Source organism: Mytilus trossulus, unplaced genomic scaffold (genome assembly GCF_036588685.1).
Source record: "Mytilus trossulus isolate FHL-02 unplaced genomic scaffold, PNRI_Mtr1.1.1.hap1 h1tg000398l__unscaffolded, whole genome shotgun sequence".
In the NCBI taxonomy this organism is placed as follows: Eukaryota; Metazoa; Mollusca; class Bivalvia; order Mytilida; family Mytilidae; genus Mytilus; species Mytilus trossulus.
This window is the reverse complement of record NW_026963347.1, coordinates 364,358-436,446: the sequence shown is the minus strand read 5'-3', so window position 1 is coordinate 436,446 and position 72,089 is coordinate 364,358. Positions and strand designations below refer to the sequence as shown.

The window sequence follows — 72,089 nt, the reverse complement described above, 5'->3', positions numbered from 1 at the left end:
TCTCCACAAACCATTAAAGGATGCAAAATAAGCTTTTTATCTGTGCTAATCTGTATTATTGTTATCAATTTAAACTGTAGTATACGATCAATGGTAGGAAAAATTGCGCATTTTTTTTTATTTGACCTTAAATTGAGAAAAAATTACATTGCCAGGTTTTAGACAAATCACAAATTTAATGAAGTTATGAGCATTTTAACTCATATACTCGACGCCAATTTAAAACTATGATTTTCCTTGTTGTTTATACTATGAAGGCACATACTTCAGTTGTTATTATAATTCTGCCATGGGCCTTTCTCTAACTTAGAAAACACATTTGATTGACTTCTCCTTTCTCATGCACAGACATACGATGGATATAAATCAATATTGGGACGTGGTAAATGGATAGAAATAAAAGTAAATTTTGCTTTTTAGCTTTGATTCATTGTACCTATACAATGGTTAATAACATTTGCCTCCATTTTTATATCTATATTTGTCTAATCAAATTGAATGTTTAACTTCAATTTTTATCTGTAACGATATATTAAGGTTAAGACGGGTGTATCCTCATTCTGAAAACGAATAATAGTAAATGTTTTGTTCAAAGTAATCCTTATTCTAACTGTCCTTGTATTGTACCACCGTAAATCAAAACGAGTAAATCAGTTATTATGTATCAGTCCAATTTGCAACACCCCTTTATTCTTTCTCAACAAGCATATAATCATCAAGCATATAATCATCCCCAAATTTACTCATTTTACATTTTTTTTTTAAATCCATAAAAAAAGAAAAATAATAGGTCACTTGACAAAAAAAATTAATATTACAATTATGTCTGTCTGCTTAAAATAGATAATTATATATAAGGGAAATTATTTCGTCGGTTAAGTCAATCATATTGCCTTTTTCCTGAATCGTTAAACAAATGTTGAATATAAAGCTACATTTAAGATGACGTTCCTTTTCACTGAACTAATATACATTTTTATTTAGGGGCTAGCTAAGGCCCGTATCCAGGTTTCATATGTTCTTGCTGCGTTGAAGATCCATTGGCTGCCTTGAGTTTTTTCTGCTCTTTAGTCGGGTTGTTGTCTCTGTGACATATTCCCTGTTTCGTTTTTAAATTCTATAGTTTGAATAAAACTTGCAGTACGTTTTCTTGTTAAACCATCAACAATAAAATTTTGACCCGTTTTTCCTTGTGTACAATATTTCTAACACGTAAATAGTGCTGCTTTGAAACACCCAAGATGTGCGTTTATGATTAGATTTGTTTTTTTCTGCAACAAAATGTAGGTGTCAAACTAAAAATAATAATTTGTTCCGCTCTGGTTTGTATGCAACTTGATGTGACATACTATGATTTGGTGGTACTACACATAAAGATTTTTGTTGAATTAACTGAATACGATTTTTCTCTTTTGTAACAGTGATTATTTGGAGCCCAACTGTCAAATTTTGAAAAATCAGTTCAACAGTTTAAGGAACAAATGTTATAATGTGAGATGAAATCTACATCGATTCGAATAAAATTTCTGCCAAGATTCAAAATATAAAATATATCTAGCCTACAAACCATGTAATATGATGCATAAATAACACCAAAAAACCTCTGCGTCTTAAATATCAAGTCTATTTGCGTTCATTTAAAATTGCCTGTACATTGTAACAAAGCAAGAATATGACAGTTGTTATTTATTCTTCTGTAGTGTTTGAGCTCTTGATTTTGTCATTTGAATAGGGACTTTTTGTTTCGAATTTTCCTCGGAGTTCAGTGTTTTTTGTGATTTTGCTTTTTTCAAACCTCCCTCAAAATATCATTTGTTTGGGCCAATAAATCTAGCTTGCGAGAAACCTTTCACACATTTATGTACGCAAAGGTTAATCTCTGTCCCAATCCAAAATTTCTACGTTTTCCGGTGGCAGTCAAAATCAAGGACGGTCTTTATTACGGTAACTACCTATTGTTTTATTTTTAATTTGTTCTCGTCCTGACCTTGAATGAAGTACGTGCTATTGGACATTAAACAAGCGACAATCAACCAACAATCGTTTATCTCTAATGACAGGTTTCGAAAGGAAGTAAATGTATCATATTAGAAAATATGGTTTACAGAAAATACAAAATTCAATGTCATGTATCAACAATTCGCGGAATTGACAATTTCATCAAAATAATCAATTATTATCACTTATTTTAATCCAATGAAATAATGTTAATATAGCAAAAATTAGATAAACTACATACAAGATGCATATATTGCCATATACTGATAAATATTATCGGAAATTTGATAATTTGTCAATAATTTACACTTTAAAATTGAAGATACATATTTTATATAAGCTTGAATATTACATGAGAACGTAGTAAAAAGAAAAGAATAAAAAGAAAGAAAAATAACACAACTTTATTTTTCACAAAAAATATAAAGATATGAGGTATGATGACCAATGCGATTAAGAAACAAGAAATAATTATAGTAGTTTAGATGGTCTTTATTTCCTAATGGTTAATCAAACCGATGCATTTAATCTCAACACAAATAAATCCGAAGGTAAATGTTTGTTATAAACCTAATATGTATCCTTATACAAATTTATGTAAACTTCAGTAAATAGGCATTATATATTAAATACAAACTTAGGTTTAATTTCAATCTAATAATTTCGGCTTATTCTCATTTCGCCTTAGCTGTCAAAATTTATATATAAAATTAATCCCAGTTTGCCTTAGTACAAATGCTAAGGTACATCATTTGTACATTAACATTAACTAAGGCAAAATGGGAACTTCTGTAAACAATTTAATTAAGTTATGTTTTGTTTGTATTGCAATTATTTGATATTTATTATTTTGATGTCAAATTCTATCATGAAATACTTTTTAAAGGAAAGATATTTGTTTTAATTTTTGGTGTCCCACTTTTTATAGTTGCTCTTTTTTATATTGTTTTTTTATATACTTATGTGTTATATTTTGTAAATAGTCTTATTAGAGATGACGAATTGGATATGAACATTTTATATTTTAATGAATAAATAAAGACAAATATCATACAAGTAAAAGGCACTGATATACACATTTGAATGTTGAAGGTCAATTTAGTTTCCAAGTAATTTGTTTAAATCTTGAAGAAGTCAAGTTATAAACGGTCTCTAAAAACACCGCAAAGGACATCCTTTGTCCACAAAGGAACACAAAGGAGCACTAAGGACTCAAAAAAAGTTTGAAAAGAGCACAAAGGACCTGAAATTGTGTATAGAATGGGGTAAAAAGGTTTTCTGACGAAAACAAAAATTTCATTAAAATACTTGAGTTAAATTGGTATTAAAGTTGAAGATTTACGAAACCGTGTCTCTAATCGATACGGATATGCATAAGATAATATATATAATAAGCACAGTTTTGAAGATTTTCTGTTATGTATAAACAAGTATGAGGGAAAATATGTGTTTTTTTTTATTAAACTTTTTGTGTTGTATAATGTAAAGAATAATTAAATTATGTTAATTTTTCTAAATGCATGATTTAAAAAAAGTTGCAAAAAATATGAAACAAATAATAATTCAAGAGAAACAATTACATGTTGTTCACATTGTTATAAAAACACACAGGTTTAATTTGTTTATTTAATATTATTATCTAAACTCAAATTTCGCCTTAGTTCAATGCCTTTTTAACCTGGAATTCACAGCTAAGGCTAAATGAGAATACACCATAATTTCTATATCAATGGCGATGAAAGCATACTTTAAATTTTAAAGAAATTTGTGGATTAAGTTTTCAAATAAAACTGTTATCCCGAAGACACCCTTAGAGTATGTTTGGTTCCATTAAATATGATGCAAGAAGTGTTATGTAAATTATATATCATCAGTTAAATAGAAATATTGTTCATAAAATAGACTGAATTGAATTTGAGGACACTATAGTAATTTGACTTTGAAAGGGATTCGGGTATAAACTAATTGCGTACATCGTACATTTTATCGTCGTAACTAGAATAGTTGAGATACTAGCCAATACATTTTGTATATTTGATGACTCTTTGATAGATATTTTCATGTTACTATTCGGAAATTAAGATATATGCGATATTTCGTAGTTCTGTGATCTCCTATTTTATATACCTTAAACTGTACTGTAATTCTTGCTCAGCAATCTATTTTTCTTAACACTTCTTTTGAAAACTTGATTTGAACGCACACTATAGACAAATGTACTTAAATCCCCTTTTTTATTGAACTGTTGAATCAAAGTACTCAAATGTGTTAGGAACCGTTATTTAATAAAACAAAATATTATAGCAAATGATGTATGATATGCTTATGATTTTTATAATACGCAATATGTAATGAAAGTCATCAGGTACAGTCGAGACCAAACGTTTTAAAAGTAAAAAAGCATTGAACAGAACAGACACAAACGGTATTTGAAAGAATGTAAAAAATCGTTCGAGGTCAACTTTGTTTAATGTTACAGCATTCGTTTAACACAATTGATATACAAAACTTGGAATCGATCTATACAAGCATTGTACTCCTTGTATTTTTGAAACTTTGCACTGATACTTACAAGAGATCAATTCAAAGTTTTAATGTTAGATTTTGTATAAAAGTCAACTACTGTGAGGGGATGATGGAAACGGACAAATGGTGTCCGGTATGCACATAAATTACATCATAAAGTGTAATTTTAAGGTGTCCTATTGGGTAACGAAAAAAGAGGGAGAGGGAGCCTTCATTTTTATTTTTTACATAGAATAGCGGATTAACAAATAAAACAATCTGCGCACATTCATTTTTCGCTTGACCTGCAGCCTGGGTTAAATACACTATAAACCATTGTTTTTGTCGCTTGAAGAATATTTTTTAAAATGTTTACGTTTCAAGGGAAAAAAACGAAAGTAAAGTGACATCAACATCTTCCAATCTATTGTTGTCACATGTCATCACGATTTATTTTCAACATGTAATATAGTGTATATGACAATACGAAGATGTGGTATGATTGTCAATTTGACAAATTTCAATAAGAAACCACATGATACAGAAATTTAAAAACAACGATACATCTATTACTGATATTCACAATTTTAAAACATATTTTGTTTATAGAAAACAATTGTATGGGGTATTCACTTCTGACAAAACCAAAACGTACAATCACAAAACATGCCAACAAACAGCGCTTGTATTCCTGTTTGACATATAAAAGTCACAGTAAGGCCTCAACATAGAACAAAAACAAAACCCTCTCACCTCACTGTCAGTTGAAGACGTTCACTAGCAAGGTTAGATTATTTCAGTTTATCATAAGCGAAAATATATTTATTCTACGTTCATCTGTTTATGTATATATATATTGGCCCCTGATTCATTAATGTTTTTTTCGTTACATTTGGGAACACCATAAATTTGGTTCTCGATCTTCCTAACACAATATTTAATTCTAAACCAATCGAACCTCTATTTTATGTCACAATACTAACCTTATTTTGTCAAAAACAATATTAGACATACACATAATAAATACAGATTACTTAAACATGACATTTTTACATACAATTTATGGATGTCTAAACGATTAATAGGTGCATTTAATCGTGATTTGTTTAAAAGGGTCGTCCCAATACTTCGATCCTAACCTTTTACGTAATACTCTTCACATTCATATATTGATCAACAAGTGTTTCGGATAACGCTCATCAACATGTATGAAATCAATCTATAATTTAATCCCTATTCAAATACTCAACTCGTATAAAAAAGATTTTTATGTGACAGTTTTGAAATACATTTTGTTTACTTTGAAACCATCCTATCTTTAATGTCCAAATCTAAGCCCTTTGAAGTTAAATACCTCTATGCCTCTATATCGCGCTTGAATTAAGAACCGAGCATACCAAATGAAATGAATAATTGTCATCAAAATGACTGGGCATTTTTGTTTGTGGATATTCTTTTAACTCATTCATTTCAATCGAAATTTGTAGTGATGATTGTAACAGCCATTTATTGTCGATAGGATCTTTCATACAGTTTTAAAACTGTTCATGCAAAGGTATTGATAAAAGTTTTGAATTCGCCAAAATATATCGTATACCTTATTTAATGAAAATTGCGAAATTTTACACTGGCGAAAATAACCCGTTATATGATATAACCAACCGTAATATAATATTATTTTGCTTGTAATATTTTATTGTTTGAAAAAATATATAGAAATAACATGATACTCGTATCAGAAAGTTTAATTTATATACCAAACTAAACATATATATTAGTAAATAAAACTGAGAAAGGAAATGGGGAAGGTGTCAAAGCGACAACAGCCGAAGGCTATCAATTGGTCTTCAATGTAGCGAGAATTCCCTCACCCGTAAGTGTCCTTCAGCTGGATTCTGAACAAATATATATACGAGTACAGTGAAAATTGACGTCATAGTAAACTCCGATTTATACACAAGAAACTAAAACTAAAAATAATACAAGACTAACAAATGCCAGAGGCTCCTGATTTGTGACAAACGCAAAACTGCGGCGGGGTTAAACATGTTTATGAGATCTCAACCCCTCCCCCTATACATCTAACCAATGTAGAAAAGTCATAACAATACGCACATTAAAGAAGTCCGAGTCCGATGTCAAAAGATGTAACAAAAGAAAATAAATAAAATAACAATAATACATAAAATAACAACGGGATACTAGCAGTTAATTGACATGCCAGCTCAAGACCTCAATTAAACTGATTGAAAGATTATGTCTTCGTCATATGAATATCAGGCACAATCCCTCCTGTTAGGAGTTTGATATCATACTATCATTAATATATGAGGAGAACATAACCCGTGTCATGCCAGCAGCTTTTTTTTTTAAATAAATGTGTTTATAATTAGTTCCGATGCAAAAAACCTATAAGCGACTCAATATTAAAGCCAAAATATTCAATCTTTAATGATCTGACAACAGTATCGTAACTATGTCGCTTCTTAATAAGTCTGTTTAAGGGTTTTGTAAGCTTTTGATGTGAATAATGACATGTTTGTGCTTTGTAAGGAATATTACCATAAGAAAATTGGATGTGAAATACCTGAACGTATAAGATGTCTAAGATGTCTGCATGTTGAGTTATATTTACGAATTACTTCCTTATACCGGTGATAAAATTTAGTAAATGTTTTGACAAGTTTGTGATATCGAAAACCCATGGTGTAATAATTTTTCAGTAATACATAAATTTGTCTCGCTTAAATCCTTTTCTTGGCTTTAGCGAAACACCTGAAAAAGGAAGCTACACCAATGGTTTACAAACAACACCAAGATATAATGGACAAAGACCCATTCCCTAAAACTTCAGAGCACTTCAGACACTGGTCGTCTAACTATCCAGAAAAAGTCAACATGTCTAACAACACTAGCAGTTCCAAATGATGTATTATCTTTGAGTTACTTTAATTTATGTTTAGACACATACGAGTATTAGAATGAGTCAGTACAAGTTTATAATGTAAAAGATCGATTATATAATAGCTAACAATTTTGGAAAGAAAAACTTTTATTGGCTGATAGTTTAAAAAAAAAATTGTTTTACCTATACTTGAATCTGGTTAATTTTTTAAACTAACCGATACACCTACTTCTGTATTTTTGAATAACAACAGATCTGCTTTGAACACAAATATTTTGTTAAACGTGCAATTGCAGATTTAATATGCACGGGAGTCGCTAAGGAAGTTATCACTCCCCTTTTTGTTGTTAATCCTTTATCGGGGTCGGTCAACTCGACTGGCAAGCAAAAGTTGACATGTGAATCAATATGCAGTGTTATCTAAATTTAAATATGAGGGTGTAAAAGAGGCCAACATGCATATAGGAAATGAGCATTTTGCATTAAATTTGATTTAAGACATGGGTACCATCATATAGATATGCATGTTGAATCAGAAAAGTTTCTTGGGTTTTCATGGAAAAGTGACACTAAAATTAAATATTTCACGTTTACAGCTTTAACTTTTGGGCTGAGCTCAGCTTGTTATATTTTCACAAAAATGGTACGCTTTCTAGTGAAGTATTGGTGGAGTAAAGGATTCAAAATAATTGTATATCTAGATGTTGGACATGGATTTAAAGATATTGAAACATTATGTTTAAAAGGGTCAAAAGGTCCGAGTACACAGTTATCGTCCTTTGATTTTCGTTGTCCACGAATATATTCCTTAGTGTGGACAGTGTGTTACTTGTCAATATTTGTTATACCCCTTCCAAATTTATTTCTTCATGTTTTATGCCTCATATAGCAAGTTGGGGGATGAAATCACACTGTAAAAAAATTTGGGTCATAAATATTTAAGTAAAGTAGTGATTAGGTCTAGCTGATAAAGGTAAAAAATTAGCACTTCGGAAGCTGTCAAAAGATTTCAAGACCCCCTTAACATAAAATTGTCCATATTTTGAGTTAGAGCTGATGAATTTTTCTATAATTTTGATATAATTTGTCCCAAAAGTAGAACAACACACTGTAAAAATATTATTGAGAAAGCGCAGGTGGGATTTTTTTTTATTTTCATTTATTGTCTAAAAGAAATGCACTACGAAATAACTGTGTACTCGGACCTAATTTTACTTTGGCAACTTCCCTGAATGATTTGATGGTGTAAATTTGTCAAATAGCATAAAACTAAAAGATTTTAACTTTTATTTGAAAGAATTTCTGCAAAAATTACCAGTTTTTGCATTATATGGTCAAAATAAGCATTTCATAGCTTTTTCAATTTTGATGCATAAGTGGCATTCTGACGTTCTATCTGACAGGTTTTCATGTGTCAATTTTTGTGCTTCTGTGCTTTAATCCAGTTGAATTACTCATTTGTGAACTCTGAATCTACAGAAAAGAAGATTATCTCAGACAATATGAGCAAAAAGTGTTGTATAAATGACCCTCGTCTAAAGCCCTGTTTGGATCAAGTTAAATGTGAGGAGCATGGCACACAAAAGTTGGAAGTCCATAATAAAGACCTCACTAAATTTGTATAAAAAGCACCTAACAATGTCTTTTGTACCTATTACATTTCACATAATATCTTTCTTTACTTCTGTAGGAGACCATGTGGTTCACATATAAGCCTGTTGAGACTAAAATTGCATGCAAGTTTTTCACTAAAAAGTGAAAAATCTTTGTATCAGACCATACTGTCTGCTAAAAAAGTTGAATGTAAGAGCCTTTTTGTGCTCAGATTTATTGTATCATGTCACCTGAGTATAGAAATGATAGAAAAGACACAATGTTTTATTTCCTATAGCTTCAATATGCATTTTTAAATGTAAATATGTGCTACGGCCTAAATTGACCCTAAATTATTTTTACTCTTACTTGACCTAAGACCCTTTTAAACTAATATGATATGTTATTTGTAAGTTTTCTTTCCATTTAAAGTACATTAAATACATATGTAAGGATTATTTATAATCAAAAAGCTTCACAAATTTAAAGTTGCTGGAAAATATTACATCTTCATGTAAGGCCCCCCTTCATTGGAAAACCTCCATTTTTAGGCACAGGCTCATATAAATTTGACTTTTGAAAAATTATGTAATGTTCTTTTTCACGGGTTCAACCGAACATAAAGCATTTCTTTTCTATACAAGGCTTAATAACACAAAACACAAATATACTATGGGATGTAGGTTTGCAGCATCCAGTCTTTTAATAATTTCATTCGGAACAAAATGTGAAAAAAAAAAATTTAGAATGGCAGGTATTACGCCAAAAGACAGTCCTTATCACATTATCTTCACTAGAAGTATGATCAACAGCCTGAACAATCTACAAAATATAATTACAAAAATTAGAAGCAATTCACAACTACATGTAAATGAAAGAAAAGAGAAAATTTATTAAATACTGAAACTTTGGAAAGTATACATGTGCATCTTTTGAATTATACAATTCTATAAGAATAATCTTAAAATACGTGTGAAAGACAGTACCAGTCCTATAGAACAACAATTATTTTTGTTTCAAAACCAAAAAAAATAAAATAAAAGTCAAACAGACCTTAACAGCAATTGAATTAAACGTGTAGACTGATTGAATGCAAACCGTCGAATGATTTAATTCCCGCTTAGTTCCCGTGCAAATTACTACGCATAACGGTATTCATTAAGCCTTATAACGAAAAGAAATTTATCTAAGTCTGATGTATCAAATGAGTACTCTATTGATTTAAATACATGATATATTATTTATTAAGGCATTTTAAAGTATTTTTTATGCAATATTTTAATTTTAAAAGCCCCAAATGTTGATAGTTGAAATTTTTCAATTTTAACGTCCAAATTTAACACGCAAAGTTGAATATAGAATTTATCATAATGTCTATAATATATATCCTATTGCTATCAAACTTTGTTAGCAGTCTTATAATATATTAAGCTTTTGTCATACCAAGTTTTATTAAGATTGGGCAACTTTTTTTTATCCTATTAGGTCCGAGTACACAGTTATCGTCCTTTGATTTTCGTTGTCCACGAATATAGTCCTTAGTGTGGACAGTGTGTTATAATTACTTGTCAATATTTGTTATACCCCTTAAAAATATTATTGAGAAAGCGCAGGTGGGATTTTTTTTATTTTCATTTATTGTCTAAAAGAAATGCACTACGAAATAACTGTGTACTCGGACCAAAAGAAGTAATGTCAGATGTATTGTCAGGTGGGTTTTTGCCAAATTATGATAACGGGTTTAAAAGCCACAAAAAAGTTTAGACTGGCTTTGTTTTGTATGTGATTTACATATTTCAAGTTTACCCGAACAGAAAATATTGAATATTATAAATGTAATTGCTTTATCACTTGTAAAACCTTGTAATACGACAGCAGGGAAAGTTGCAGCGGTTATTGGTAAAATCATTGCATTATCACCCGCATTAGGTAATATGTACACATGGAAAAAAGTTTTGCAACACCAAATTGAAATGTTAATTAAAAAAAAACATTCTTTATTTTTTGGTGATATAATTTGTTTAAAAATTATTTAAATATCACCTGAGTTTAATCAATAAATATTGACTCGATAAGTTCTTATCTGCACATGCAGCTACTGTACTCGTAAACAGCAAAACAGATGTTTTATCTTCATTGTTTTCAACACTTTAAATAACCAACTTTGTAAAGTTATGTGATTGACACCTTGTAATGGGTCCTCCACAAGTCTTAACTGCAGCAATGCAATATGGCAGATAATCAGCCTCACAGAAGCAGGAATCTCGCTGTGACAACCGCACGTATGGTTGGTCATCAACATCCCACTATAAATCGTTTTGAAATAAAAATCAGGCAATAAACGATGTTAAAGACCTTCTGAAATCAAGAAGACCACCTATACCATCTGCTAGGGAAAAGCAAGCATAATGAAGGTTGGTCAGAAGGAAACCCATTGCATACAATACAATCCTAAAAAGAGAGTGGTGAGCATACATGAGCCTTTTAACAAGAACTGTTCGAGATCGACTAATCGCTACTGGTTATCGTGCGATCAGATCATTTCGGGAACCATTGCTTACGAACAGACACACCGTTGTCCGTATCCATATAACTTGTCTAACTGTAGGTTACTCTGTATGCTATCTTTGGCTTATACTTGATTTTTTAGATACAAAGAACTCTCGCTTATAAGAATGAGTGGTATTAGTTATCATAACACACACGTTGAAATTAAAGTTCACTATAGCAATACCGATATTTATAGACAAGGTAGTTTAGTTATGAAATCTAGTACGGATATGCCGACTTGTCCTGTTATTTTTCGAAAACATTATTGTGACTGAGCAGGTCTTAAGATTAATTCATTTTTCGTTATTTGCAGTCCAAAAAAGATACTTTAGTATTGAGTAAATTAAATAAGCCTTTATTTTATACTAGAGCCAGAGAAATTCTTCTTGAGGCTTTGTGTGCAATAGGACAAAAATCAGTTTGGTTTACATACATGTAGTTTACGAAGCGGAGGCGCTACTCAAGCCGCTAAAAACGGGGTTTCGGATAAGATTTCAAAGTTCACAGCCGTTGGCGATCCGAAAATGCTAAAGACGGTTTGCATTTAATCAGTCTATACGTTTTATTCAAATGTTTTTGTTAATGTCTGTCTGGGTTTTTTTTTATTTCTTTATTTTTGTTCTTGTTTTAAACAACAATTTATGTTCTATAGCTACTGTCTTTCACACGTATAAGATAATCCTAATAGAATTATAGTACAATTCAACAGATGCACATGTACACTGTCCAAAGTTACAGTTTTTATTCAATTTTCTGTTTTCATTCATTTACATGTATAGTTGTGAATCGTTTCTAATTTTTGTAATTGTATTTTGTAGATTGAGCATGCTGTTGATCATACTTTTAGTGAAGAGAATGTGATAAGGACTGTTTTTTGCGTAACACCTGCCATTCTAAATTTTTGTTCACATGTTGTTATTATGTTCCGAATTTATTATTTAACGACTGGATGCTGCAAACCTACATCCCATAGAATAGTTTGTGTCATTAAGCCTAGTATAGAAAAGAAATGCTTTATGATCGGTTGAATCCGTGAAAAAGAACATAAACGAATGACATTTTGACCAAGAATGTAATCATCAGATATATACATTTAATATACAATTTATGTATACGTTAACTGAATAATACATGAATTTGATGGTAATAATGTTTTTAAAAGTTTTCTCTTTATGATTCAAGTGTTTCATAGATCAACACGTAACATTTTTCGTAATACTTTTAAGCATTCTTCATTAACCAGTCCATGTCTCTGAAAACATTCATCTGTGAGATAATATATTTGACGTAATCCCTTCTTTTTATACCACACACGTTCATTGCGTTTTTTATGTGACAACATTCAAATAGAGTTTGTATACTTTAATAAAATACTTAGATTTAGGCTAAATCTAAAACTGATACAGCCAAATATGTGTGTATCTCGTGTTTGAATTCAGATCATTCAAACCTGAAACAAAAGATGATAAGACTTTCAATTTTTTTATCTTTATTCATTCACTCAAATCATCGACTGTCATCGTGATTGCAACAGCATTCTCGTATGTCTATCTGTTTTTCCTCACAGGACCAATATCCTCCGTACATGTATACATGTATTATCGTGAAACTTTTAATGACCAAAAATCCGCAAGACACATTAAGCAAAGAGCAAACCAACCCAACCATTATCGCCATCTAATATACAGTTTTAACAATTAAAACCAATGAAGTATGTATATGCGTGTGGAATGGAAAGTTGTAATTACAAGCCAGTGGCATTTTTAGGCACATCAAATCGGCTTCAGTGAAACCAGATGGTAACAGCGATATAATAATAGATACATTTTCTGTATTTAGGTAAATATGTTAAAATTAGTTTAAATGTCTAGTCATGTTTTCCTTTTTACTTCGTTGGTGTTCCACATCTGTAAATACCGTGCTTCAATACCCATGGGGAATTAATGGCTATATTTTGAGGATTTTTAAAGTTTTTATTTTCATTTTCGGCCGTTTTAAAAGTGTTAACAACAGAAAGTGACCCATGGCAATATAGTTTTTACTTTAAATAAAATGATTCAAAGAATAATTGTATTGAAAAAAAATAGAAAAAAAAACAATCAATAGTGGCTTAATACATTGTCTGACATTTACGCATTCGGTTATCCCTTCGTTTGGCTAAAGCAATCTTTATTTCTTCTGATGTGCCATGTCTAAGAACTATAAACAGTTTATGTCATATTCATTTCTGAGATATGTTCACTGACCAAATTTTATGCTTGGGTAGTAAAAGTTGTTTAATTGCCTCGATCATTTGAAATTCGGTCGATTCATTTTATGTTATTTCCTTGGCTGGTGTATTCTTAACGGACCAAAAACAGCGGTTGTAAATTTAGCATTTTTGTAAAAAAAAAAATCATGAATGTAAGTGACATATAATTACTCGGTTAATAAACACTGAGAAGGGATTGAATTATATATCAATGTATAAATAAAGAAACGTGGTGTATGTTGGATTGCAAATGAAACAACGATCAACCAAATTCCACATGAAGTATATTTTAGAAATTATAGGCAACTGTACAGATTTTCACAATGAGATAAAAGCCAAACCGTATGGTCGGCTATAAAAGGCCCCGACATGAAAAAAATAAACATTTCATTTGAGAAAGCGAACGGTCTAATTTATACAAAACAATATAAAAACATAAAATATGACAGAAATGAACCAACGACATCCACTGAACTACATGCTCCTAACTTGGAACAAGGACATACATAATGTGGCGGGGTTAAACATGTAAGCGCACAACCCGCCCCTGAGATGTACAATGGTGTAAGCTTCAACATCAGAACGTACTATAAAAATCAGTTGAAAAGGCTTAACTCATGAGACGAAAATCAAAAATAAATACATCTAACAAAAAAACGGAGTGAACTGAAAACAAATAGTCACTTAGTAAAGCCTGGAGAGTACTCGCAGTTTCTAGCAGCTAGTTCAAATCCAATAACAACTAATGAAATATGTTAATCATAAACCGATGAACAAAAATGTTTTTACAATTTCCCCGGGAACTCTCACGCATAAGTTATTACAATAATTTAACAATTAATGCCTGTTTTGTTTGTCTTACTAAAGCACAGACGGATATTGAATTTCAATCAAGCACCCACTTTTCAAATTGTTTAAGATTCTTGAAGTTCAATATTTTTTTTTGGAAGATTTGAAGAAAAAAAAATTGTAAAACTATCTGATAAGAACAAACATATGGCATCATTAATGATATCAAAACGAAGTTGTTAATTTGCACCCTAGTGCGATGGAAATTTAATAAATATAATAAACATATTTAGGTACTTTAACTTAGCTTCCAAATTCTTCTTAACACAGATTTGTTTTGGTTTAGTTCACTTCATAGTAACCATCTTCCCTAATAACAAATAACAAACGGATAAAACATATATGAACGAATTTCATTAAAGATATAAGAAAATGTGGTATGAGCACCAATGAGACAGCTCTCTATCAAAGTCACAGTTTGATAGAGGTAAACAATAATAATTCAAGTTACGGCCTGTAATACGAAGCATTGGCTAACACCGACCAGCAAGCTATAAAGGGCCCCAACAATGACTAACAAACAGGATCCATATAAAAAACAAGAAACGCCATTTTATCAAAAATACAACGTGATTTCAAATTTAATTAGTTCTAAAAGTCTATATTTTTTTTTAATACTTTCAATCATAATCTTAAACATTTTCAAATGACGTAATTGTATCAGCCTTGCATCTTGAATTATGTTTATGTGTATAATTTGAAAGTGCGTTCAATAAAATGTTCAGAGTTCAAATACATGTATGTATCTTCTGGTGTAAAACAAAGGCAACAGCAGTTTACTGCTTTTCGAAATTCATAATGAATGTCTGACGGATGTATAATTTTGAATTATGTTAAAAGTAATATAATAGGTCTGTGATGGTGGTTTATTATTTGACGTTTATAAATGAGTTAAATATAACCAATATAATGTCTGTCAACCAAACTTAAGATAAGAGACACAGATAAGTATGTTGGGTCTATCCAAATGACTTTTAACTGAATCAATAAAAAGGGTTTCAAAATTGAAAAAAAAAAAGTTTTCTAGAATGTATTAATTTGATCAATTTTATCAATTTTATCAATATACAAAGAACGAATAACAAACAAATAATGAAGCAGAACAATATCATGATTATGTTTGAATTTAACGCATCATTAGTATACATAATTAAAGTAATACATGTTGTACCTTTACATTTTTGTGGTTAATAAAACGGTTATTATTTTTACATTGTTTTATTACGATTAAGATCATCGTCCTTACTTGTGTAATTTAAAAATCGAACAAAATATCTGTAAATATGGTTAACAAATGAATCTGAAAAAAAATCTACATATTATTTACCATTTTGTTGGCCTTGAGTTAGACTAAGTAACAAAACAAGCTACATGTATAATGATAAAACACATTTTATAATTTAGAAATGTTCTTTGTTCTCTATTATATATATATATCTATGCAAACATATGTTTATTGAAAAAGACTGATGTAATTAACCTTTAAGGATACTTTGATACAGGACATGCAGGAAGTAGCTGTACTAAATTAGAAAATATGAAATACAGAAAATACAAAATCCAATGACATATATCAACGATTTGCGAAATTGACCATTGTATCAACATAATCAATTATCTTTTGTTTGAATCACCTTGAAGGGGGTTAAAATAACACAAATCCAATATAGTACATATGAGTTCCACTTTTTACCATTAACTGATAGATATTATCGGAAGATTGATAATTTGTTATTAATTTACACTTAAAAATGGAATGTACTGGTATTGTATTTGTTTCAAAAAGTACATGAGAAAGGTATTAAAAAAAAGAAAAGATAAAAAGCAAAATAACAAAACTTCATTTTCAATTTAAAATGAGGTATGAGGTTAAGAAAAAAGATATTATTATATATATATTCTTCCATCGAATCAAGCGGGATACGATATTTATACGTTTTAGACATTTTAATTTTCAAATTTTAACCTTGAGGCTGGCCGAGAGTTTTAAATATTTAAAATTTAACTATCGATAGTAGATAAATATCGTATTGCACGATATTTGGTGGTAGAATCTGTTTCTATAATGATTGTTACCATTACGCAGACAATCTTAATCCTTTTTGTGTCCATCCTGCAGCAAAAGATGTGTTCTGTCTATGTGACGTCAGCAGACATGATCACCTTTTGTAATGACATCCCAATAAAATTTTGACCAATGAAGAACTGAAATTAAAAGAATTACATGTTGATTAAAAAGAAATAATCGAGTAATGATTAGAGAGATTACTTTGCATTGTGTTTATTTCCTAATTTTTATTCAAACCTTAACATTTAATAAAAACACAAATACATTTTAAGATCAATAATTTTAATCAACCTTATAGTTATCCTCATACAAATTTATGCAAGCCTATATATAGCTAGGGCAATATGTATACTATATATATTAAACATATGTATACTATATATATTAAACATATGTATACTATATATATTAAACATATATATTAATATCCGATGGATACATCTGTTGTAGGGTTGTCACTGACTCAGACGTACTTATGAATATAATTATTTTCTGTGACTGTATCTTACATTAATTTGTAGGATCCTTTACTATAGATAATTTAGCTAATTTGAAACAATAACATCTTCATGCTTTATATATCATGTACTGTAGTACGCCGCTAGATTAAAACTGACGTGGAAAGGTAACACCTGGCCAGCGAAGCTCTTTTTTTTGAGAGCCCAGGTGGACGTGTGGTCTAGCGGGACGGCTGCAGTACAGGCGATATGGTGTCACGATATCACAGTAGCATGGGTTCGAATCCCGGAGAGGGAAGAACCAAAAATTTGCGAAAGCAAATATACAGATCTAACATTGTTGGGTTGATGTTTAGACGAGTAATATATATTAAACATATATACTTAAAATAATTCCAAATTAATCATTTCTGTTATGAAGGAAATTGAGGTCTAATTTATATCATGCTGCCAGTTGATTTTAGGGTAAAATTTCGTATGCCAGAAAACGTTGTGACGTGACATGACGTCATTCGATTAATGACCTCTTGTCGTATTGACCGTTACAATTATGAGCCATTATAGAAACATATCAGACTTTTCAATGATTGGTCTTTTATTTTGATTTAGGTACAACAAGCTTGCAAAACTTAAAACATGGACATATGTATCCCTTCGGAACAGTCGGTGTGGACACATGATTAATGCGGGTAGTAAGCAGGTTATTATATATTTGGATTTATTTTAAAAAAAAATGAGTTACATAAGATATCTACGGAGTGTGCTGGTTTCGATTATAAATGAGTCATGGCGTGTGATGTTAATAACATATCATCGGTTTAAAAGAAGTAGGTTCGCATCAAGCGCAATTTCATGGTATGTTTGATTCCATGGACGATGATAACTTTGATTATCGTTCAGTACATTCTGATATGGGTCGTATTGAGTACAACAAAATAAAGGGTAAGGAAAACACAGAAAAGGGAATGACACAAAGTGATGTCGCACTGAACGTGGTTTTCATACAAGTACGATAAGAAATGAAGATTTTCGAAGGTCGGATAAAGAACTCGATGCCCTTAAGTCAGAAAACAGGTCATTAGCGCTGGATATTTATCATTTAAGGAAGCAGTTAGATTCAACTACTCATGAACTTGATTTAAGCAAACATAAGCTTGAAACAGTTAAACGAACACTTGGTATGACAAAGGGTAATTTACAGTCAATTAATAATGAGCTTGCCGATAATACATATGAGCTATCTAAATTAAGAAGCGACTTCCAAGAATACCAAAAGGTAAATGTTCAGTATCAAAAGGAAATAGAAGAACTCAGAAAAGATTTTGCAATACATAAGGAGATAAATGATAATAATGAGAGATCAAAAACAGGTATTAATGAAGCAAATAGAAGTTGTTTTATGTATGAATACAATCATGGACAGGAAACAAGTAATAGCTATTCAGAATATCGTGGTAATAATGTTTCTGATAGAATCTACAACTTGCAGTATGAACATCCAGTCACGAGTATTACAAGTACTAATAGCTCTGGTAGTCATCCAGATGAGCCTAAATTTAGATTACTGTCCCACAACGGACTAAGCGATTTTCAGAGTTTTTGGAGTGTCTTTGAAATTGGAGTAAGGAAGTTCAATTGGGACAATAGTAAGCAGGTAGAATAACTTATGTGGTGTTTGAAAGATGATCCTTTGGCTTATGTCAGTAAGCTTTCATCTGAGGTAGGACGGAGTATAAAGCATACTTACAAGTCATTGGAAAGGAGATATTGAGATCATTTACTCCCTGAACAATATAGAGAAAAATTGAATCAGGTGAGAAAAGAGTACAAGGAGTCATTAACTGAATATGCTGCCAGGGTAGACGATTTAGTTTACAAGGAATTTCCTGGACTTAATCCTCCTGAGTAACTTGTCACATTAACTATTGAGAATTTACTGCGGGGTTAACCTGATCAATCTTTAGCATACGAGGTGCGTACTAAGAGTCCACATTCATTTGATGAAGCTATAAAACTAATCACGTGGCATGGATGTTGTAAAAAACAGTGCTAAGAAGACCTCTAGTGTTAGGCAATTAAAAATTGAGGAAACTGAGGAATACACAGATATAGAAGTAAAGCAGGTAAATGGAGGTAGACCAAGGTTTGTTACAGTGGAACGATCAGAAAGTCGATTAGGTGTATTAGCTTAAGAAATTCAACATTAGATTAAAGATGGTCACCCACAACTGAAAAATGAATTTAAAGATGAAATTGGTAAGCTCTCCACAGCAATAACGAGAAAGTATCCCATTAAAAATGCTGGATCCTTTTCAGTAGAATATTCCTATTAGATTAGTAAATTTGGACAGTTCTCTGGTGAAGATTCGTAAGAATTATTTGTTAGGGAAAATGCATCCTGTTGACAATTTTGTATATGAAGATAGACATAGTAGTAATGTTTCCAGTTCAACTGAAGGAATAAGTAATTGGGTTGAAATTAGTAAAGGTATTTGTCAGGGTTGACTGATTGAACCCCCTCATATTCCTGTTGATTAAAAATGTTCAAAGGTTTCTAGTGTAGACACTAAAAGCAGTGGAGTTCAGGCCGACACTCCGAAGTTACTGGATTCACAACTTACCGGTAGCTCGAACGGATGCTTAACGGATAACTTTTTTCAATTCTTTCATGTCCGTTAGACGTCCGTTCTTATCCGTTTGACGTCCGTCCATATCCGTTACATGTCCGTTAAGCGTACGTTTTATCCGTCGACGTCCGTTCTGTCCGGTGGAAAATGTTGAGCATGTTCAAAACTTTGAACGGACGTCCAACGGGTAAAATGTTCGTTGAACGTCCAAAGTTAGGCGTCCGTTTTGTACGGTACTCATCCGTTTCGTTTCCGTTTAATATTCGTTACGTGTCGTTTAAACATCCGTTGGAGGTTTTGAAGATAAATTCACCAACGAACTTCTACCGGACTTTTAACGGATAGAACGGATGTTGAACGGACGAGAAACGGACTTCTACCGGACGTATAACGGATCCTTAATATATGCACAGGGTGTTTACTTGAAAGTACTTATTTGCCCTCTGTTCTTTGTCACCTTTTAATAAAACTTTCCCAAAATCGTCTTAATATGTTCACTGGGGTAAAGCTGATGACCGTTACTGCATTCACGGTCATCCCAAGATGTCGGATGAAAAATTAGGTCAGTTTCTGTATTGTCTGTTAAAGTGTTTCTAAAATATTTTCTTTAAAAAATCATACATTGAAACGACGTCAATTCATAAAAGAATCACTCGGAAATCTCAAATTACTACCGAGAAATGTGCATGAAATGGGAAATTCGATTTGAAAAAATCGTAAAGATTACCGTAAATCATAATCAAAATATTTTCAAGATGACCGTTACATATAACAAGGATGATCGTGGTTGTTAAAAAGACGACCATAACATGTAAAGGATAACCGTAATTTGTAAAGGCTGACTGTAATTTATAAAGGAGGACCGTAAATTCTAAGAAATATCCGTACTTGTATTCAAAGCTTCTTGTTGAGTTGTCGATTTCAATAGGGGCTCGGCTAGCGGATATAAATATGTTTCATAAATTTCTTTTTTTAAACTATTGGCCGTATTTTGGGTTCATGACAATGATAGTAAATTGCATATTTCTCGTAAACAATGAAATATTTATTGATAACGACGTTAAAATTTTGATACAAATTGACAGCGATACGACGAAAATTTAAAAAAAACATGAATGTGTCACTAGTACACAGATGCATCATTTACACTATCATTTTCTATGTTTAGTGGACCGTGAAAATGGGATAAAACTATAATTTGGCCTTAGAATTTAAAAGATCATACCAAAGGGAAAACGTGTACTAAGTTTCAAGTTGATTTAATCTGAAGCTGGACAAACGGATAAACGAACAGACGATAAAACGAACGCACGCACAGACCAGAAAAACATAATGTTCATAAATGGAGCATAAAAAACATTAATAATACATGCATGTATGAATATTCGGTAATCGAGCCTATGTGTATGGTTCCAGAGGAAGCTGATTAAAATCTTAATTTGTCTTGATATATGTAGGCGGAAACCCAGTTGAAATAGAACAAAAGAATCGTAGGTCTTTGTTAGAGAAGGCGATAAATGTTTACTGTAATGTTAACTATAGTAACACAATTTAAAGTTATTAGAAAAAAATAAAACGACAATTATCTTCTGAATTACGAAGTGTTTAATTTAAAAAATAATTCACCAAATAGGTAACAATTGTATCGAAAAGAGAAAATCGAGTGTACCTTTTTGTGTTAGGGCGTGTTTGATTTGTATATTTTGTCTCTAAATAAAAACGGACAAAGCAAGAGTATTTGATATAGCATCTCGCTTCAGATTCTATAATTTTTATATATCAAAGCTACAGGTTGACTTTACAACGTAAAAAAAATGACAGTATGAACAGATGAAATATATGGGTCAAGTGAAAAACTTATCTAATGAATCACAAAAACAGAGTAGGTGTGTTCGAATAGCTATTTTTTTTTAAAGTACTTTACGACAGTCTTTAAATGTGAATGATGAAAATGCATATCTTCGAAAAAATATTTGTTTTGTGTGTATGGTAACTAGGGTTTATAATCTTCAACCAATGAACATTTTTAGTCAGCCTTTCCATGAAATATTTAATCAGATTTTTTTCAAATGTTTAAGAAATTTCGAAAATTCCACCTGACATCCGATTAAACAGTAGTTTTAAGTTGAATCAATGCAGACAAGATCATTTACTGATGCTTAATAGCTAGTAGATACAATTGTCTTTTAAAATACAACTGACATATAAGGATCGTAATGGTGCTATGTGCATAAATTTATCTGTTTTCAAAGACAAAATTAGCAGATTGTCATCCCTACAATGCCTTTCAGTTCTACGATTTTGAAAATGAACTGCCTGGCGTAATGGGGAGATGAAAAAATATTCGAAGTAAATCCTGTCTGTATGAATAACATTTCTGTGTATATACTAATTGACAACGTTTCCCCTTGTGATACGCTATTCGTACAAGACTATTGTAAGGACCTACTTTGCTGCAGAGCACCATCACTAGTTTAGTCGTATGTTATTTTCAAAATATTTTCTGTTATTTTATCTGCAGGACAAAATGGAAGACGATATAATATCAATGGGTGTTTATTGGATACAAAAAGGTAGTTATATAAATACTTAGAAATGACGGTCGTCCTTTAAAAGTTACGGTCATCATTTACAAATTACGGTCATCTTAAAACCAATCACGGTCACCCTTGTTATGAATCATAGATTCTGTTACGGTCATCTCAATTGTGATTTACGGTCATTCCTGTTTCATGCACATTTCTCGGTAGTAATTAGTGATTTCCGTGTGAATCTTTTATGAATTCATATCATTGAAAGGTATGATTTGTAAGGAAAATGATATAGAAACACTTTGTTAGACAATACAGATACTGACCTTATTTTTCATCTGACATCGTTGTATGACCGTGAATGCAGTTACGGTTATCAGCTTTACCCCAGTGTATGTTGCCATATAGACATGATATATATTATTGTAAAGCAATATAATATTTTCAACAGAACATAACCAAAAGTTAGCGTGCAATAAATTCTTATATTGCACTAGTGCAATAAATCTTCAAAATTCATGACGTCATCAACGTTAAAAATTTTATTTTCAAATATTATATTGCTATACAATAACTCTATATTATTACATATCAAATCGTAAATATTAATATTTTTGTCAATAATTGCCGTAAATCAGATATTTTTTTTTCATTTTCTTTCACTTTCAGTATTCTTTAATAATCTCTGGAAATCACACATATATATGGGAAATCCCAGAGCACGTTTCTATTGAAAAAAGTTCTCATTATCATGAGAGACTAGCGAGAAATTATCAAAAATGCTATAATTTACTATGCCCCTTCTGACCTTTGACCAGAATTTTGAAAATATCTGCATCACTACGGATTTATACAACTTGCCTGTATCAAGGGATATTATTTTATCTTTAAAATAAGACAAAATTTAGGCTTGAGGTATTTTGGTCTATTTTTCTTTAATTTAACTTATTTGTCATCTTACTACATGTATAATGAATACAAGTTTTTGTTCAATGATTAATGGAGTTTTTAAAATCGAAACGTATCCTTTTACGTAATACTCTTCTCATTCTTATATTGACCAAAGCGTGTCTCTGACACATCTGATAACCTTCATCTATAAAATAACATATTTAGTGTAAAACCTAGTTTTTATATCCCACACGTTTATAGAACATTTTGTCGTATTACAGAATTCAAATAAATATTGTTCACTTTGATTAAATACTATCATAGTTTGAAAATTTAAATCTTTTTGAAGCCGAATATGTGTAAATCTCATGTTTGAACTTCATATCGTGCGAAAGAAAAACCAGATGTAAAATATAATACAAATTATGTTTAAATTCATAACTTCAAGCGAACATAAATTATTTTCAAAATAAACGCAACACCTTTGTATGGGATCAGCTCGCCTGGCAGTGTGCAGCAAAGTTGAAATATTATAAAAGACAAATGCAATGTAATAAATGTTCACCCGTGTTACTATCTGCAGAGGTCGCTACAGATAACAAAAACAAAAACCAATCTACAAAAATTAAAATCAAATTTCATTATGTACGCAAATACATATTATGAACCAAATAAAGGTTCTGTTCTTACACATATTATTTTTTACATTAATAAAAAATAACACAAGAAAAATACATTTAGTCGGGTGGGAGGGTGGGAAAATTTACTGCACCAAAAGCGAACCTCGAATGACAATATCTTTACTTCACAAAACCGCCAAAAGTATAGCACGAAACATTGGAAATGACCTTATTCAGACGACGAATGGAAAACATTTAATCTATTATATTCTTTCAAACACGTGTGAATTTATAAACAAACTCACGTGGCAATGTTAACATACCGATGTACATAGCTTTAATAAATGTATTGTTATTATCAACACATTAAGTAATTATTGTTTGAGAATGTGCTTCCCAAATCTATCGCGCAAATCCTATCTTTAGCCATGATTACAACAGAAAATCTTGTATAACCACCAGGATCTCCAATCAAATAACATGAATAGTATATGAGTTTTACTTTGTAAACAGCAGGTTGTTCAATCTTGCAATTCATCGGCAAACACTTTTTCCAGATGTGATGTCATGAACATACGACAACCGTAATGTCCTTTACGGAGATGAAAATCAATTGGATTAGAGTCAGCTGGTTACCAATAAGTTAAATGGTATCTTATCTAGGTATCAGACTGAGTACTCTTCTATTTTGCGCGATATAAGAAGAAAACAACCGTAACCACCAGATTTTTTTTTTAAAAAGACAAAAAAGAAATACCAAAAAGCAAACAAAAGCAGACAAAACAATTAAGAATATGGAAAAATATGGTAAACGAAGCAATACGAAATTGATTCAGAAAAATCTATTCGAGGACAAATTAATAAAGAAAGTAAAACTAAAAATTAGTTTTGTCAGTTGAAGATATAAAGTTCATGGTAACTTTGCAAAGTTTGGATCTTTATATTTCATTGGTAAAACATTGGTCATTTGGCAGTGGAGAGTTACTTGCAGGTTTTGATTTGCATTTGAAAGTACTGAAATAATGTTATACAGAAAATAAATGCTCTCCGCACATAGTTAAAAAAATATAGTTTATCAAATTTTGTTACATTCCGATTGATAATTTAAAATTCTAAACATTACCAACTATTTCATATGCAATTCATGTTAAAATCCCAAATCCATGTTTCACCATTTCATTCTCATGGGTTCTTTAACATAAATTGAGTCACTTTTTCGCAAAAGACATCATAATAAAAAAAATATTACAGTAATTGCAATCTAACACCAAAACACAAACACCGTCAGACCAAACAAATAATGGTATATAAACATAGTCGGATGGAACATTAACAAAAGTAACATGAAGACATTAAGAAAAAAAAGAAAGAAAAGGAAAGGAAACAAAAATTCGTTTACTAGAATTTGTAACTGTAACATGTGTAATATTCCTTACGGAAATGAAGATATTCAGTATTTATATAATTATTTAATTATTCAAAGGTAATTTTGATAAATGTTTGTGACGGATTATTTAAATAAATTACATTTTTTCTTTGAAAAGTTTTCCTGGAGTTGTATATTATTGTAATTTTATTTTTCTAATTTTGTTATTGTTCGCGAAAAAAAATCATCAATATATTTAGAAGGTAATGATAAATTAATCAATTCAATGTCAGTTATCTTGTTTTTATGATCAATTTAAAAACAACTTTTTTTATCCAGTGTTAGTTCTAGAAGTATCTTCAAATTTTCTAATTTAAAGTGATATTCCTTTTATACAGGCTAACGATAGATTTTTTAAACTTTTTAAAAATTTAAGTGTCTATTTTAATTTATCCAACTTGTTTATGTGGAAGATTTTAAATGATTAAGTAATTAAAAACACTCCAATTCGAGCTTAAATAGGAAGAATCTAATAAATATGAAAAAAACGCCACCTTTCAGATGGTTCTTGTCAAAAATGAAAGGGGTCGCATCCGTGTTCACCCCCAATCTTTATATATGTATTGTATTTTCATCAAATACAACTTGCATTTCAATATTATGAATAAACACGAATGCGGCTTCTTTCATTTAAGACGGAAACCGTCTATAATTTAACTAAAATGCTAGCATGGTGACGATTTTATAATCCTGGTACTTTTGATAACTATTTACACCACTGGGTCGATGCCACTGCTGGTGGACGTTTCGTCCCCGAGGGTATCACCAGCCCAGTAGTCAACACTTCGGTGTTGACATGAATATCAATTATATGGTTATTTTTATAAATTTTCCTTTTACAAAACTTTGATTTTTTTCAAAAAACTAAGGATTTTTTTACCCCAGGAGTAGATTACCTTAACCGTATTTGGCACAACTTTTTGGAATTTTGGGTCCTCAATGCTCTTCAACTCTGTATTTATTTTGTCTTTTTTTTTTCTATTTTGATATGAGCGTCACTGATGAGTCTCATGTAGACGAAACGCGCGTCTGACGTAATAAATTATAATCCTGGTACTTTTGATAACTATTAGTAATTTAGCATTACTATATGATGCTAGTACCCGATATGTGTGCATTGTATTATCAATTACAGCCCATATGTAGGTAACAGAAACATTCTACTTTCCAGTAAGTAGCTAAAAGATTACATTTTCACAATTTTGTAAAACTGCTTAATTTTGGGGCAAAAGGGGATCTTCCTACCTATCCCTTTCAAAGAAAAGGTTTCAAAACTAATCTATAATTAAAATTTTGACAAAAGGAACAGTTCCTACAAAGTTTAAATCACACTACTCAAATACCATTAATCAGACATCTTTTATACATAGATCATGCAGATTGACAACAACAGTATTATTCCTGAGCACATGCGATCAATTAAGTTTCTGGTGGGATTCGTGTTGCTTAGTGTTTATCTTTAAAACAATGTTGTGTTTTGTGTACTTTTGTTTCTCTTGTGTTTTTTTTTTAATTTAGCCATGACGTAGGCAGTTTATTTTCGAGTTCTCAATGTAACTGTTCCTTTTTTTGTTTACATCTTTATTTAATTATGAAAACAACATTGGGCTTACATTTTGCTTAATATAACTCGTTCCTCAATCATTTGTCAATGTTCCTGTCATTTTTGTTATATATTGTATTGTTACAGAGTTAAGTGCAAAGTTATTTGTACACTAACTTTTAGTTATTCGAATAGAAGGATTGAGGTTTAAAAAAAATAACATACACATCACAAATAGTCATCTGTCCTAAGACAGCAACCACCTCAGATGCTGTTTTACTTCAATTCAATTCAATTTTAAGTTTAAGTTTTTGATTTCAATTGTATTTGACAGATGGTTTATTTGTGTACGCAATTGTAAAATTATCAAAATTTATATTTAACAACTTTCACTGCTGTAAAGTCAATAAAGGCAAATGTCATCGTTCAAAACGCTATGCTGATCATTACATATTTTATAGTGTTTTATATATATAACTACGAACTAAGGACCGGTCTGAAATAATAGTCATGAATGTTGCACATGTTTAGATAAAATACTTCCAACGCATAGCTTTAACTTTGTCAATGACTAGAAGGATTTGGAATAACCATATAATAATTATTTATAGTTTCTGATTTATAGTGAAAAGATATAATTAATAACGGACTGCAATAAATTTTGATTCACTGCAATTTTCATTCTCAAAATGGATTGTTTTGAATCATTGCAAAATGGCTAAAAGTTTAGGTTTTTTCGCTAAAAACCAGTGTTTTAAATTTAATATATGATTACTTACATATATCTTTTTAAATAACCATTTCATGGAGAGAAACAATTCGCAGCCATGTTGAAAAACCTTAATTTCTTTTGAGCCAGAGATACTGCATTCAGCTTTTCAATTATTCAGCTGAATACAATTTATCTATTAAAGAAATAAGATAAGAAAATTCCGAACTGGTTTAGTATCATCCTGCAATAAAAAGAAAAGAAATAACATCTTTGCTATAAATTTAGCAGTCCCTTTTTATATATAATACACAATACATTTATATATTAAAACTAAATTTTTAGCCTACCGAAAATTTTAATTCAAAACTCTTACGGCTAAAATTTTAGCTGCCAAAAAAAAAAGATTCACTTTATGAAACTAAAATTTTAGCATTCTTCGAAATTTGAACAAGTTCTTATAATAGTAAAGTTACATGATATAAAATGCTAAAGTTTTAGTTTTTTCACGAAATTGTATGATGATTCATTACATGTAAAATATTTCACATATGAGGTGTTATGTATATTATGTCTCGGCGGCGGATAAGGGAGGGGGTATATTCCTGGAACTTATGCTTTGACCCCCGTTCCCCCTTATGAAAATGGCTGGATCTGCCCCTGTATCTTGATTAAAGAATACTAAGTAACAGATACTTATTTACATGTAGGTTTCAAAGAAACACAATAGCTGCATTTGCATATTTGTGACACGGTATTATCGCTAAATGTTTGTTATCATCCTCCTTTTGTATACTTCAAATTCATATTGTATACTAGGCAGTACTGTTTATTATATGTTGTGTCCACATATGTTATACGTTGTTTGTTTTAAAAACAATATATAAACCATTAAGATTAAGTCAAGACAAGACAAACCTAACGAGGAGTCCGTTTGGCTTTGGACAGGCGATTGAAGATGTCCAAAATATGAATAAAAGAATACTTGAAAAAAATGTATAACAATCAACAATTGACTGAGCTGTTTGAACATATATATCAGCTATAGAACTTGTACATGAGCATATGGGTCCAGTAGATACTTTGTTTACATTTTCTTATACAAACAAAAACTAGATAAACAAGTCAAATATAAGGAAATACTCACGTAAAAGATTCCTGATGTTTCCTCCTGTTTTGATATTATTCTTTCTATAAATAAAAAATTCTCATTGCAATTTATAAAACAGACAAATTTGATGTTTTTGCCATTTAACAATAAATAAAATATAAATTTGCGCCATTTTGAAGTCTTCAAAATTCTTTATCTTTCAAACGCTTTAGACAAGGGATAAATCAAGGACTTTTCAAACGTTCAGGTGAGTTCAGCATTTAAAGCGCTTTTATGTTTTGACTTTTGTCTCCTAAATGCTTGAATAATTGTATGACCTTTATATTATTTGTTTTTAAATGGTGTTTCAACAAAGAAAGCAATTATAATATATTTCCAATTTAATTTTTAATAACTGTTCTGATGTTAATACTTGATTTATTTCACTTGACTGGCGGTGTTTAACCGGTTTGCAGGAAGGCGTAACAGGAAAATCAAAAATAGCCTTTCTAGACGGCATAATCTTCTTCTTCTTCTTCTGTAGGTTTCTAGCGATCCTTCAATTATTGAAGATTATTCGCCGGGCGTCGACTATAAAATTTAGAATTTACATTTTAGCAGGAAAAAATCAAAAATAACAATATCAAGAAAAAAAACCAAAATAACGTATGTACATTCAAAAAAAAAATTTTTGATAAAACTATATACATTTGATAACAGAATAGTTAGGGATAGAATATGGGGATGAGAGCAGATTCTGTGATCATACTCTTAAATCCCTCTACTGTACTGCATGATACTATTTGTTGTGGCAGATAGTTCCAATTTATAATTGTTCGTGGATAAAAAGAATATTTATAACTGTCTTTAGATGTTTGTATTTGCCTAAATGAGTGCGGATTGCTATGTCTGGTTCTATTGTCTAGTGGTATCAAAAGGTTATGTGTAGGGACTGCAACAATTTCATGAATAATTTTGTAGAAGAAACCAAGTCTGTAAAGAAAGCGCCTAATTTCAAGTGGGTACCATTTTAGGTCTGTCATCATTTCAGTAACTGAGCTGGTGTTATGGAAGCGATTACATGAGAAGCGTGCTGCTCTTCTCTGAACTTTTTCGATTTGTGTAATTTGTTGTTTTTGATGCGGATCCCAGATTGTTGAGCAGTACTCTAATTTTGGTCGTACAAGAGCTTTATATGCATGTGCTTTAACTTTTGGAGAGGCTATTTTTAGGTTTCTACGAATAAATCCAAGGGACTGATATTTGCTTTTGATGTCATGTTATCTATATGTTTGTCCCATTTTAAATTTGATTGAAGAGTTAGGCCTAAATATTTTGTAGAGTCAACTTTTTCTAGAGAGTGATTGTGTAATTTATAAGTGAAGTCTAAAGGTTTGCGTTTTTGAGTTACACTGAGAATGTTGCACTTATCAGGATGAAAATGCATGAGCCAGTCCTGCTCCCACCTGCTCCAATTATTTGGACTATCCGTATATATACAGGTGTTTTTGGATAAATTCTTCGATTAGTGTTCAGCTATTTGTCCCATACTAGTATCATACCGTCCGCTCTTTTGTATATCCGTTTTGTGACACTGATAATAATTAGAAATCAATTATAATTGTAACGGAAATCATCCTTATTGCACACATCTTCAAAAAGACTGTTTTATGTTTAACCCCGCCGCATTTTTTGCGCCTATCCCAAATTAGGAGCCTCTGGCCTTTGTATTTAATTTTAGTTTCTTGTGTACAATTTTGAAATTAGTATGGCGTTCATTATCACTGAACTAGTATATATTTGTTTAGGGACCAGCTGAAGGACGGCTCCGGTGCGGGAATTTCTCGCTACATTGAAGACCTGTTGGTGACCTTCTGCTGTTGTGTTTTTTTATTTGGTCGGGTTGTTCTCTTTGACATATTCCGCATTTCCATTCTCAATGTTATGTCCATATCCAAATTAAAGCGTAAGATCAGTTGAAATTACATTGGAAATAACATATATTATATCGACTTTTTTTATAAACCATGCCAGCAAAAAAAGGAGTTTTGATTATGCAATTCCTTCAAATTCCCTTCAATTGTCCAATTATTAATATTTAAATTAAAAAAACCTAAGATTTCAAGTCCACCAGGTGCAGCTGACCGTCAACTATGTTGTCTTATTTTTTGGTTCTTTTGGTCGAATAGCTCTTTAACTGTTTCTGTTGGGTTTTTTTTACATCCTCGTCTTTCAAATCTGAGGCTCTGGGCGTAAATGATTAAGATTAACCCTTAAGAGCTTTGGACGCATGCGATATATACCGTATTTTAATTTTTTCTAACTAATGCAGAAATTTTTGTTGTCAACAGTTATCTTAGTCTGACCTCAGTCTCAAACTGTTTTTTATTAGTGCTGTTATATGAAATATATGACACAACGCAGAAGAGGATATAAGGTAAACTTTGTTTGGCAAAAGAGGGGCGAAAGATACTAGAGGGACAGTCAAACTCATAGATCGAAAATAAACTGCATTTACTGACATCGCAATGGCTAAAAAACGAAAAAGACAAACAGACAAACAATAGTACACAAGACACAACATAGAAAACTAAAGACTAAGCAACACAAACCCCACCAAAAACTGGGGGGTATCATTTGCTCCGGAAGGGTACGCAGATCCTGCTCCACATGTGGCACCCGTCGTGTTGCTTATGTTATTTCAACAAACCTGGTAAATAGTCTCATTCGGTAGGTCACATTCATGAAAAGGGAAGGGGGTTGTAGTAACCACGTAAGGAACATATCTGATATCATCTGTGAAACTGTTCATCAATAGCGGTTATTAACCAGCTCTTGATATCGTATCAATTTGAAGATATATACTCCGTATGCAGGCGCTGCTGGAATGTTGCTACTTAGATCCTCATTGTCAATGTGTAGATGTAAGTCAATATATGAGGCCGACTTAACTGTATCTGTTGTATCCTTTATCTCGTGTTCGATGGGATGGATGCGTTCAACATAGTCACAATAGCAATTGCAATAGTGGACAAATTGATACAGTGGTATGTGTTAACTCGTGCAAAGTCGTGATTTTTGGAAGGAAATACCGATGCTTCAGTATGTATATATAATATGCATGATTATTTATTTGTAATTCCGATTCTTCCACTTAAGCATGTTAAGCTAACTTTCTCATTCATTGGTGTAGGAAGAATGTCAATCATAAGAGAAAAGTCCGAAACAAAACAAAAAAAATAAGTCGACATTTCAAAATCAGAGATCAAGCAGAAGCCGCTGAAGAAGCATTCACAAAAGTACTCCGAACACGCATTGTTTATGAATTGTAATGCAAGTTCTCCATGCTATAAATGCTAACAAACCCTTCAATTTTCGGCCAATGCTTTTAATTTTGTGTGAAGGTTTGTAAAGTGAGCTGATGTTTAATGCTAGTACCATATGGCTTATTTACTCGTTGAAATTTCTAGAGAACACTTGTATTGATGACAGAAATTATAGGGTTCTGATATTTTGTGTGATTTGATATGCTAGAATCTTAATCATTTACACTAAACTTGATCTCTGCTTTTGAATAATCTCTTTGAACTGTTTGGGAGGCTAAATGCTATTCCTGACTATACAGCTTCAGGTATGTTCAACTTGGCGTTTGTTTTCGTTGTAGTTCAGTGCTTTTGATGTTGTTTTCATCTTATAATTGATTGTTCTGTTTTGGTTTGTAACCCAAATTTGTTTTATTGTTTGATTAGATTAATGACTATTGAACAGCGGTATACTACTGTTGCTTTAAATACAATCAAAGAGTTTTTTCATGATGAAGACTATACTGTAATATTCATATCCTTGTGTCTTTGGCTAGAACATTATGGTAGAACATTGGCAATCATGAAAACTAATTACCTAAACATAGAAGTTATTCCATGTCTATGGTTAATGACTTTGTAAGGAGGAAAATAAGAAATAAAACTGTTACTTTGAGAAACTTTAAAATACCCCAACAGTTTTTGTTTGCAGCCTTGATTTGTTTTCTTTTTATCAAATTATGACTGTTGAACATTTGTTGCCTATATTTGGAAATTTATTAAAAAATTAAAAAACACATTCCCATGAAATATTAAATAATCAATAGACCTTGAGACCTTAAATGCTACAATATTTTGAATGTTCATTCAAAATATGGCCTCTTCAAATCTTTTTTTTTCTGCTTATTATTTTTCAGTATGTTTCGTCTATGAATAAATCAACAACTACTAGTAACTAATATATGATTAAAATAAAAACAAATAATATTCAATTGTGTACTAATCATTTATTAGCATAATAAACAAATAACAATGTGAAAGATGTAATACTATGGAATAACAGAATAACATTATCCAGGTCTGCCACCTGTTAATTGTTGTTGTCCTACTGGTAAATTACGGAAAGGGCTATTTGTAATAGGACCATGGTAAGGTGTTGCATAGGTACATTCTGAAAGTTGATTAAGTCTTTCATGTCTATATTCAGTGCATCTCAAACAAATGCAAACTGGTAAAATGTGCACCAAATAATGAGCATGACAGGTTTTAAGTTCGTGCAATAACCTCATAAAATCTTCTGCACTTATATGTCCCTGTGAATTTACTCCATGTAAATTAAGTAAATAAAACTCATTAATGACAGAACGATACATTGGTTTGATATAAAGTGAATGAATGGCAACAGCATTTTTTGCTCTGATTTTTCGTGGCAGAAGCAGTTTAACAAAGTCTGTTTCAAGTTTGAACTTTTCAATCAGTGGAACAAGATGACCTGTTTTGCCCTCTCTACATCTTTTTACTTCATTATTGTCATTTAATAATTGTTTAAATAAAAAGCCTAATGTAAAATTGTGATTATACTCTGATAAAATAATTTCTATTTCTACAATATCATTTTCATTTTGCATTTGCATATAATTATTAACAACATCTAATAAAAACTCACTCCTTTTTAGTGCTAAATTAACTTTGGCCTGGGGCGCAATGGTAACCACACTGGGTTCACCATCATGACCAAAGTTTAAATGAAGAATTAGCTTATTCATGATAGAATTGCGATATCCTTTTTCCTTTTTTCCCAACTATTTAATTATAGTTCCCTATTAAGAATTATATTCTTACCCACCCCAAAAAGGAAAAAGGATAAAAGCAGATATGTTTTCAAGATGCTTCTACACCATAGCAAACCTTCAGACAATCATGTGGATATTGTTTTCAAAACACTCTTTGAATGTCCAAACATTTGGTCTTTACCCTTAAGGGTTAATCAATAATCAACAAGAGACGATTTGGAGCATAACCTCTTCATCCTGGCTGAACGCTAACAGTATGAAGATCGTTACACACCAATATTTGTCTTTTATTCAATTCAATAATTTGACAACTTGTATATCCGAGCAGAATGATTAGGTAAAAAGATTATCTCTATATACATTATGGTACATATTATGCAAAGAAAAAGAAAATTAAAGATGCATGATGCATGAATATTTTTACATTTATGTTGCACAAGATTATCCACAAATTCTGAAGGTTCACAAAAAAGCCTATATTCATTTCTTGCAAATGCAGAGTGCAATTGCTCCATACTGGCTGAACGCTAACAGTATGAACAACATCACAAGCCTTATATCTATATTCTATTCGATCCAATATTAACCTTATTCCTTGTTAATGACCAAAAGCCAACAACAATAATAATAGCATGTTGATACAATTCAACAGTTACATAATTCAAAAGATAATCTCTTAAATCTAAATGCCTTCATTTGTTCTTTGATCTGGTATACTGCAGTTCCTCTTTTCTTAAGTATAAAAGGATGCATCATGCATTTCTATTAGCTCTATTGTTTCCAAGAAAAACATATAAAAGCTGTACATCATCTTCAATCCTGATTTCAGTGGGAAATCCTGCTTTAGTCACTTTAAGCATCTCTGTAAACCAGCAATACTGCATAAGTTACAGATGAATATAGAATTCGTCATCAGTTTAATCCTTTCTCTTTCTTTTTTTTTCCTTTGTCTTAATCTTAAAATAGAATATCCAGTAAATTACTATCTCACGAAAACAATGTTAAACCAAAAAAATTACAATGGTTAAAGGAACATAATTTTCATAAATATCTTTGAGAAATGAAGGCTTGACATAAAATGCTATGTATTTTGGGAAAAAATAAACATTTTCAAGTGGCCTTAAACTCGTTTGAAAATATTTTATATGCAATGATTTTTCAAGTTGATCTAGACATTGCTCATATGAAACTATGATATAAGCTTTAGAAAAACTCTGGCAAGAGAGCACAAAGAATGTAACTTTCCATCTATAATACTGAAAGAGGAGACCTATTCCGTTGAGCCACAACTCCTCTGACACCATACAATTATCTCCATTTATTATGAACTTGGCCCATAAGTTACAGAGGAAAATATTTTGTTAAAATTTACAAAAATTTACAAAATTTACAAAATTATTAAAAATTGACGATAAAGGGTAATAACTCCTGAAGGTGTCAGCTGACCTTTTTGGTCATGTTGACTTATTTGTGGATCATACTTTGCAAACATTATTGCTGTTGAAAGTTTATTTCTATCTATAATAATATTCAAGATAGCAACCAAAAACAGCAAAATTTCCAATTCAGGGGCAGCAACCCCAAAGACCAGTTGTTGGATTCATCTGAAAATTTCAGGGCAGATAGATCTTGACTACAAAAAAAGATTACAAAAATTTACAAAAAAACTGGTAAAAAATTACTATAAAGGGCAATAACTCCTTAAGGGGTCAACTGACCATTTAAGTCATGTTGACTTATTTGTAGGTCTTACTTTGCTGAACATTATTGCTTATTACAGTTAATCTCTATCTATAATAATATTCAAGATAATAGCCAAAAAAAGTATTATTTCCTTAAAATTGCCAGTTCAGGGGCAGCAACCCAACAAACGGTTGTCCGATTCGTCTGAAAATTTAAGGGCAGATAGATCTTTACCTGATAAACAATTTAACCCCACGTAGGATTTGCTCTAAATGCTTTGATTTCAGAGTTATAAGCCAAAATCTACATTTTACCCCTATGCTTTATTTTTAGCCATGGCGGCCATTTTGGTTGGTTGGCTGGATCACGACACACATTTTTTAAACTACATACCCCAAAGATGATTGTGGCCAAGTTTGGTTTAATTTGGCCCATTAGTTTCAGAGGATGAGATTTTTGTAAAAGCTAATGACAGACGACAATGAGGACGGAAAAATGAGGTCTGAAGAGATTTCTTTATAATTACAATTCAACTGTTGCAAGTGGACAAATATCATAATACACCATTTAAAGAAGGGAAGTCTGTTTTTCTTATGATTTTTATCCTTCCATTTCAAAAGATTTGTAGAAAGTTGTGTTTTTTATATGCAACATTATCAGACATGGTCATCTTTTAACATGACGCCACAAATACAAAAATTCATAAGAAACCAAGAAAATGTTACATCATAATAAAATTTCGACCAGTCCTTTAAATTTGCCAAGATACATGAAAATATCACAAAAATTAGAGACACTTAGATTAATGTACTTTTAAGAAGTGAATGCAAAGGATATCATACTTCTCTTATTAAGCCTTCATTTTCTAGCATTTCAGAAATGCATGAAGGTTCAGGATCGTCTGTTTGCACCAGCTGTATTGGTATATCTATAATCTTGTGCATTTTCAGTAAATTTGTCAATGGCCATCTGGTTATTTTGGGAGTGGATTTAGTTGGATTGTTAAGAAATTCCATCCACCATGTATATTCTTGGAAATTCAAAAAATTCTTCATTTTCATGACGTTATGTCTGACCATTTCAATCCTGCTATCATCGTAGTGCTGTTTGCATATTTTAGGTATACCTATTCGATGAAATTATACCATTAGTTTTATAACCTTAGAGCTATTTTTATAATGCTTTTAGTTTCAATGTTTGGTTGGCTTGATTGCTTTGTTCATAATTGTTTGTTGAGGCATTGTAATTATAGATTGACATCTGCAATCAATAGATAGGCAGGACTTCTTCAGTTTGTATACTTGATACTTAAATTTTATTGGATGTTAAGTATAATGCAGATTATAATGTGTACAAGCTGAAGCTGTCAGGGGAATGCTCACAATTTAATTATAATTTACACTAGTAAACCTATTGTTTTATAACATCTAAGAGTCCAACATATTTCTTGATATTCCTAACCGAATGATTATTAAAACAAAAGAAGAAGTATACTTAACAATACAAATTATTTTCATTTACCTTTGTATTATATAATGTAATTTTTTTTCTCCCAATTTGATGTTTTTCTATTTTGATTGAGTTAAGTCTTTCAAATTGATAATTTATAGTTTGTTTGTCTATGATGTGATGTTATACTACTGTTTCAGAAAAGGGAGAAGGTTTGGTACCATTAAAACGTTTAATCCCGATGCAATTGTTTGCACCTGTCCTAAGTAAGGAATCTGATGTTCAGTGGTTGTTGTTTATGTGGTTCATAAGTGTTTCTCGTTTCTCGTATTTTATATAGATTAGATCGTTGGGGTTCCCGTTTGAATGGTTTTACACTAGTAATTTTTGGGGCCCTTTATAGCTTGTTGTATGGTGTGAGCAAGGTACTGTGTTTAAGACCACACCTTGACCTACAATGTATTTATAAATTGCGACTTGGATGGAGAGTTGTCTAATTGACACTCATACCACATCTTTCTATATATATATATTTGTGCTGTTTGGTTCAAACATCCTTTTTTTAAAACCACCTAGGTTGAAACTTACCCTGAGGAATAGTGTTATATCCTGTCATATCTAAATCAAACAATTCTATTTGGTTTTGTCCAGCCTCAGGCAACCAAGAATCAGTTGAAAACTTCCTATATTTCAAAGTAACATGGTTAGGACGGTCACAATAGAGCCTAAAGTAAAAAAAAACAAATATCACATGAGTAAAACAAACTAAACAAATGTTGCTCGTTTCTGGATCCTATTAGTTTATATTACATTATTTCAGGTAAATACATATCCTAGAAGTATGAAGTTAGAGTGAAAAGTAAAGGTTTCATGGACCTTTACTTTACTAGGTTGATTTTCTAGGCATTTCACTAAGCTATGAACATGATGAAATTATAGTCAAGGTCATGTCACATGTGACAAATGGACACCTCTTACAAGGCATCTTTATATAAGGTATTAAGCATGCAGATCACTTTCAGTAGATTAACATTCTATTATCTTGGAATCTGAGACTCTTTTCCATGGAATACAATAATTTCTTTAATTCATCACACTTGGCCAAGGTATCAATACGTTGGAACCTTAATCAATACAAGTAAGGGATATTCTAATATGATCTTCTCCAACTTAACGGTGTCCTTCATATTTTTTTTATCTGATTTTGTCTGTTGTTTCCCTTATTCTTGCAGCTCATTTGAAGAAAATCTTATCAAAAATGCTCTATAAGCATTAGTAATCAGTTTTTGAAATTTATCCAAGTGATAAGTGTGAGAAATGTACAATCATTTCTAAATAGTTTGTTACTTTTGCTCATGTTTTTCTTGATATGAACTGTTACATTTTAAATATGATTAATTTATTTATAAAAGAGGCTCTAAGCTGTATGTCACTATAAAATACATACCAAAACTGATGTTGGAAGGAATGGAATGACATCTCACAAAGAGAATTGTCTAACCATGATTTGACATCTCGTACACATGCTAACACTTCCTGGTGTGGTTTATCATGAAAACTTGATTCTATTTCCTTTTGTAGCTGAGGAAGTGTCATGGCATTAACCCGTCGTAATCTGTGTGAAATTACTGAAAATCGCTGATCAATGTCCTCATGTGTATGTCCCTTCAGAAGGAAGGACAGATAAGCCTAAAAGTATGCCGAACACAAGAACAATAAATTGAAATTTATCAAGAACTATGACATATTCTACATATATATATAAAGAAGAAGGGAATATTTGTCTATAGACAGCAACCCAGCAACAAATAATCAAATCACAAACAAGCTACTTTTCCTAGTGACTCAACAAACCTTACAGCGCACCATATACAAGTTTTTGAATTCAAGGATCTATAGGCTAAATTAAACAGAAATTTTAAATTTATGTTGTACTGCTGCATGCTTATCCTATTTGATCGTCAGATATTTTTGGACTTGGCATAGATATAATTGTTCTTACACAGTGTTCCAGCTAGGCTGTTTTCAGAAGGTACCGTGCCCGCCCTTTCCCAAGTGCCGCCATGTGCCCTTTGTACAGTTTCCAGGGCCCCTGCCTTTTTTGAAGATCGATTGTATATATTAATTTGTTCGTATTGATATGATACACTAATTACTAAATTTTACCTGGGGACTTTGTTTACGACCCCAAGCTAATCAATGGGTACAACTGGTGTCACAATCTGTTGTTATAGGTAATCCTTTTATTGGATGGGTCATTAATGATCATCAACATTAATTCATTCAAATAGAATCGGTCAGTCTGCAATTATCTTTGAAGAAATGTGCATACAACAACTTGAGCACAATTTGCAATGTTTACCGTAGTTTCATGGAGGAAACGTAATGTCAGAAAGTGGAAAACCATAATAAACTCGTTGAAGACATTGTTTTACTTGTTTTCCGTGAAATAAACAGCAAATTCAGATGTATTTGTCATTGACTCCTCTCATTTTTTATACGAAAATGACAAAATCGTTTTTACATCATATTTACGTACTGTTTATAATCCTCCAAAGAAGGAGCACACCCAAATAAATAAAGATAACTAAATCTGATTTTTTCCTAGCATTGAGTAACCCACTTACATATTCTAAAATATGTCTACATACTTCTTGCTTAAGAATATATATGTTTAGGTATTTTTATTTATGGGAAAAATTAAAGAGGGTCTTAGTAGCAGTGTTGGTAGGGTGCCTTGGTCATCTTTTTCTGTATTCTTTATCTTTGATACAATTTTTCACTGTTGCTATGTATCCTAACATTGTGCATTTACTGAGCACAGCTGTTTTGTGCCATTAAGCACAGCAGGGTAGAAAGGAGAAACTGGTAAAATGTGTCAGACCATGGAAATAGAATGAAACAGGGCACCTTTCAAAACATACTGCATATAAAGCTCAACTGTGCCAAGCAATAATCTAAAAACTTATGTGACAAGCTGCTTGACAATTTTTTCAGCCTACGAAGTGGAAAGATAGAGTTCTATATGGGCTAATGATGTTGTTCTTGCATAACCTGTGATTCAACGAATAAACACAATAGATATAGGAAGATGTGGTGTGAGTGCCAATGAGACAACTCTCCATCCAAATAACAATTTAAAAAGTAAACCATTATAGGTTAAAGTACCGCCTTCAACACAGAGTCTTGGCTCACACCGAACAACAAGCTATAAAGGGCCCCAAAATTACTAGTGTAAAACCATTCAAACGGGAAAACCAACGGTCTAATCTATATAAATAAAAACGAGAAACACGTATATATTACATAAACAAACGACAACTACTGTACATCAGATTCCTGACTTAGGACAGGTGCAAACATTTGCAGCGGGATTGAACGTTTTAATGGATCTTAACCTTCTCCCTTTTTCTGAAACAATAGCATAACATCACAACATAGAAAAACATATGATAAAATATCAATTGGCAGACTTAACTCAATCAAAAAACGTATGATTACACAATGAACGAATAAATTTGATTGATTAATATCTTTTATTAAAACATTCCCTTTTCATATCATTTCACGCGTTAAATGCCCTTTTTCAGGATTGGCACCCTGCCCTTTTGAAATCCTAGCTGGAACACTGTTACAAGCATGTTGTGTGCAATAAGTTTAGTATGGTCATATAATTTTTCTATTATCATGATTATGGAATGCACCAATAGCAATTACTGGTATATATAGCAAGAGGCACACAAGAGCATAAATCACTCACCACTAATATTTTGTGTTAATCACTATTATTAGTTATTTTGGTTTCTAAATGGGCCAACAAATATTTAATCTTTTTGTATCAGACTATCAAAAATATTTGCCTTGGTTTATCTGCATGACATTTGCCTGAATACACAGTGTTAAAATGTGCATATCATACATATAGACAGACAGACTAACAATTTGCAATGAACTGCTACATTTACCTGATTGTACACAAATCTAAGTAATTTACACACATCCTTTCATGAACTTTTCTCCAAAATTCTTTTCAAACTTGTTTTAATATTTCATAGATCTATTTCAGTAGTGTATTTTCCACATTTTATTAGGATACAAATTCAAAGAGTGTGGCATTTTTTTCTCAGGTTGAGGAAATTTAGTTTGATAATTCACACCAAAAATAAAATATTGTTTGTTTCCCCTCCCACCAATGACCAGGTAAAATCGCCAGGACTCAAAAAATTCAATTGGCCATTCTTGTCCAAAATTTTTTTTTGCTATGTTGGTTTTTGTTGATATCTTTCCGATGCTGTAGTAAACCTGCGTTGTTTTTTTGTCATACTTTATGGATGCTGTAGTCAACAAGTGTTTTAAATCAAGACATTTTTGCATTGAAGCGTCTATATGATACGGAATCAAGGAAAACAAACATCACACGATTTGTGTTGTGTCCAAGGGTGATGTTTGAAAATAAAAAATCTGAAGAATGTTTCAACCCACTGAGTGCACATTGATTGCTTTGTCTGTTACCTCTGTTCCTGTTTAAGGGATGAAATCTTTGAGTAAAAAAGGTCTAAATCATTGAATCATGCTTTGAAATCAATCTACTTTGTCTTTACTTCGGACAGGTTGGGCACAAGTCAGAAAATGTTGGATATGTAAATTCCCTGCTTTCAGGGAACCTCCCTGATTTCTGGTGTAAACAAGACCAGTTTAAATATGTTTTTTTTGTTTCAGATTATGGCATGAAATTTACCAAAGGGCACGTTTTGTGTTATAACTGCATCAGTTGAATTTGTAAATACTCAAAGTATTCTAGGAACAACAAAACATGAATAAGTGAAGCCTTGTTTTTTTCTAGAACTCGAAAAAAACATACAAATCTTTTGTTTAGGAATTAATTGACCAAGCTGCATGATCCAGGTGTAACTGAACATAACTGAACTTGATTATGTTCCCTTCTATTGAAAAATCTTATTCATTGAATTTTAATTCCCAAGTCATTAACATATCTTTGTGTCATCTCATAATTGATGATCCAGGTATGAATTGGTGAACACAGGAATTGTTTTGTTCTGAGTTATGCATGAAATTAGACTTGAAATAAGCTTGATTTTTAACTAATTAAACACTTGCTTTCATTAAACATTGTTATCACATGAAGAACGTGTGCTTTTGAAGATTTCATAGCATAAAATAAATAGGGGAAAAAAATGAATCCATCTTCCTATATCTATATACAATTTTTAACACCAAAAAACTGGGATGTACACTGAAATCAGGGAAAACCCAACTTTTCTTGACTTGTCTTACCTGTTGAATTTTGTAAAAATTCAACATAGAAAAAATTATATCAAGAAATAAAATAAAATAATTTGCCTACCTACCTACCCATACCCTGATAATCTCAGTCGGGGACGGGAAGCAAAGATATGTTTAATATTGGCAACATTGTCTTAACTGTACATACATACATATAAACATATATAAGTACCTCTTTGACATATCCACTTAAGCAAAGGTAACCAAGGAATCCTATCACATACTTGTTTTTATTTTCTCTTCCACAATTGTCACATTGTACATATAGTTTTGGAGGTAGCACATTTGTATTACTGGTTATAGCATTAACAAGGCAGGTAATAGTTAAGTTAGGATCATGTGGCCATTGTAGTAAATCTGTATATAGATAGAGTTGACTGCCATGAACTAAGCATCCAGTGATGTGGGTTTTTAAAGCTGCAGCTCCACACTTCAAAAAAAATGTTTGGATTTAGTGCATGGACATATTGAACTTCTGTACATATGTGAATCCTATAATCAAAGCTAAAAAATTAAAAAGAATGTATCTATAGTACATGGATTCCCCAACCACATTATCATTTTCTATGTTCAGTGGACTGTGAAATTGTTGTCGACTCCAATTTGGCATTACAAATACATGTAGAAAGATCCTATCATAAGTAACATGTTTATTACATTTCAAGTTGATAAGACTTCATCTTCATCAACAACTACCTTAACCAGAAATTTAACCCTTAAGTGGGACAGATGGATGAACAAACACACAGACCAGAAAACATAATGCTCATAAATGGGGCATAAAAACAACTTTTAAGCCAGATTCCTTTACAGAACAAGTGTCTTAATCACTACTATTGAAGACAAAGTGTAGAGGTTTCAAATGTATCTCTAGAGAGAGAGAGAATATTGCATCAGTACTGATTTTTATAGTCAATCTGTTCATTTGTGTTATCCTCTATATCAAGAGAATACTAAATTATATGTTGTTTCTAAAATATAAAGCTTATTCAACCTCTGAAAATCTGCAAAAAGGACTCTATTCTAATGTCAATAAACTAGCTCATATCTGCAATACTAATGGACATTTTGGAATTTCAACTTTTCAAATATATTGATCTTAATCCTACACATTTGTACAATCTGTATCTACATTATAAAACAATTGAAAAATGGATAATAATCATTATTATGAACATCAATTCAGTATTATCATTTTTGACGCAATTACCCTTTCCAGATGTCACACTACTTACAGATATATGTAAATAACTTTTTAAAGTTGTGCATGCCTTATCAAATGATCAATATTGTTTAATTTGATATATTTTTTAGTTTTGGCAATTTGGTAGAAATATTGAACATTATTGTAGACCATAACAATCACTTTGGTGAATTCAATGTTTTACCTTTTACCTTTACCTAACAATTATCAAGCCAAATTTAAAATTCATAATTATGGGATTTTAAAAGAAAAAAAACCTGATTAAAACTTGATCATGACTTACTGATCATCTCATATCTTATTACTTGGATAATTGACAATGTACAACTGTATACCTTTGGTCTTGTCCATCCCTTAAAGTGTGGAATGTTAGTCTTTGACTGATCCATTCCATCAATGATAATACTCATCACTTCCTTTGACTTCATACATGCTTCGTCTTTCTTCTTGTAATAGTCTCTTCTTTCACTCCTATAAAAAAATAAGCATTTGCTTCAAAATCAGTTATATATTCATGATATTGGATCTTAACTATTTTTGCATTTAGTTTGGTTTGTATGCTGTAGTTGAAAGTGGAATCAAGGGAATGTACTACAAAATTGATGGTTGCATACAAATATATTGCTTAAACACATCTATAACAAATTCTAATATGACGTTCTTCTTTAGCTTTGGGTACAAAGGCATGTTCTTATTCGAATAGAACATGGGCTGCACATGATTGACGTCACAATTGAAATTGAAACGTCAGATGAATTTTGAACAACATCAGAGATCAAAATGGTGCTGCGTTGGTGCTGCTCGCTAGGAAATTAGGGAGTTCGTGTTGTTTATTCTTTAGTTTTCTATGTTGTGTCATGTGTACTATTGTTTTCTGTTTGTCTTTTTCATTTTTAGCCATGGCGTTGTCAGTTTGTTTTAGATTTATGAGTTTGACTGTCCCTTTGGTATCTTTCGTCCCTCTTTTAGATAAAAACATTCTAAGAGTAAGTTTAAATGTTTCTGTTCTTTTTTTATTGATAAACTGTGGATTTTTCTATAAAGTTTTTGATCATCAAATCAAAATGGTGACATTTCGAGCGTCTACTGTAGGTCCGCTTCAAAGTACAAAAATTTAAAATATTACTATTAGAATCGAAATAATTCTATCATGCCATGCTCTATGCTCATTTTAAAATGGGTAGGCATTGTATTTGTAAACATTTAATACCTGGCTTACGCTCGGCATTAAGATATTAACAAATATAATGCCTACCAATGTTAAAATGAGCATAGAGCATGGCATGATCGAATTATTTCTTAAATATTGGAGAGGAAATCACAAATGTCATGTGAAATCAAATTAAAGTAGAGGCTCCGCCGTGTTGACTTATGTCTATAAATGTGTGATTGATTGTAAAGTGTTCTCATTAAAAATCGAGCAAAAAAAAAAAAAAGAGGCTGTCAGAATGACAGCAAAGCAAATGTTTTAACAATTTCTTGTGTCCTGTCATTCTCAATATCACAAAGACCATAACTCATGAACTGTTAAAGTGGAAATAGCCTATATTTAACTTGACATCCATTTTGTCATCAGTAGCAAAGTAGCAAAAGTTTTTTTTGTCAAATGTAGTCCAATTTAAGAGACATTTATATACTTAAACTATTCATTTTGTTTTTAAACTAACACAGGTGAAACTGCGAACTACTGCTCACTGATGATACCCCCACCGCAAGTGAATATTATTAATAGTTAAAAATATGCAAATGTTCAGTAAACAGGAAGTTATCTAGTGATGAATCTGAAAAAGCATCACACGGTATAGCTGACTTATACATGTTATATAAACCCTGAGACCAAATTTCAGAAATCCTTGTATTGTAGTTCCTGAGAAAAATGTGACAAAATTTTCAACTTGGCTATCATGTGTAAAATCAAACAAGTGTTCGGTAAACAGGAAGTTGTCGAGCAATGAATCTGAAAACTCATCACACAGTATAGCTGACTTATATAAACCCTGAAACCAAATTTCAGAAATCCTTGTATTGTAGTTCCTGAGAAAAATGCTTCAAAAAATATACATGGGACGGACGGACTTACGAACTGACGGAAGGATGGACAGACAGAGGTAAAACAGTATACCCCCTTTTTTTATTTACTTTTTAAATTGTTATTTGGATGGAGAGTTGTCTCATTGGCACTCACACCACATCTTCCTATATTCCTATAAAAAGAAATGTGAATTGTATCACATAAGTTTTGGTTCAAGGGATTCAGATTCAATGTTCAGTTGAATAACATTACCTTTGTCTATCAAGGTGAACTTTTAAATCTTTTTTCAGCTGATCTTTTTTAACAGCATCTTTTAATTTATGCATCTCCATTTTAACCTTCATGCATATGTCACAAGGATTTATATTCTTTGTCTAAAAAGATAAAAGTATTCTTAAAGTAGATGAGATTATTCGATCAGATATGTCCAAGTTTTGGAATTAAAAGATACTGAATCACTCAACTGTAATATTTTGTATATCAATGATTATTTTTTTGCTATTTTAATGATAACAAATATGCACACGCTATTTTTATTTTCTTAAAATTATAGTTTTTAGTTGTTTTTTTATAATTAGCCTTCAATACACTGTTCAATGATATCTGCCAGCTACACATGTACCCCTTACAATCATTCCATACACCAAATATAGTAGACCTATTGCATACAGTATAAGAAAAACAGACCAAAACACAAAAACTTAACTATAACCACTGAACCATGAAAATGAGGTCAAAGTCAGATGAAACCTGCTAGTTGGACATATACACCTTAAAGTCCTTCCATACACCAAATATACAAGATATATTGCTTATAGTATCTGAGATATGGACTTGACTACCAAAACTTAACCTTGTTCACTGATCCATTAAATGAAGTCGAGGTCAAGTGAAAACTGTCTGACGGCCATGAGGACCTTGCAAGGTACTCAAATACCAAATATAGTCACCCTATTACTTATAATAAGAGAGAATTCAACATTACAAAAAATATTAACTTTTTTTTCAAGTAGTTACTGAACCATGAAAATGAGGTCAAGGACATTGGACATGTGACTGACGGAAACTTCTCAACATGAGGCATCCATATACAAAGTATGACTATGACGCACCCAGGTCTTCCACCTTCTAAAATATAAAGCTTTTAAGAAATTAGCTAACACAGCTGCTGTAGCCGCTGCTGGATCACTATCCCTATGTCGAGCTTTCTGGCAGGCGCGACAAAAATCATAATAACTCAGTTTAAATATGAGGCATATACATGTATATGACAGTTTGTAACTTTACTTTATCAATAGAACAATCAATTCTTTTTTTTTAAAAAGGTTCAAATATGCTTTCCTTCCAGTTTATGAATAAAAGATCAATTATTTACCTTAACAAAACTAACAATTTTCTCAAAATTTTCTGAAAAAAGTTGATAAAAACGTCTTTCTTTTATGCAAAGTCCAGGTATAGATCTGTACTCATCATACATATACTTTATATTAATGCAATCTGGCAATAGCATTACATCTCTTTCAGGGCTTGGATCTCCATACTCATCTATAAAATTGTCCATAAATGCTACAGCGTGAAGACCTATAATAAAATAAAATACAAATTGTTGAAAAATTGATATATCTATTTTAAGTATTAATCCAAAAAGCAATATTCAACTAGTAAATTGTTTTATTTATTACTTTTAATCAATAATTTACAATGGACAAATCGATATAGAAATCTTCAGAAAAATTCAAAAAGGTTAGCATGGATCTTTACATCATAGACCAAAATTTGACTGCATTTGACCCCTATGTTCTATTTTAAGTAACGACGGCCATGTTTTTTGAAGGATCAAAAATCGAAGCACACACTTTGTGCAGGATAATCTAAGGAACAATCATGCTAAGTTTCATTCAAATCCATTCGGTAGTTTCAGAGGAGAAGATGTTTGAAAAATTGTTAACAACGACAGACGACAACGACGTTGACTACGACGACGACGACGGACGCCAAGTGATGAGAAAAGCTCACATGGCCTTTTAGGCCAGGTGAGCTAAAAATAACTATACATGCTATATACACAAAATCAAACCTTTGACATTATGATAATGGGTTTTCCTCACTTTCTCTACCACCATTATGTCTTTCTTCAAAAGTTTAAATATCCTGTAGTAAGTGGCAAGACTAATACCCAACAGATCAGTCCATTTCCTCCTGTAAAAAAAATCACCATATAAAAAGCTGATACAATAATCAACTAATACTTTAATATATTTTTTTATTTCAACCACAGTTCTGTATCTGTCATGTTAATGGAATCAGTATCCGAAGGAAATGTTATCCTTTATTTGTGCTTTTATACAACAAGTTTTACCCTGCAGCTCAATACTAAATAACACCTCTGCTTCAAATAAAAACAATGAGGAAGTCTAAAAAATTAGCCAAGGGATACCCCAATATAAAAACAAACAGGTTAGGTCCTAAAATTGAAATGTTAGTATATTAAACAGTTAGAATAATAGTATTTAGGACTTTATCCATAAATAAATGCAGATTACATGGCAACTTTATTAATAGTCCATAGAAAAACATATTCATTTGGATCATAAAAATAAACAGGTTGGGGCCTAATATTGAAATGTTAGTAAATTAAACAGTTAGAATAATAGTATTTAGGACTTTATCCAGAAATAAATGCAGATTACATGGCAACTTCATAAATAGTCCATAGTAAGACATACAAAAGCTTTTGGAAGCAAGTGTTGATTGGATTGTAAAAAGTCATTTGAACATCTGAACTCCTCTGACATGGAATATCTTCAGATCAATAATCTGTTCTTCTACATTATAATTTATTATATTTAACATTAAAATGCCATAGTTTGATTGGCTAATACAAGGGTGTTAATTGACTCTATCACATGGCTGAGCGGGTGACAATTTTTTAAATGTCACCCTTTTGTCTAGACCAATCAAAAATCGACAATTCAAAGGACAATGAATTGAATTTACTTCAAGTAACTAAAGACAATGCCTAAGTTCTACATTTTGGCACAGATTTTATTATTTGACTGTAAAAATTTAAAAAAACGAAACATTTTGCTCCACTTCTGTTGATATTTCTAATACCTGTTACATTTTTACCCCTTAAAAAGCATTGTCAATTTTGGCTTCGCTGTGGTTGACAATGTTTTCTTGAGGTAGCAATCTGCTCTATCATCCTCTCAACTCTGTGTTATTCATATAATGACATAATTAGTTTGTTTTGTAAACAATGCTGTGTTCTAATTGGCAAAACATAGATCGACAAATGCACACAAACTTACTGTTCTATCTGGGTTTTTTTTCATTTGTATCCTAATAAATAAATCCTACTAGAAATAAATTAGCTAAATTTGATTAATATGAAAATAATATGTGCATTATTCATTAGGGCATTTAGGGAGGAAACAGGAACAGCCAAACATATCTAAGGAATTTTGTATACTTCAACCTATAAAGATATCATATTTGTCCTACTAGAAATAAAATAATCCCTTCACATCATGCTTAATGTTCATTTAACATGGGAAGACATTATATTTTATAATATTTACACACCACTAATGTCAAATGAATGTTCAGAGTAATTTGAGTAAAATGGACAAATATAAAGCCTACCCATTTTTAAATTAGCTTAGAGCGTGACATAAAGGAATTATTTCTTAATTATCAACTTACATACAAATTATTTTTCCATGGAAATGGTGTTTCCTATCCTTTTTTTTATCTTTATACATGGTATTCCTCATTAATTCAAGGATCTTTGTTGATCGTTTTTCACCTTGTCTATAACCTTGTAAATCAGATCTTATATGTTGGACTCTATAAATGATATTTTCATCTTGAAAAAGTGCTTCACTGCACTGCTGTTTACATAAACATGGACTTATAAGGTCGCCTCTGATTTTGTCAGGAAAAAGTTGATAAGCTTCTCTGTTAACTGGAATTTCTGCAAAGTCACAAAAGTCAATTTATAAAGTATTCATAATGTCAATATCCATCCTTTCATCAAGATTCAAAAGAAGTGCAATCTTAAATGTAAAACAGTTTAATTTTAACAATGCTAATCATAATATCACCATGATCACAAGAGAAGGAATGTCTCTTTCTATATCAAGGCATACACAGATATGTGGAATGGGTCACTTTTTGGATATGCCAAATATTTGAATGGAGTGCAATTAATTTTAATTGGCCTTTATTATATATATAAGCTAAAGAAAGTAACCAATAAATGTTTCATCCAATTATCTTTTATACATAATAAGAACCAAATCGATTCATTTTTTAACAAGAAAATGTGTCCACAGTACACTGATGCCCTTCTTTCAGTATCATTTTTAATGTTTACTAAACAATGCAAATGGGGTCAAAACCCTAATTTTGCATGCAAATTAGAAAGATCATATCATAAGCAATATGTTTACTATGATCAAAGTTTTGTGACTTCAGCTTCACCCTAATCTACCTTCGCCAAAAACATTAACTTGATTAAGGATCATGAGTATGGATGGATAGAAGGACGATCGGACGAGCAGATAGACACAAAGACTTAAGAACCATGGTTTCCATGTTCTATTTTAGGCTGAGTATAAACAAGAGGCTCTCAAGAGCCTGAATGGCTCACCTTAATTTTTTTGGTTAAATCTCTCATCAATGATTATTTTGGCTTTTCAATTTATTTAAATGTTCTTTGAATCGTCCTATTTTCTTCAAAAGCAAAAAAAAAAATGTTCTCCTATGTTCTATTTTAGCCATAGGAGCTATGTTTCTTGACATACAAGGAAATGAAATATAAAATTTATACTAGATACTCTGAAACTCATTTAGCCTAAGTTTAGCTGAAATTGATACAGCAGTTTCAAAGGAGAAGATTTTTTAAAGTAAGTCAACATGATGAACAAATTGTGAAAAAAGTCTTAAAAGGGCGATAACTTCTTAAGGGGTCAATTGACAATTTTAGTCAAATTGACTTATTTGTAGATCTTACTTTGCTTAACATTTTTGCTATTAACAGTTTATCTGTACCTATAATAATATTCAAGATAATAACCAAAAACTGCAATTTTTTTTTTAAATCATCATTTCAAGGGCATTATACCTGAAAAACCAGTTAGCCAATTCGGCTGAAAATTTCAAGACAGGTAGACCCTGGCCTAATAAATACTTTAACTTCTTGTCTTATTTGCTCTAAATGCTGGAGTTTTTGAGATATAAGCCAAAAACTGCATTTTACCCTGTGTTCTATTTTTAGCCATGACGGCAATGTTTTTTGACGAAATAGATAATAAAACACAAACTTTATTTTATACACCCTACTGATCATTCAGTTGAAGTTTGGTTGAATTTGGTTGAGTAGTTTTAGAGGAGAAGATTTTTTAAAGTTAGCAAATATGATGAACAAATTGTGAAAAATTGTCTTTAAAGGACAAAAAAACCTTAACGGGTCAATTGACAATTTTGGTCATATTAACTTATTTGTAGATCTTACTTTGCTGATCATTTTTGCTGTTAACAGTTTATCTTTATCTATAATAATATTCAAGATAATGACCAAAAACTGCAAAATTTCCTTAAAATTACCAATTAAGTGGCAGCAACCCATTGTTTTGATTCATCTGAAAATTTCAGGGCTGATAGATCTTGACCTAATGAATGCTTTAACCCCATGTCAGATTTCCTCTAAATGCTTTCGTTTTTGAGATATAAGCCAAAAACTGCATTTGACCCCTATGTTCTATTTTAAGTAACGGTGGCCATGTTTTTTGAAGGATCAAAAATCGAAGCACAAACTAAGGAACAATCATGCTAAGTTTCATCCAAATCCATTCAGTAGTTTCAGAGGAGAAGATGTTTGAAAAATTGTTAACGACGACATACAACGATGACGACGGACGCCAAGTGATCAGAAAAGCTCACATTTCCTTTTAGGAAAGGTGAGCTAAAAATTGGTAAAGCTATAAATCCAGAAAAGATCATGACATTATTACAAAATGGATGTCTTACCATCTACATAAGACTGCACACAAGAAGATGTATTACTATCATCCTCATCATCATCATCCATGTCATCATCGTTATTCTCATCAATGCTATTATCTGTAAATGGTAATGAAATACAAAAAATATATTTTAGAAGAAATCTATTTGTATTTAAGAAAATTACATTAATTACATACATGAAAAGAAGGTAAGAATGTGTAGATTGACAAAACTGTTTTACATATCCATGGTCACTGTGTTAAAATTCAGTTGTTCTTTGAAATTATCCTAGTGATGTGACAGTACAAGATAATAGTTTTAATATGTTTGTGAAAAGTATTTTAATGAAAATTCTGAAGTGAACAGAAGGATTGAATTATTTCATCCTAAAAAGAGTTATGAATAGTTTACAGTCAAACCTGTAAATTATGGTCACCCTCAGAAGAGAACTTAAAGAACATGAAGAAAGGTGTATTGAAAAGAGTTTCAAAAGGCATAGTTGTAGCTTACATTATCATGTAAAAAAACTAATTTTTAAATCCTTCCAAATTGTTTTGAACTAATGGAACAGGAATTTGTCCAACTATTTAAAAAAAAATATCTAAGAACATCAAAGTACATTTTATACTTGATTAAACTGAAAAGTTGACTCTATCGTTTTAAAGTGTACAGAACAATTCAGTTTTTAACACTATCTTTTCCATAGGACATGGGGTTCTCAACTGACCTAAGTTTTTTACCTTGACCTATGATCTTCAGAGTTCTGTATAGTGGCAGATCCAGAAATGTTCATAAATGGGGTCCCACTGACTGCTTAAAAGGGGAACCCTCCAGTCATGCTTCAATGATTCCCTTTATAATCAACCAAGTTTTTACCACAAAAAGGGGGGCATGACCCCTGACAAACCCTTTAAATCTGCCTCTGTCTGCATACATATTGACACACCTTCTGGTGTAAGTGAATAAACATGTGAAGACACAATATTTTATGGAAGGATAGACTTATCACTGCAGGGTGACCAAAGTGTCGAACCTTAATTATTGAGTGGACAGAGAACAGAGAAATGGAAGAATTGCAAAGTCTAATTGTACTGTGACAAGACCGTTTAATATATATATATAGAAAAAAATATACATTATCTTTGAATCAGTTGAGGTCTGGAGCTGGCATGTCAGTAACTGCTAGTATTCTTTTGTTAATTTATGTATCATTATCATTTTGTTTAGTTTCTTTTGTTACCTATATTCTGACATTTGTCTCAACGGTCTTCTTTTGAACTGAGTTTTACTGTGTGTATTGTTGTGTTTCGGTTTTTCTACATTGGGAAGAGGTATAGGGGAGGGTTGAGATCTCAAAAAAACACATTTAACCCAACATAATTTTTGCGTCTGTACCAAGTCAGGAGCTTAATGGCATTTTCTTAGTCTTCTACGATTTATACTTTTAGTTTCTTGTAAATATTTTCGAGTTTAGTATGATTTTCATTATAACTAAACTAGTATACATTTTGTTTAGGGGCCCACTAAAGCACTCCTCTGGGTGGGGGAGTTTCTTGCTGCATTAAAGACCCATTAGTGGCCCTTGGCTGTTGTCTGCTCTTTGGTTGGGTTGTTGTCTATTTGACACATTCCCAATTTCCATTTTTAATTTTATAGAGATTTCAATGTTTGCCTGTCCACATGAAAATCAGAGAAAGACAATCTGATGGACATCAACATTGCTTATAAGTTCAAAGTCACTGGACCAATAATGAGTGCTTTTTATATAAATATGAAACTTATTCATAACAACTATTTGTTTTGATTGCCGGTGGACAAGACATGCAAGATAACCATAAGAATTTAAGTTAATTAGTTTATCATACTGTATTTCTATTTGATAAAATAATACTAATTGTAACATAATAAAGCATTTTTCCTTTGAATTTTTTATGTGATAATTTGCTTAATAGTTCGTTTTTTGAAAATACATAGTTTAATAAAAAGATTGATATGTTATTCCATTAAAAACAATCATGACGTACTTTGTCCTTCCAACTTCATGTAGATAGGTAGAGCTTTGACTGAGGTTTAATCTGATATTTTGTATGTTAAACCATGATTTAAACTCCGCTATTTTGTTACGTCTCCATGTGATTGACAATTTAAATGCACAAGGACAAGAATTTCGCTTATTTTACAAATAGGATTTCTACTTTCCGTCACTGACTTAATAATTTTAACAAAATTTTTAGACACACCTCTTACAACTCGGGTGGGTAGGGGGCGGCGGTTAATACAAATATTAGTATTGCAATTAAATTTTGTCGGGGAAAATCTTTTTTTTTTAAAGATTTTTTTATGACAAATCAGAGCCGGAATAATTTGCTCTAAAATTTCACAGGCCCCCAAAAAATCAGATGGTATGTGCCTTAGAAGAACCCTAGTTGCTCAATTCAAAAAACTAACTTTTTGTCATAACGGATGTGCTGTATTCCCAACTGGATCTGTTTCCTCTTGCGCGTGCTAAGCAGCGGGCTAAAAATAGGATAAAAAATCACCAGGCCACTTTTGAATGATGTTACAAAACATATACACCAGGCCTTACTCATTAACATATATTTAAACAAACTCATCCTGCGGATTCATTGTTTAAATATGTTAACTCGTAAATAGTTTGGTATATATAATACTTACCATTTGATAATCCACCATCCTCTATCATTGCTGAACATGCTGAATCTGTGTCATCATTATCATCATTACCAATGTTATCATCAGAGTCCAAAAATGGAGTTAAATCAAATACTTGTAAATAAAGAAAAATAAAAAACTTACAATTTAACCATTCTGTTTAAAGTGACATGAATAAGTAAGCAAAATTTCCATTATGCCATGATATAGACAAGATATTGAGTAATATTCATTTTCTACATTGTAAAATAAATATATAATAGTAGAATAGTCACTTCAATGCAGCTTTTCTCAAAATATGACATACAATTAAACAAATATATTATAAAGCTTAGGGATATGAATTTATTTGCAGAATCTAAACATTACATTGCTATAAAACCAAACAAAGAGTGCAGACACTAAGATGCCTGTCCTGCTATGCTAAACTTTATTAAATTCTAGTGTTTTTTAAAGTCTTCGAGATCAATGTGTATCTGTATAGTTATTCATCCTCTTATAGACTTTCAGAAAATATCATTTGGGAGTAGTGAGCTAAAATTCATGTATATAAAAACATTTTTAAAACAATCAGTGAAGCATAAAGGCCAAGAACAAAGGTCATAGATGCCAGCAGAAATGTCTTATTATAAAGCACCTGTACACAAGATACATGTATGAAGTACCATTTGACAGAGTTTCTGGAAATCTCTTTTCCCTAGTGGTCCTTCATGTCCTTAATGAAAACCTGTTGGTCCTCATTTTTAATTCAGTCTCCTATGATGGAACTCATCTAATTATTTTGTCATATTAATAACAAGAGAGTGCACATGCTGAAATGTCTTGCCTTCTCTACTAATCATTGATATCATGTTGGTAGTCCAAAATATAAACCTTTACTACAACTATCATATAAACTTAACATGATCCAAAAAAATGAGATCAAAGTTATATAAATCAATAAAGAAATACATGTACACCTTACAATCATTCAATACACTAAGTATAGTCCTGATACATGTGATAGTTGACCTATTACTTATAGTTTCTTAGAAACAGACTTAACCATGAAAACTAAACATTGATTAATGAACCATGAAATTAGGGTCAAGGTCAGATGAAACATGCCGGGCAGACCAGAGCAGCTTACAATTCTTCCATACAACAAATATAGTTAACTTATAGTTACTTATAGTTTAAAAAAACAGACCAAAATACAAAAACTTAACACAAAGCAATGAACTGTGAATATGAGGTCAAGGTCAAATAAAACCTGCCAAACTGACATGCACATCATAAAATATTCCCCTACACCAAATATAGTTGAAATATTTCTTTTCAACTGTCTCCCCTCAACATACTTTGGCAATATTCTTGTCATTAATACAACATACAAAAGCTCTACATTTACATGGACTTTTAACAAAGAATAAACTTATGTATTTAACAAAAAATCATGAATTAACTATAGGTGGTGTCAGGCAAATGTCTGTTTAACTGTAACAAACCATATGTAGGGAAAGTTCCATGTTGGACACCACCCCAACCGCAAGCTCTGGATCTGCAATTGATATATAAAAGTTTATGCAAAGGAGCTTTCAATGCCACAGGCATGACAGGCTGATTAGCAACTTTGAAACTTTTTTTCTGAAGGCAAAACATAAAGAACATACCATTCATGCCATTATATACCATTCTATTCTAAGATATAAGAAAACACAGTAAACAATAACAAGTGTGTCAATTTTGCATAATATCACATTTTCATCAACATAAAATAATACCACACTTACCATTTGATAATCCACCATTCTCAATCATTGCTGAATCTGTGTCATCATTATCATCATTACCAATGTTATCATCAGAGTCCAAAAATGGAGTTAAATCAAATACCTGTCCTGTAAATAAAACAAAAAAGTTCATTAAAACAACTTTGTTTTCATTGATCATGACACAAATGTGTGCACACACTGAAATGTCTCACCTTCTTTACTAACCATCTAACCATTGATATAAAGTTGATAGTCCTAATTATATAAATATAAAGCTTTACTACAACAATCACATAAACTTAACATGATCCAAGAAAATGAGGTCATAGTAATCAGTGTTCTCCTTTTTTCACTAAGGTAAGGTGGGTGTTTTGAAAAAAACACTTGCAACCGGGTGATTTTTTTTAACATTTTCAACCGGGTTTTATTTTTTTTCAGTTTTACTGTGGGTTGGTGTTACAAATAGAAGGATTAGTATTGTATTCACATTTAATGGAATTGAACCATTCTTCTGCTATCGCTGCTAGCCTTTCATTAAATGATTTGACAAATTAGTTTTGTGCATCTCGGATAGCAGATCATAATGGCTTTTGCAAGACTCCCTCCTCTGACGAAGTCTGCTCATGCATGGCCTTTCGAACCAAGTTTCTCTTGTGTTCCTTGCTTTAGTGCTGTATTTTTGGCAGAAAGAACAGTAATATCCTTCTGTGACGATTATCCATGATTTAAAGTCCTGTTCATATTTATCACCACCCCTCAAATGAGGGGTTACCTCTCCATGTAATGACTATCCCTTTTATGTAGGGTACATTTAAAGAGAAACAAACGAGGACATATTTGTTTCTGACCTTTTTATTATCATGGACACTCTTTTAGAAAAGTTTACTAAATAAAACGATTTCCCCCTTTTAAGCTAATTAATACATCTAAGTTTTTCTATTTTCTTCTTCAACAGTAATATGACCCCTTGCCTGATGGAGAGTCCCTTATTTAAGGGATATCCCTCATTTTGGGATTGTTCCCAACCTGTTTATCTTCGCGATCGCCTGTGTGCCTTTTCTGTTGTTTTGATACTTTTTTTTTCAATTTCAATTCAACTATCCGTTTTAGTTGACTTATATGGCTTAGAATTTCCTAATCACCATCGTCATCCGCCTTTCCATTCCCCCGATTGATAAAAAGAAAACATTGAAATTTAACGATCCGCCATTTTTTGTCAATGAAAACAAACTGCGAGGCGCGATTAGTATTTAAATGTTTACGGTGAGGAACCGAAAAAAGTCCGGAATTTGAAAAAAAGGCCGACCACCTCCTCAAATGGAAAGGTGGTCAGATTTGAAAAGAAAGTGGTCGGCACACCCGGCTTTAATGCCGAATGGAAAACACTGGTAATATATACCAAGAGAAATACATGTACACCTTACAATCATTCAAAAAACTAAATAGAGTTGACCTATTGCTTAAAGTTGATAATTTTCAACACACTACATCATTTGTGTACATATTACAACATTAGTATAAAAGTAATTCTCTAGCCATGTCAGTTTATCTTCCTGTTTCAGTGTACAACTATCATGATGCTGACTATGCAATTTAGTTAAAATGTGTGAACTATAACACTTATCTTAATAATGATTAAACCTAAATTCTAGCTTTATACATGTATTCTTATGAATACTAGGTTTCTCACTTCTTTCTACAAATGCTAACCAAACACTGGTTTCTGGGTCTGTATGAATTTTCTATTAAAATAAAACACCATACATGTCATACTAAGAAACATGCATGTAATGTAATTATACACATGTACTAACCATGCTAACTTTCAATCAGAGTAAAATAACACTAATCATTTTGCTAATTACCATTTGAAAATTCATCATTCTCAATTTTTCCTGAATCCGAATCTGTGCCATCATTATCATCAGATTCCAAAAATGGAGTTAAATCAAATCCTTGTCCTGTAAATATATACAATACAATTTTAAAATCTTAATCAGTACATCACATACTTTTTCCCGGGTACTTATTTTTCGTGATTTTGGTATTGTAGATATATTTGCATATACATGATGTAGGAATAGGCCAAATGAAAACTGTCTGACAGGCCAGAATCTAAACATTACATTGCTATAAAACCAAACAAAGAGTGCAGACACTAAGATGCCTGGCCTGCTATGCTAAACTTTATTAAATTCTAGTGTTTTTTAAAGTCTTCGAGATCAATGTGTATCTGTATAGTTATTCATCCTCTTATAGACTTTCAGAAAATATCATTTGGGAGTAGTGAGCTAAAATTCATGTATATAAAAACATTTTTAAAACAATCAGTGAAGCATAAAGGCCAAGAACAAAGGTCATAGATGCCAGCAGAAATGTCTTATTATAAAGCACCTGTACACAAGATACATGTATGAAGTACCATTTGACAGAGTTTCTGGAAATCTCTTTTCCCTAGTGGTCCTTCATGTCCTTAATGAAAACCTGTTGGTCCTCATTTTTAATTCAGTCTCCTATGATGGAACTCATCTAATTATTTTGTCATATTAATAACAAGAGAGTGCACATGCTGAAATGTCTTGCCTTCTCTACTAATCATTGATATCATGTTGGTAGTCCAAAATATAAACCTTTACTACAACTATCATATAAACTTAACATGATCCAAAAAAATGAGATCAAAGTTATATAAATCAATAAAGAAATACATGTACACCTTACAATCATTCAATACACTAAGTATAGTCCTGATACATGTGATAGTTGACCTATTACTTATAGTTTCTTAGAAACAGACTTAACCATGAAAACTAAACATTGATTAATGAACCATGAAATTAGGGTCAAGGTCAGATGAAACATGCCGGGCAGACCAGAGCAGCTTACAATTCTTCCATACAACAAATATAGTTAACTTATAGTTACTTATAGTTTAAAAAAACAGACCAAAATACAAAAACTAAACACAAAGCAATGAACCGTGAATATGAGGTCAAGGTCAAATAAAACCTGCCAAACTGACATGCACATCATAAAATATTCCCCTACACCAAATATAGTTGAAATATTTCTTTTCAACTGTCTCCCCTCAACATACTTTGACAATATTCTTGTCATTAATACAACATACAAAAGCTCTACATTTACATGGACTTTTAACAAAGAATAAACTTATGTATTTAACAAAAAATCATGAATTAACTATAGGTGGTGTCAGGCAAATGTCTGTTTAACTGTAACAAACCATATGTAGGGAAAGTTCCATGTTGGACAACACCCCAACCGCAAGCTCTGGATCTGCAATTGATATATAAAAGTTTATGCAAAGGAGCTTTCCATGCCACAGGCATGACAGGCTGATTAGCAACTTTGAAACTTTTTTTCTGAAGGCAAAACATAAAGAACATACCATTCATGCCATTATATACCATTCTATTCTAAGATATAAGAAAACACAGTAAACAATAACAAGTGTGTCAATTTTGCATAATCATGATAATATCACATTTTCATCAACATAAAATAATACCACACTTACCATTTGATAATCCACCATTCTCAATCATTGCTGAATCTGTGTCATCATTATCATCATTACCAATGTTATCATCAGAGTCCAAAAATGGAGTTAAATCAAATACCTGTCCTGTAAATAAAACAAAAAAGTTCATTAAAACAACTTTGTTTTCATTGATCATGACACAAATGTGTGCACACACTGAAATGTCTCACCTTCTTTACTAACCATCTAACCATTGATATAAAGTTGATAGTCCTAATTATATAAATATAAAGCTTTACTACAACAATCACATAAACTTAACATGATCCAAGAAAATGAGGTCATAGTAATCAGTGTTCTCCTTTTTTCACTAAGGTAAGGTGGGTGTTTTGAAAAAAACACTTGCAACCGGGTGATTTTTTTTAACATTTTCAACCGGGTTTTATTTTTTTTCAGTTTTACTGTGGGTTGGTGTTACAAATAGAAGGATTAGTATTGTATTCACATTTAATGGAATTGAACCATTCTTCTGCTATCGCTGCTAGCCTTTCATTAAATGATTTGACAAATTAGTTTTGTGCATCTCGGATAGCAGATCATAATGGCTTTTGCAAGACTCCCTCCTCTGACGAAGTCTGCTCATGCATGGCCTTTCGAACCAAGTTTCTCTTGTGTTCCTTGCTTTAGTGCTGTATTTTTGGCAGAAAGAACAGTAATATCCTTCTGTGACGATTATCCATGATTTAAAGTCCTGTTCATATTTATCACCACCCCTCAAATGAGGGGTTACCTCTCCATGTAATGACTATCCCTTTTATGTAGGGTACATTTAAAGAGAAACAAACGAGGACATATTTGTTTCTGACCTTTTCACTCTTTTAGAAAAGTTTACTAAATAAAACGATTTCCCCCTTTTAAGCTAATTAATACATCTAAGTTTTTCTATTTTCTTCTTCAACAGTAATATGACCCCTTGCCTGATGGAGAGTCCCTTATTTAAGGGATATCCCTCATTTTGGGATTGTTCCCAACCTGTTTATCTTCGCGATCGCCTGTGTGCCTTTTCTGTTGTTTTGATACTTTTTTTTTCAATTTCAATTCAACTATCCGTTTTAGTTGACTTATATGGCTTAGAATTTCCTAATCACCATCGTCATCTGCCTTTCCATTCCCCCGATTGATAAAAAGAAAACATTGAAATTTAACGATCCGCCATTTTTTGTCAATGAAAACAAACTGCGAGGCGCGATTAGTATTTAAATGTTTACGGTGCGGAACCGAAAAAAGTCCGGAATTTGAAAAAAAGGCCGACCACCTCCTCAAATGGAAAGGTGGTCAGATTTGAAAAGAAAGTGGTCGGCACACCCGGCTTAAATGCCGAATGGAAAACACTGGTAATATATACCAAGAGAAATACATGTACACCTTACAATCATTCAAAAAACTAAATAGAGTTGACCTATTGCTTAAAGTTGATAATTTTCAACACACTACATCATTTGTGTACATATTACAACATTAGTATAAAAGTAATTCTCTAGCCATGTCAGTTTATCTTCCTGTTTCAGTGTACAACTATCATGATGCTGACTATGCAATTTAGTTAAAATGTGTGAACTATAACACTTATCTTAATAATGATTAAACCTAAATTCTAGCTTTATACATGTATTCTTATGAATACTAGGTTTCTCACTTCTTTCTACAAATGCTAACCAAACACTGGTTTCTGGGTCTGTATGAATTTTCTATTAAAATAAAACACCATACATGTCATACTAAGAAACATGCATGTAATGTAATTATACACATGTACTAACCATGCTAACTTTCAATCAGAGTAAAATAACACTAATCATTTTGCTAATTACCATTTGAAAATTCATCATTCTCAATTTTTCCTGAATCCGAATCTGTGCCATCATTATCATCAGATTCCAAAAATGGAGTTAAATCAAATCCTTGTCCTGTAAATATATACAATACAATTTTAAAATCTTAATCAGTACATCACATACTTTTTCCCGGGTACTTATTTTTCGTGATTTTGGTATTGTAGATATATTTGCATATACATGATGTAGGAATAGGCCAAATGAAAACTGTCTGACAGGCCTTATTATGGACAAGACAAGACAAGACAAGACAAGACAAATACTTTATTAGAGTCTCACCTCAAAATTGACATACATTTATAAAATTAAAGTAATATTTAAAACAACATGAGCCACTCTAAAAAGAGTTGTGAGAGACTATAAAATTTCTACAAAACACATTATTATCTACAATTATATAAAATACCTTTTCTTTTTAATAATACATCATAGCAGATTTTGGCTAAAGAGTAACACACATTTTCATCAGTGAATAAAAATTTGAATTTATCATCATCAGACAAATTAACAAAATCACAATTAAAAGAGCTAGCATGTCTAAATAAAATAGCTCGTAAATCTGCATATACTGGGCAGTTAATTAAGACATGTTTCTCATCCTCAATAATGTTATTTTTCTTACATTGCTCATTAAAACATAATCTATTGTCAACCATAATGCCTTCATATCGGCCAGTTTCTATTCTCAGAGGTGCAACACCACATCTAAATTTAGCATATGCACTCTTATATTTTCCAGGCATATTAATACATAAATATTTTTCTCTATTAAAACATTGCTTAAACATTCTATACGTTCGCAATTTACTTCTTTCAATGTACATTAAGTCAGAGTACCACTTCTCTTTATATCTTCAAAAAGAATGGATCATGTAAGACACATGTATGCAAATAGCTAGTAAAGTATCCTACTGCTCATGATAACATGAACATTAACATTACAGAAAATTTTAACTTTTTTTCAAGTGGTCAATGAAACCATTTAAATTAGGTCAGGCACAATTGACATATGACAGAAGGGATGTTTTTAACATAAGGCATCTTGTACAAACATGACAAAGTAAAAAAAGGTCAAAAGACATTGATTTTAAACATGATGGTAGCCTCACATAACTATATCAAAAATCAGCTCAAAATCTGGAGGGGAAAAGAGAAAAAGTCTGTATTACTGTGATTTTCAATAATTTCTTAAAGTCCAAAGCCCGTAATTTTAGCAAAAATTAGTGGAGCGGAACGAAACCTAAAATTCATCAGTTACTAATCATGGTTAACTCACATACCAGAAATTAGCCAAATATCTGAAGGCGTTTAGAAAAAAACTCTGTATAATGGTTTGTTGCGGAATGACAGAAAGAAGGAATTATGGACAAGGGTAAAACTATATGGCACTAACAACTTTGTTGAGGGGCCATAAAAATGTATATCCCCTAAACAAGTCTGTTTTTCTTGTCCGATGACACTACATACATTAACATGATTAAGGAATGTATGGTGTCAATTTTTTATATAGCTGAATATATAGACTAAGTAATACCATATGCACCATACACATGATTTGCACCAAAATAAATGCATGAAATGTAAATCATCTCTATTCTTTTGACAGATATAAAAGAGAAGCAAAAACAGACCTACCTGAATCTAAGTTGGAAGGTCTGTGTGTCAAAATAAATGTAATAGTGCCATGAATTAGACTTGGTACATCAGGGTGTTGCAAGGTGATTTGTTTAAAATTGTCACATAAATATTTTGTGAGTGATGTTCTTTGCTCCTCAGTCAAACTCCTAGTTTCATCATTGTAGTCCTCACAACTATCCAAGGGATCTCCTATTTTTGGCATTAATTTAATGGTTTTTGAACAATTTTGAATATATTTCAAAATATCTAGATGAATATTGCTTATATCCAGCATTAACTTTGAAAAGTCGCCTTTAGTAAATTTCTCTCCTTGCTCTGATGTATCTTTGGGACAACATAGAAAGGTTTTTGTTAAGTTTGTCCTTTGTTGATGAGTTTCATCAATCTTTTGAACATTAATTGATTTCGTTTCAAAATTGTCTCTTCTTTCAGGGGGGTTCCTTTTTATGTGAATTTCTGATGATTTCTTTTCTACAAATAAATTTAGATCTTTAATATAAAATGGAAAAAAAAATCAAACTATTTATAAATGTAAAATGGAACAAACATTATTATGATTGTTCATGTTGTTATGACTTGATGTAGATCTTTAGAAGTCTTATGTTTAATAGTGATGTTGGGTTTCCTCTTTCATTCCTTTAAACCTGCATACAAATTTATACATGTTATAGATAACACTTACAAGTTACATCCTTGTAATTTGATCATCATGCAAATCATCTGAGAAAATAAAATATTGTTGAAGTCCAGCATAACATAAAATGTGAAGTTTATCAACAGAATTTGTGAGAAAGTTTTTTAATTTTTTAATTTTTGATAATAAAAATAATGCAATGTTCATTTCCTTAAAATGAATGCTATTCTTCTCTTGTATGATTTTTTTCATAATTTTGAGCTTTAAGATATAGATTTGAAAACAATACATTTATTTTAGTATTTCTGTTCTCAACCCTGTAAATGGTACATGTACATATTATAACACAATTTCCTCTATACATTGACATACAAATAATAGGGTTTTTTTTATTAAGAGGTTAACACAGTAAGCTGTACATGTAGGACTGTTCTTTCCTGAGGCCATTACAAATATACATGTATTATTTAGGTGTACACACATTTTGAGATCAATTTGTAGTCAATTTCCAGCTCTTTCATTTCCAAGATTAGTGCAAGAATACTTTAAAATAGACCGAATTCTTTTGTCACTATAATGCATATATTTACTAATTTACATTTGCTTTTTATAGATTTTGCTATTTTTTAATTATTTTTTTAAATATCAGTATATTGCAAAATATTTTTTTTAAATTAGAAAATAGCAAAATCAATAAAAAGCAAATGTAAATTAGTAGATATATATGCATTTTAGGAACAGAAGAATTCGGTCTAACTTTAAAGTTCATACCAAACTACATATATATACATTCTCATATCATTTACACTACCTTGGAGGCTATTTCTATAACTTTCTTCTGCATGACCATTGACATGAAAGTTGCTGTTGGAAGGTGTGCAGAGGTCACAATTTTTCACATTCACACTGTTGTCATTTGTCACTGTCATGACTGTACATGTACAATTTATAGCCTCTGAAAAAAATTTCTATACTGTAGTATTATCATTTACATCTATTTTACATACCTGGTACGCACATACATGTATTTTGAACAAAGGCTAGCTTAATATATTAAATATGGACATAACCGTGACACTAAAAAATCCATGGACGTTGATGGAGGTCCACAAATAGTCAACTTTAAACATGAGGCTCACCTGATTTATTTTTATTTGCATCAATGATTGTTTCAATATTTTAAACATGATCAATGTACTGTAAATTCAGAAATTAGTGCGAGGTTTGTGTTAAATTGCGAAAAAATGCGACAGAGCTGTAAGAGCATTAATTTGAACTTGCATTTTGAAATATTTTAAATCCTCAAAAGGACTAGATATGATTCTAAAAAAAAGCTGTGACGTAATCAACATTTACTATTCATAACATGATGGTAAAGGTCATTTGACCACAACTAAGATGCCTAAAACTCTGCATAGAAGTGTTATTATTGCTTGAATTATTAAACACCATTTTATTTCTGCCAGCTTATTAAGTTCAAAAAAATTCTACCCTTCCCCGAATGATTATCAGGCCCAAATTCACTTTAGTCAATGAAAATATGTTGCCGCCTGCTTCCCCATTTTGAGTTTTTCAAATCACGTGACTTTCATGTGATATGGTTTTATGTTTAAGCGGGAATCACTGTAGATCATATGATTGTCGCTTATATAATTTTCTATGCTTTATGGATTTTTTTTCATTCAACATGTTCAATGCATGAAGTATTTACTGACAAATGTATTATTGACAATGTTGTTTTATGAATGCAATTACTATTTATCTTCAAATAAATGGAATAAATATATCTCCTTCATAATTTTTTAACAATTTTATTTAAAATTTGGAAAAAAAATATAGTATAGGTGCCAATTAAATTGATTAAAAATTTTGAGTTACTATCATCATAATCATCAAAATGAATGAAAATGTCAAAGGTGCAAATGGTTTATACTGGTTTGTTTACAGTGCATCATTACTGGGGTATCTGGTCTGTCCGCGCCTAATACAGTTTTGCACCCTACACATTCGCACCTCGCACCCAAGGTCCGTTCCCACCCAATTTAAAAAAAAATTCCAGTTGAATAATTAGAAAATCAAGATTGTTGTTTTTAATTGATTTGATATAAATACTGTATTTCGCTTGGAATGAGTAAAAACATTGAAGATTATAAATGAAAAACACAAAAGATTTTAACAGCTTGGCCCCTTTTATCTGAAAAAATGGAACAAAAATCATAGCAATGCCCTTACCAACACATGATTAAAATTTATTCAACACAAACAAATATGTTGTCATAGTCTCACTTTATTTTGAAACAATGAAATAAAAGTAAGCAATCTGACACTTGACCAAAACAAGATTAAGATTTATACAACATAAAAAAAAACTTGTTGTTTCACTTAGAGGTCAGGAATACACAAAACCAATAAAAAATGAGGATTTCTTTTTGTCGAGTATCAAGTATCGAGTAACAAAAAGTGAGTATCGAGCTATAAAAAGTGAGTATCGAGTTACAAAAAGCGAGTAGCGAGTAACAAAAAGTGAGTAACGAGTTATTAAAAGTGAGTATCGAGTTACAAAAAGCGAGTAGCGAGTAACAAAAAGTGAGTAACGAGTTATAAAAAGTGAGTATCGAGTTACAAAAAGCGAGTAGCGAGTAACAAAAAGTGAGTAGCGAGTAACAAAAACCTAGTATCGAGTTATAAAAAGTGAGTATCGAGTTATAAAAAGTGAGTATCGAGTTATAAAAAATGAGTAGCGAGTTATAAAAGGTGAGTAGCGAGTAACAAAAAGTGAGTAGCGAGTTATAAAAAGTGAGTAGCGAGTTATAAAAAGTGAGTAGCGAGTAACAAAAAGTGAGTAGCGAGTTATAAAAAGTGAGTAGCGAGTAACAAAAAACGAGTATCGAGTTATAAAAAGTGAGTAGCGAGTAACAAAAACCTAGTATCGAGTTATAAAAAGTGAGTATCGAGTTATAAAAAGTGAGTATCGAGTTATAAAAAGTGAGTAGCGAGTAACAAAAGGTACTTATCATTTTTATATGAGCGCATCATAGTCCATTGCAAAGGATATTCATTTTAGTTCATTAATTTAAATTGATATATTTTGTTTGCCAATTTGAAAGAACTAATGTTAAAGTAATATACTAAAATACATATCATTCTTATAAATGCAGTAAGACTTTGCAAGACCCCCATGTGTGTTTAAGTTTGCTTACGCCCATTTCGTTGTGTCACAGCCAACTACCTTATCCCTAGATGATCATGTGTCTATATTAAACTATAAACAGAGACATCTTTATTAAAATAGTACGTAAGCTTGAAATTTCCAATTAATATAAAAAAATAATGAAAATAATAGTGAAAACCTATCTGTAAAATACACCTTTTCTTTACAATTAAGGAACTGAAATTAGATACAAGGAAAGAATTTTACTTTTCAAATTAAATTTTGAATTTGTAAACTTATGACAAGGTTTATAATATGTTATCCTCAATTGGAACTTTAAATAGTAATTTTTGGATTCAAAACCTATGACTGTAATTTTTGCTCTAGTAATGATATAGGTGATGAATTTCATTACTTGTTCCATTGTAAAAGAATATTTTTATAACCATACCATAACGCTTGTTTGGAGATGAATTAAAATTGAGAATGGAAATGGGGAATGTGTCAAAGAGGCAACAACCCGACCAAAGAACAGACAACAGCAGAAGGTCACAAACAGGTCTTCAATGCAGAGAGAAATTCCCACACCAGGAGGCGTCCTTCAGCTGGCCCATAAACAAATATCTATACTACATGAACTAGTTCAGTGCTAATGAACACCATACTCAACTCCTAATTGTACACAAGAAACAAAAATTAAAAATAATACAAGTCTAATTAGTATTCTTCTTGACATGCTAGTGCTTTGTATTGGAAAACGAAACAACATAACTCCGGGGAGGACTGATGCTTTAATTTCAATTTGTATATTGGTGTTTGAATAAAAGATTTTTCATAATTACATTTTGTATTTTTATGAATAAATTTACAAATTAGCTAATTATGAGAATATTTATCAAAACGTTAAGCAATAATCCAGGAAACATACACTATATCTGTATTAGTTTTGTTAAAAAATGCATATTAATATTGGTAGTAAGGACCTACATGTAGTTCTTAATTGAGATCCTCATCAGATATCCCTGGCCATATATTTTCCTTTTTGTCATATAAAGAAATGCTCGAAGTTAATATGTACGTACGGGAAACAAGGAACATTATCCCCAGACAAAAAAAAATGATTCTAAATACATAGATATAGGAAAATGTGGTATATGAGTGCAATGAGACAGACTCTCCATCCAAGTAACAATTTATAAAGGTAAATCATTGTAGGTAAAAAAAAAACAGCCTTCAACACGGAGCCTTGGTTCACACCGAACAACAAGCTACACGTTCATAAAAGATGAATTTTATTACAAAGGATAATCCTCATGAATTATACTGGAATTGTCCTTTGACCTCACTGATATTAATATGTTTATGTGTTGATCTGTGATGGGTATATATGTTAATGAAATCCTTCACCGAATACGGGACCACCATATTACTAGTGGTAGACCCTAATGTTCAACAGTCTTCAATTTCTACCAAATATGGGCTGTCAAAAAAAAAATGCTAACATTCCAATTTTCAATAACAGTTAACAGCAAATATATTATCACAAAAACAGATAACAAAAACCCTAATAGTCCAATAACAGCTAACAATGAATAAGACAATAACAGCTAACAGCAAATATATTTTCAGAATAACAGATAACAAAGAATCAATTTGCCCCATAACAGCATAACAGTTAAACCACTTGCTCCCCTCTTTGGTTGCCAATGAGACATATCTCCATCCATGACAAAATCTCTTCAATGTAAGCAATTATAGGTCACAGTACAGCCTTCAACATGGAGCATTGGCGTGTGCCGCAAAGTAAGCTGTAATCCCCCAACTTCACATGTAAAACAATTCAGATGAGATTAAACAACACCCAGATTTAAATACGAAATCATCAATGTTAAAACATGTATATATGAATTAAAGTAACAAGAGACAACAAAAATCATAGATTTCTTACTTGGAACAGGTAAGTTAGGAAACCGTATATATATTTAGGGAGGTTAAAAGTATGTGCAGTATCTGTCCCTTTCCTCTAACATAGGACAGTGGCATTACCGGTACAGCACAACATAAGAACAACCAAGTAAAACTCTGAAGAGAACAGCTTTTAAGTTTTAACTCATCGGGTCGATACTAAGCAAACTATAAACAAATAATCAGGTTAGATGACGAAATAAAAACATTTATTCTGATTTAGAGTGATTTATAAATAAAGTAAAACGACTATCCTTTGCAATGAATTCATATAAAATAGCATGGTATCAAATTGTATTGAAAGCCTTCAGAATTAGTAAGTAATGAAAAGGGAAACAAACCATGAGATGATCATTCGTTGAAAAACCAAAAATATAAATGATAGCTTTTGTTACTCGATACTCACTTTTTATAACTCGATACTCACTTTTTGTTACTCGCTACTCACTTTTTATAACTCGATACTCGCTTTTTGTTACTCGCTACTCACTTTTTATAACTCGATACTCACTTTTTATAACTCGATACTTGCTTTTTGTTACTCGCTACTCACTTTTATAACTCGATACTCGCTTTTTATAACTCGCTAGTCACTTTTTGTTACTTGCTACTCACTTTTTATAACTCGATACTCGCTTTTTGTTACTCGCTACTCACTTTTTATAACTCGATACTCACCTTTCATAACTTGATACTCGCTTTTTGCAACTTGATACTTGCTACTCGACTAAAAGTAAATCTCATAAAAAATGGTCCTGAACGTGTAGGGTGTGAAAGTGAAAGGGGGCGAATGTAATAGGGTGCAAACATGAATGGGCGCCAATGGACCAGGATTCCATTACTGGTACCCATCATTAATTGGGGGTCTCATTGGGGGGTTCTGATCCCGGATCCCGCTTACTGTTTTGTCAGATTCCCGTATCCCGCTTACACTAGGTACATAAGCAAATCTCAAGTTGAATATACATAACTTAGTCATGTTAGTCTTTAGTTGTTTTATGTCACATACTTTGTAGTCTTTGAATTCACAGAAACGTATCCTCATAGCAGCAAGACAACAGTATAGCAACTAGCTTCAGACAAGTTAACATGAAACATCAACAATAGGCGGCGACTTCTACACATTCAATTATATACACACAACGCAACACTATTCTAAAAAATATCAGGGCAAACAGGTTTCAGGGCGAACAGAAACTAGGGCGAACCAAAATCTGGGAATGGACCCGGTTTCTGTGTTCATCATTACTGGGGTTCGTTTTAGATTGCGTTTGCTTTCCACTTGTCCATATTTTACTTTTAGGTAGACCAAATAATAATGACTTCTTGAAAGGCTAATATATTGTTTTTCTTTGACGCTTTACATAGGAAGGCGTCACACCAAAAATTTAAAACAGCCTTACAAGACAACATAATGTTTTTGACCAACTTTTAGTGTTTTAGGATGACCACGAAGTCGCTTCAATTTTACTTACAACAAGTGTGAGTTCGTGGTCTAGTGGTTAAGACAGATGGCTACAGTGCTGAAGGTCCCGAGTTCGATTCTCACTCGGGGTGCTTAAAATATCAGTACATTAGAAGGGTAATTTTCACCCTCTCACACACATCTCTGGTACCCAGACCGGAGTTTAAACTAGAATGGGTACGTTGGGGGCCTCGGTTGGTCAAAGTGTCCCTACTTTGACCTGGAGATCAATCTTCTGATATCTCTCTGGTTTGTCTGTTTCCACCGAGTGGCCCGGTGGTTCTCTCCGAGTACTTCGGCTTCCTCCACCACAATAACAGACTTCCCGGTGTCCTAGCACTCCCTTTGTGTTGAATTGGGTGGGGATTGTTTGTCCTTGTAAAAATAATTGTCGTATAAATATACGTTAGTGACACATCTCCATTAATCCCGTTAGGGAGTGTACATGGATGCCACTGTACCCTCGCAGCTTTCGAGGGGTTCTTCGGATATCGGAGGCATTTACCAGTACATACATACATACATACAATGTAATTTCGGTCGGTAGTTATATCCTGCATTCCTTGTTTGTCTATACATGTATTAGTCTATCTTGACATGTGTGGACCCTCATAGAACATTAAATTAGTTGTAATATTGTGCAGAAGTCCCCCTCGGATACATAGGAAGGGCACCATCTTCGAGCAAATCTTGGGGCGTGTTTTATTCAATCCGGTCTGTTCGGGGTTACACTAATGACTGGACCGAATGACCGGAACGAATGACAGGACCAAATGAAAATGCTAATATCTTTTTCATTTCTCAAAGGATTAATCTCAAATTTAAAATATAATAAGATTTAATCATTAAATATATAGATTAAAGACAAAAATTGTATATTTTTTCTTAAAGAAGCTTTAGTCCAAATAATTATGACGTCTGGGACGGCTATTTGAATTTTTTTCTGGGACGTCCTACGTCACGTCATAATTATTTGGACTAAAAGAAGCTTTAGAAAATGTGACCTGACCTCAACGCTGATAATGGCAGGACCAACATCGACAATGCCAGGACGAAATAAAAATGCTGATAACTTTTTTTATTTTTCCAAGGAATTATCTCAGATTTTGAAATATAAAAAAAGATGTCACCTTTAAATACAAAAAAATTATAAAAAATATAGATTTTTTTTCAAAAATCCTTTATTGGTATTAATTACCAATTTAAATAATTTTATTCAATCAATTTATGCAGTAAGATAATACATAAACTGAAGTTTTGTAAAAATACACGTGATTGTTTAACATTCAATATAGTCACTCACTGTTAAGTACATTTTATACACGTTTTTTTTTAATATTATTTAAGGAATGAATGTAAAAATATTGTTTTCTGTCTATTCGAAATAAAATCAAACATGTGTAGTGCACACTTCAAATAGATAGAAATAAATATCCCTGTCATCCCTTATAATTCAATTCCTGAAACTTGTCCACTGAACTTTAAAGCTTGTGTCCGACGCGCTTGCCTGACCACTCGACCACCTACCCTCTAGACAAATTTTACCAAACATTGAAATTGAATATATAAAACGAATCGATGAATTATTTTATACCTCGACTACTTAAATTACTTACCCATTGATAATTGAGATTTCACATGTAATCTTGAGGCGATAGTTATCCGGTCAACCAAGGGTTCCCTAGAATCATATCTCTCTTGGTCTCTCCATAGTCCCAAACCAATTCTGCACCTTTTGGTATATCAACTTTAGACACCAAGAAAAGTTTCTTACAACTTTGTCCTTTATCATGCACCACAGATATAAGTTTACAATTCGGAAACTGTTTCGAATGGTTGAAATATCGTGCTAAATTTTCTTCTTCCTTAAACAAATCTCCGAGCTTATTCCGATTAGCATCCAACACTAAACTCTTTACAGGATCAAATACTGCTACTGGAGGCAAATTGTTATCTGCATATTCCTTCTCTCGATCTTTATTTTCGGATTGTGTGATCCATTGTCCTTTGTATTCTGTTAAA

At 31.7% G+C, this 72,089-nt stretch overlaps 1 protein-coding gene across 7 annotated transcripts; it reads right to left on the bottom strand.

Moving 5' to 3' along the window:
* Positions 1 to 32,903: 32,903 nt before the first annotated feature.
* Positions 32,904 to 71,702, bottom strand: LOC134702108 (uncharacterized). 7 transcript variants are annotated; one of them, XM_063563198.1, is made up of 19 exons: positions 71,684 to 71,702; positions 64,298 to 64,441; positions 62,850 to 63,323; positions 61,191 to 61,286; positions 59,356 to 59,463; positions 57,683 to 57,778; positions 55,836 to 55,943; positions 54,067 to 54,177; positions 51,415 to 51,507; positions 49,087 to 49,357; positions 47,459 to 47,580; positions 46,757 to 46,962; positions 45,634 to 45,755; positions 43,685 to 43,820; positions 42,318 to 42,575; positions 38,289 to 38,530; positions 37,430 to 37,566; positions 36,235 to 36,518; positions 32,904 to 34,665 (listed from the first exon to the last, which is right to left on the bottom strand). In XM_063563198.1, exons 1-19 carry the CDS (start codon positions 71,685 to 71,687, stop codon positions 34,627 to 34,629), a joined length of 3,051 nt encoding a protein of 1,016 aa, XP_063419268.1. In that variant the 5' UTR covers positions 71,688 to 71,702; the 3' UTR covers positions 32,904 to 34,626. The 7 variants fall into 7 exon arrangements, 6 of the variants coding, with proteins under 6 accessions (XP_063419268.1, XP_063419269.1, XP_063419270.1 ...); XM_063563199.1 differs by lacking the exon at positions 71,684 to 71,702 and adding an exon at positions 70,078 to 70,787; XM_063563200.1 differs by lacking the exon at positions 71,684 to 71,702 and adding an exon at positions 70,595 to 70,787.
* Between the last annotated feature and the right edge of the window lie 387 nt (positions 71,703 to 72,089).

Bases quoted from the DNA above. Each gene is read 5' to 3' on its own strand.
- LOC134702108 (XM_063563198.1), bottom strand. The intron at 57,779-59,355 runs GTAAGTGTGGTA...ATATATTTACAG, and splicing joins GAATGGTGGATTATCAAATG to GACAAGGATTTGATTTAACT. The intron at 45,756-46,756 runs GTAAATAATTGA...TTATCTTTTTAG, and splicing joins AAATTGTTAGTTTTGTTAAG to ACAAAGAATATAAATCCTTG.